General features: G+C 37.4%; 4 protein-coding genes and 1 pseudogene across 6 annotated transcripts; 3 read left to right on the top strand and 2 right to left on the bottom strand.

The window, feature by feature from the left end:
* Window positions 1–28544: 28544 nt before the first annotated feature.
* Window positions 28545–30835, bottom strand: LOC137733118 (non-specific lipid transfer protein GPI-anchored 14-like). Its single transcript, XM_068472276.1, has 3 exons — window positions 30327–30835; window positions 30100–30201; window positions 28545–28856 (listed from the first exon to the last, which is right to left on the bottom strand). The coding sequence occupies exons 1-3, from the start codon at window positions 30664–30666 to the stop codon at window positions 28702–28704; spliced, it is 597 nt and encodes a 198-aa protein (XP_068328377.1). The 5' UTR covers window positions 30667–30835; the 3' UTR covers window positions 28545–28701.
* Window positions 30836–34796: 3961 nt separating this feature from the next.
* LOC137733479 (uncharacterized) lies at window positions 34797–37602 on the top strand. The gene is made up of 3 exons (XM_068472628.1): window positions 34797–34961; window positions 36673–36975; window positions 37276–37602. Exons 1-3 carry the CDS (start codon window positions 34797–34799, stop codon window positions 37600–37602), a joined length of 795 nt encoding a protein of 264 aa, XP_068328729.1.
* Window positions 37603–42977: 5375 nt separating this feature from the next.
* LOC137733478 (pentatricopeptide repeat-containing protein At3g25210, mitochondrial-like) lies at window positions 42978–43973 on the bottom strand (annotated as a pseudogene).
* A 2432-nt stretch (window positions 43974–46405) lies between these two features.
* On the top strand, window positions 46406–50643 carry LOC137733728 (ATP-dependent Clp protease ATP-binding subunit CLPT1, chloroplastic-like). Of its 2 annotated transcripts, XR_011068525.1 has the most exons (7): window positions 46406–46738; window positions 46838–46873; window positions 46973–47082; window positions 49769–49948; window positions 50125–50252; window positions 50328–50484; window positions 50613–50643. XR_011068525.1 is itself a non-coding variant. In XM_068472891.1 (6 exons), the coding sequence occupies exons 1-6, from the start codon at window positions 46428–46430 to the stop codon at window positions 50358–50360; spliced, it is 798 nt and encodes a 265-aa protein (XP_068328992.1). In that variant the 5' UTR covers window positions 46406–46427; the 3' UTR covers window positions 50361–50643. The 2 variants fall into 2 exon arrangements, 1 of the variants encoding a protein (XP_068328992.1); XM_068472891.1 differs by having other exon boundaries at window positions 50328–50643.
* An 11109-nt stretch (window positions 50644–61752) lies between these two features.
* On the top strand, window positions 61753–69836 carry LOC137734044 (citrate synthase, mitochondrial-like). 2 transcript variants are annotated; one of them, XM_068473299.1, is made up of 20 exons: window positions 61753–61801; window positions 61976–62070; window positions 62168–62230; window positions 62482–62523; window positions 62933–62998; window positions 63216–63281; window positions 63402–63515; window positions 63844–63907; window positions 64232–64314; window positions 65398–65447; window positions 65525–65602; window positions 66328–66456; window positions 66547–66589; window positions 66775–66861; window positions 67019–67120; window positions 68618–68725; window positions 68836–68886; window positions 69132–69205; window positions 69317–69368; window positions 69451–69836. In XM_068473299.1, exons 2-20 carry the CDS (start codon window positions 62020–62022, stop codon window positions 69547–69549), a joined length of 1422 nt encoding a protein of 473 aa, XP_068329400.1. In that variant the 5' UTR covers window positions 61753–61801; window positions 61976–62019; the 3' UTR covers window positions 69550–69836. The 2 variants fall into 2 exon arrangements, with proteins under 2 accessions (XP_068329400.1, XP_068329399.1); XM_068473298.1 differs by having other exon boundaries at window positions 61795–61860.
* The last annotated feature ends 1876 nt before the right edge of the window (window positions 69837–71712 follow it).

Genomic DNA, 71712 nt, shown 5'->3' with positions numbered 1-71712 from the left:
AACTCTATATTAATAATGAGAACTCATCTACCATTGTGAATGTAGCCCAACTTATAGTCAACCACGTATATCTTGTATTTGCTTCTTTATATCTATCTCTATACATATCTACCTACATTTAGGTACCGTTTGGAACGTGGGACGGAACGGAACGCAGTGGGACGAGATGTTCCGTCCCACGTTTGGTGTGCCCAAAAATCGTGGAATGCGCTGTCCCGTTGAACGGATTTTGGTCACTTTTTTGTTCCACCTTCCCCCTTAGAACGACTTGTTCCACCCTCGTGGAACACAAAATTATATTTTTTTAGACAACAATACCCCTATTCTTTTTCATTAATTACATTGTCTACCTTCATTTCTCTACCGTAACCTCCCTCTCTTCTACCCTTGTCTCTCCTGTAGCCTTATCTTCCTCCACCACAAACCCAGCAACCCAACTGCTAACCCAATCCCAGCAAACCCATCCGAACCCAACTATGGCTGCACCTTCTTCTCCGGCGCCGTCATCATAGCCAGGCCGACGACGACGATGACGCTGCACGGAGGATGATGACAACGCTGCAAGGAGGACGATGATGAACTTGCAGAAATTGATTGAAATGAATTTGCAGATCCGACGATCCGACGATCCGACGAAGTCTCTGTAAATTGAAAAAAAAAATAATAATTTGGGATTTTTCTGTGTTTGATTTGAAGAGAAAGAAATTAAAAGAATCTGGAACCTTAACACCTCCATTTCCAGAATTTCTGCGTTTTTTATCTTGTAATTTTTTGGGGAACTGATTGGTTGCCGAGAAAACGAAGGAAAACGAAACTGAATTATCGTTTGTTGATGAATTATTCCCCTGCAAATTTGGATTTGATCTGTTTTGTGAGAGTAGAAATTGATGGTGGCATTTTGTTTTTCTTTCCATGCTTGTTGAGATGCGGTTCAGGTTGATCCGGAGTCTCATGATCCAGTTGTTCATGTTAATGGCGTGAGCTACTTATTTATACAGCATAACAATGTTTACTTGATGACTGCGTCCAGGCAGAACTGCAGTGCCGCTATTCTTCTCTTCTTTCTGCACCGAATAGTCGATGTAAGCTCCATCACGTTGAGAACTGCAGCCATTGAGTTCATACTCGCACTCATCAATTGTACAATTTTTTATTTATTCTCCAGAACACAACAATTTACCGTAGCATAGTAAAGTAGAGCAATTCCATTTACTTTTTTAACTATCTACCTCTCTCTTTTATATGTTGGTATCAGCCAGCAACTCGTACTTACCCACGCATAAACACTGTACAATCCTTTCATTTTCTTTGTTTGAATATATCCCATCCCGTCCTGTCCCATACATAAACAATGTATCAAACAACAGACGGAACAAGGCTAAGTTAGCCATTTAATCTTTTGGTTCCGTTCCGTCCTGCGCTTACTAAATGCAAAACGGAACAACCATCCCGTTCCATCCTGTGCATACCAAACATAACATGGAACCTCCATTCCGTTCCGTTCCGTCCCGTCCCGTCTGCGTACCAAACGGTACCTTAGCGACTGGAGCAACCATGCATCACAAACTTAACACTTTTTGTTGTTTCAAAATCCACCTGATTTTGTGCATCAACATAAACATCTGCGAAATTGGCGCATAACGAAAATGTGCATTTGATGAAAACTGAAAAGACAAACTAAAAAGATCATGCATATTACTCGGAGGAGAAAATACAGAGCCAGAAACGAAGAAAGAATTCACATAAATAGGCATGGAGGGAAGTTAGAGAGAACAAACAGCGGGACAAGGCGGTGAAGAAAACTGCTTAGTTCTAGATTTGAAATGATGCGAATGTGAGGCAGACAAGATTGCTTAAAAAAAACATTTGAATACATCGGCTAGTCAGCTAGCCGTTGTATTCAAATTTTGTTTATTTTTTTGGGCCAATTTTTTTTATTTTTATAATTCTTAAAAATTATAATTTTTTTTTCCTATAAATACCTAAACCATGTATTAAATTTAAGTTCTAATTTTTTTTTATTTTTTGGGTCAGTTACCGTTGTAGTTTATAAATTTAAGTTGTTGTTGGATTTGAATTTAAGTTGTTGTAGTTTTTAAATTTAAATAATAAATTATATTTGGCTCTCGGTTGGAGACGATTTTTTGTGACAGGGCTATATTCATTAAAATATTAATATCTTGAACCCTCTAGTCAGCTCTCGGTTGAAGATGACCTAGTCCTTGCATCCCAAGCCCGCCTCGCGGAATCCAAACTCAGTCTCCTTGTAGTTGTTGATGAATCAACCACCATCGCTACCTTAGTCTTATTCTTAGTCTGTTGGCGGACGAGTTGGACGACCTGGTCTTAGCCTCAGGCTTGGGCAAAATGGAGGATGGGAGTGTATAGAAAAAAAAAAAATATAAAATATTGACGTGACTTAATCATAATTGTACAAAATAATAAAAAATGGAAGTGTATAGAACTGGAAGGGCATAAGAGCCGGATTCTCTCGATGCAGCCATTGGGGAGGCTAGTCTGCTCTAAACACCTTTTTCTTCGTTTTCTACAACGTGACTGAGACGTATTAAACGCACATCTATATTGCTTGAGATTTGCACTCTCTCACGCAGCTTTCTAGGTTTATCCCGCACCACCACCACCACCACTGCACCACGCTTGTAAAGTATGAATGAGACAACATATATATTCGAACAAAAAAAATATGGTGTTTTTATCACAATTTTTTATACTATCTGTATTTTTCTAGGATCATTGAAAGTGTAGGCAAATGATATTTGTTGCGCTATATAGACGAACTTTTATTTAGTTATGTCTGGGTCATGGTTTGTTTTTTATTTTTTGTAAATAACCGATATTATTTATATTAAGAGGTGAAAGAGTGAATTAAGCTTCATAATGAGTTAGTTATAATAAAAATAATACTTACCTACTTAAAGGATGAGTAAGAGTTCCTACTCAAAACTATTCATTATTGATTCATAGAATTTCGTGTTTATAATCAGAATTTATCATATTACAAATCACTCTATAAAGCTCACCTTTACAAAAACATCAATTAAAACTAAGATCGTTTAGTCATCTAATTGTATAAAAACAAATGAACGGAATTGCTAAAAGCATTACGAACTATCTATATATTTGTTACAATAAATTGACTAAACGATCTTCTTTTAATTTATTTTTTAAAGATGATCTTTACAACAAGATTTATAATATGAATGGTTATGATTATAAGCACGTAGTTTAGTGATTCAAACCAGAAGAGTTTTGAATAGAAGTTCCTACTCATCATTGAGTTGCCAAGCACATGTTTTGTTTCCAAAATAATGTGGTTCAAATTCGTATTTGGTGAGAGTCGAACCAAGAACCAAAACCTCTCATATACAAGTGAAGAGAAATACCACTAAAAACCGTTGTACTAAGTGACCTAGACAGTAGTATTAAGTGGTTGGTTCATAGTTTTTAAAGGAGTAATGTTAGGAAGACCAAATTTTTTAAATCAAATTTGCAAACCAAATAATGTGGTTGTAAATGATTGGCTTATAAATAACATGCTTATTTTTTATTGGTGACATATTAATTGGTTTACAAATTTAGTTTAAAATTTTGAATCTAGCATTATCCTTTTTTAAGTGTGAAGGAATTAAGGTTAAGTTAGCATGAATAGATCATAAAGTTTAGATAAGAAGGACTAAAAGAACTCTTCATAACTATTAAAATTTTATAAAGAGGTATTTGCCGATTCCATTCAAAACATGTAAGGAACTGCTAATTTTCCACTTGAACTTTAATTTTAGCCGATTATTCTTCTGAACTTTTATAATTGGCCAATTTTCTCCTTGAACTTTAATTTTAGCCGACTACCTCCTTGATGTTTATGCTTGGCCAGTTTCTAGTAGGAATTTGTTGAGATGAGTAATTACGTTCTTATTTGAACTTGGATCTTGAATTGAAATAGGTAAACTGAGACGATCATGTGAATCAAGTCACAATGAAGACTAATGAAATGGCATCACAATCCCACCACGTTGCTTAAAAAACAAGATCATGGAGAAGATTCATAGTTGTCCAAGTTAGCAATAAAATTCAAATAAAAAGTGTACGGATGAAATAACTTCCTAAATTATCCAAAGTGTTAGTCAACATTAATTGCTAGTTATTCTTCGTATCCACAAGTGCTCAACCTTTAGGTCCTAGAGGGATGCAAAAAAAAAAAAAAAGTGAGTGGGGCAAAAAATAAAGTTTTGTAAAACTGTTGTTTTCAGTAAAAATAGTAACCTTTCACTGTAAAACAAGTATAGTTTCCAAAACTCATACTACTCGAATGTAAGAAAGCAAGGTACCCATTATAGCAGTAATAATCTCAAGGATGGGGGTATAACAACAATAATGATATTTGCATCAAAAGTATGTAAACACACAAGTCATGTAGACAATAGTTACGCGAACAGACTGGGTGTATAAATTATGTTCTAGTACTACACAAGCAGCTCGTCATGGTCCGGACAGTACAAATAAAGGAAACATCGTGCAAACATTTATGATGAGAAGATATAGTATAAGTATGCTCATGCCACAGTTGTAATCGCAAATAATAGTAAAATAATAAATTGTAAGCATTTATTCTTTTCTAAGTCAAAACATGACATGTCGTACAATCATAACACATTTATGGAAACTAATATAATCATATTTGAAAGCAAAAACTCACTCAATGGCACATCGCGAGGTCATAGTTGCCTTGCCTTATTTGCCCAAGAAGATCATCCGGATAATTTTCCGTATAAGAGAAACCACTATCCTAATCAATAAACTAATAAATACTAATGTAAAAAACCTAATTGTTCTTTGTTTGCTCAAATCAGAAGATAAAAAGTGATTGAAAATTGACTTGCACCAACAAGCGTCGGCCGAAGTTGTTACGCGCCTGCTTTTTGCTGTATGAGAAACCACTATACTAATCACTACGCTAATAAATACTAATACAAAGAACCTAATTTTTCTTTGTTTCCCAAATGGAGAGTTAAAAGTGATTGAAAATTGACTCGCGCCACCACGTGCTTGACACACCCGACCTCGATATCCTCCAAATATCCGAGGTAGGCACATGCTGGCCGATACCCGAAGGTGACGAAGCCATACTGACATGCATGTAAAGTAACGTACATAAATAAAACTTATACATTTAAATACAATGCTTATGCAATTAAGGAACGTGCAGAGCATACAACTAATTCGAGACACTAAAACAAGAATAATATAAAATTGAATGAATAAAGAGATGAGTCCTACACTAAGAGGACTCGAAGATGCCGATGCGGAAGGGCCTTGACATTGGGATTGTACGCCTCAATTCTAAGTCTTGAGGGGGCACTAAACAAAATATGAGTGGACCAAGTTGATATATAAGTAGTAATAAAACAATTAATACGTACTAACCCCCAAAGTTTATGAAAACTCGTATAGCATAATAAGTAGTAGGTTTACCGAAAACCCTAACATGTCATAAAACCTTTCATAAAACATATATCATATATAGTGTGTTTAGTAGTGGTGTGTGTGTGTAGAAGGCATATATATATATATAATATTTCATTCAAAGGCATATAGAACACTTCTTCGTTCATCTGGAGGTTCTACATCACGCGCCCGTAGGCAAATCATTCGCCCGTAGGCACTACATCTCCCGGCCAAAGCCAAGATAAGTATCTTTCAACCCCTAGGCCCCTACATAACCCGATCGAAGCCAATATACATATCAATCGCCCGTAGGCACCAACCAAACGCCTGGTCGTAACCAATATAAATATCTTCTGCCCGTAAACACCAACCAACGCCTAGCCATAGCCAATATAAATATCTCCCATTCGTAGGCACCAACCAACGCCCAACTATAGCCAATATAAATATCTCCCGCCCGTAGGCTCCTACCTACTCTCGGCCATAGCGAATATAAATATCTCTCGCCTGTAGGCACCAACCAACGCCTGACCGTAGCCAATATAAATATCTCCATCAATCGCCTGTAGGCTCCTATAGCACTTACCCGAATGCATATATAGAAGTGTCATTCGCCTGTAGGCAGTATCATACGCCCATAGGCAAAACCGTTCGAATAACCATTAAGTAAGTACATAAGTATATATCTATCTTAATTGGAGTTCAGTAACTAAAACATCATATCGTAAAACCTATTTGTAGTATATAGTCATCAATCATATATACTACGAAGAATGTAAATCGATATAAAGTGTGGTATTCCAAAAGATTCTCAGTAAAGCATGATATCTCATAAAAAAGTTAATCTAATTTACTCATAAAATGTAACCATTAAATCATGCTTTTCATGTATGCATTTCTAATAGTAAAATATACATTTTAGAAGGGGTCCACTCATAAGTACTCATTTATCGGAGAGCCGTTTGAACTAGGGTAGACTGGGTCACCTTCACCCAATGCACCTATACATAAATAGAGAGTATTTTTAATAAAACCCTATCAAAATGTTGGAATTTGAGAAAACGGAGTGCATATTTGGAATCAAGACGTCGAAATTAGTTTATGAGGGGTCTCATCCAAAATCCAAAAAGTCAACCCAAAGTCAACGGTCAATGGCCGTCAGGTCAATGCCGGGTCGGGTCAAATGTTAGTGGGTCGGGTCTATTTGCGTCAAATGGGTTGACCCAATATTGATTTGAGCTTGGGTTAGGTTTAGGTGAGTTGGGCCTAAGCTAATGGGCTGCCAGGCCCAAAAGTTTGGACCTGGGCTAAGGGGTTTGGGCTGGTTGGATTTGCACTTGGGCCCGGGTTTGGGCCCAGTTATACAGCCCGAGAGTTTGGGCTCGGCTTAGTTTCCTTCGCAGGTCGTCGGAGTTCAACAGAAGGGAAAACTAAGTTTTTGGCTGGGAATTCTCCTCGGCTCCACTTGGGGCCAAACCTTCACCAAAATCTACCATTCAAAAGCCAAAATAAAAATTTGAAGATAAGGAACAAGAATATACCAAGATGGGGTTGAGTTGACGTCGAGATTGGTTAGAAAATGGCCTACAATCCACGGTTTTCTTGCTGGAAAACTAGAAGTATAATCTCTAAGCTTTCTCTGCATTCAAACCACCCCAAAATGTCTCAAAAACACCCTAATCTACTCTAAAACATAATCTATAGAGGTCTAAGGTGCTTACCTTGGTCTATAAATTCGAGATCTCGCCAGAGTCACAAACACTATGACTGCATAGTGTCGAGATATATCGAAGGGAAATGAGAGATAGAAAGGAGAAGTTCTAGATGATAGGGATGCCGGTGAGGTCATTGGTGTTGCTGTGTGTATGTAAGTATAGGTTTGTGTGTGACTTCGCCAGAAATAAGAGCACTGAGAGAGAAAGGTAAGAAAGAGTGAAAGAGAGAGAGTGCACATGGGATGGGGGAGAGAAAGAGAGGAGAGGCTTGGGCCCAAGGGACAAAACCATAACAAGTGGGCCCCACGGGCACACACATTAAGACCCAAAAACAATTTTCAAAATAAATACCCCAAACTTAGTGAAATTACAAAATACCCCTTCGTTCCGTAAATTTTAGGACGTGTTGTTATAACACCGACTGGAGTAATCATGCGCCTGCACGTGTCAACTGAATTCTCCACGTGCATGCATGCTTTGGTCACACGCTGGTGGAATATTCCATTAAATTTAACCGAAAGGTGACGGGGATACCTAACGTTGTTGGAATATTCTGTCAAAGTTGATAGAATATTCGATCTTCTTCTTTAGTGAGCCTAGTCACCGACGCGGTCGTGCGCTGTAATTTACTGACCAGAGTTTCGCATTAAATTGGGAAATTGCCGAAATTCAACCTAGAGTTAAAACATAGCCGTTTCACAACCAAAATTCACATATAATATGTCAAATTGAAGCTAGAAATGGAAGAGTTCGATGATACCTAATTCGAGGTCCACAGTTGGCCAGAAGTGATCGAAAAACAGCTCGAAAGTCTTGGCCCTTTTTGGATCATTTGAGTTCATGAAAGATTTAAGCATGCAAGGCACAAATCTTAGACTAGAGACTTTGAAATGATTAGTGGCACTAACCTCGTCCAAATGGATGAAGTTTAATCAATGATTGGTTTGGGAAAACTTGCAACTCATAAAAAAAATGAAACTGTGACTGCTCTATTTGGGTAACATAAATATGAAGCTAATCTTCACATGCAAAGTCGAAAATGAACTTAGAACAACAAAAGGAAAAGATTGAGTGTGTTTTCAAGATTTACCTCGGTCAGAGATGTCGAGAATCTTGTCGAAGAACTCTGAGATGAAGTTTTTCATTCCTTTAATTGAAGTTCAAGTTCAAGGATTTGGTTGGAGTGGTGAGTCGAGTTAAAAGGTAGTGGTAGTGGTAGTGGTGGTTTAGAAGAGATTTGGGCTCGCCGGAGTGTCGAGTGATGGTGCTGGCTTTCGGGTTTCTTTGTGCAATGTGCAGAGAGAGGGAAAGGGAACTCGGGGGAGAAAGAGAGAGATTGTAGGGAGAAGTAGGCTGAGTGGATTGTGTGTGTGTGTGTGTGTGTGTGTGTTTGGGTTAGTTCCGAATAAAGGGAACAATACCTTTAATATGCATCATGGATCGAAATCTCTTAATTCTTGAGAGATGGTTGTGTTTTCTTCAAAACACTTCCATAATCTAGAATAACTTCACGCATTAGAATATAATAAAAAACAAGAGGACTAGGATTCAGTTGTGTTATATTTCTCTTCTTTTAAGGGTGCGAATCCTTTTAACCGACTGGTCTGCCTCCCTTTTAAGCAGGGGCAACTAATTGGCTAAACACCAATATGTAAACATGCCTATTAGGTTTGGTCGACCCTGGTGGAATATAGGTGCGGGCAACACATTGCTCTGATGCTCTTTTGGCACACCAATCTTTGGAAGCACTGTTTGCAGCATGTATACGTGACTTCATCACTCTTGCCAAATTAATAAAGGTGTCTGACATACTTTGAGCTACACTATGAAGATCTAGAGTTGCACTTTAGTTTTACATTGTGCGATAGTGAGATCAAAATGAGACATAGTGAAGACCAGCCACTCTCATTTGCGTCGTTCATCTTGATCATTGACGTTCTTTTCTCCCCCTAATGGCAGAATGATCGTCTCATAAAAGTGAGAATCTGCAAATGTAGCGGTAAAGAGATCGCATGTCAAGGATTCGAAGTAGCAAATAATTGAAGGTGAATCATAACCGATATAAATTCCTAACCTTCCTTGCAGATCCATTTTAGTTCCTTGTGGTGGCGATTAGGCACATAAGCGGCACACCCAAACACACACAAATGTGAGATAGTTGGCTTTTGTTTAGTGACCAACTAAAACGCAATGTATGGTTAGCTGGCAATGGATCACAGGCGGACAAGCAATACTTCATGTAAAATTACACAGCCACACACAAAATCGGAGGCTTAGTGCACATGACCAATTTCCTAGCGATCAATTGAAGGTGCTTTATTAACGCTTCTGCAAGACTATTCTCGGTGTGAACATGAAAAATAGGATGGTCAAATTCAATACCCTGAGAGATGTAATATTGCCAAACCTTTGAAGTAAACTCTTCAGCATTATCCATTCGAATTGACTTAATTTGATAATTCGGGTGGTGAACCCTCAACTTAATAATTTACACCAAGAGTTTTACAAAGGCAATATTGTTTGTGGACAATAGGCAAAAATGTGACCTACGTGTCGATGCATCAACCAACACTATAAAACATTTAAATGGTTCGCGTGGTGGTTGAATAGGTCCACAAATATTCCCTTGGATTCTTTGAAGGAAAGTAAAAGGGCCTTTAACTATCTTTGTGGGAAATGGTTTGATGATTAACTTTCCTAAGGTGAAAGTTTGGCATGGTACGTTTGATTGTACAATCTTACAATGAGTAAAAGGATGCCTGTGAGTGGAGTATTGATACGACACATCATATCTTGACCACAAATGTCCCAAATGGTAGTGCCAAAGTTGACAACTCCAAGATTTTCACCCTATAGCCAACCATATTATAAGCTTCGGCGAATGGTTGTTAGGTATAACTCATTCGAGAGTCGCTCCATCTTCTCTATAAACGTTTAGTATCAAATTCATAGGAAGTAGTGTAAAGATTATCCACTCCTCTTTCTTTAGCGTTTTCAATATGAAATCTATTTTTTCGGATATCTTTAAAGCTCATCAACGTTCTACCAAAACGCAGAGAATACAAGGCCTCTTGAATGGTAAATATCGTACCATTGAACATGGAACGGGTTTTGTCATGCCCATCAATCAGGTTGGATGGGCTGAGAGAGTTATCAGATATGAGGTTTTAGGTATGAAGTTAGTGAAGTACTTACGGTTACGCAAGATGATATGCGTCGTAGCACTATCAACCAACTTGCCCATGAGTCATATCTAAATAAACTTTATTGAATTGGCCACATGTATATAGTAAATTTGCATTCAATTAATCATTCAAGAAAATCCATAACAATATCCAATTTGAAATAATAAACCGAAATACAAGCACCAAACTTACAAAGTCGAGAACAAAAATTGTATACAAACTTAGACCACTAGCAAACTTTGGCCGACATAGGGCCTCATGTTTTAAAATCTAATCTGTCACTGGTGCATTAGCTTCCTGAAAATCAGAAATCTCTAACATCATATCTTCAGAATTCTCGACTTGGACGAAATTAGCCTCCTTAGCCGGCCTCTTGGAGTGGTACTCCTTCATGACGTGTGACGAGGCTACAAACTTTGAACCAATGTTAAGAGAAGCCACAGTGGTAGCACATATCAAGGTCAGCGAAATACTCTTGTTTTTGCCCTTAGTCTTGAAATCTTGAGCCTTAGAAGCTAAAGAGTCGCACTTAAAGCTGTGTTCACACTCTTTGCTTCACTACAATTTTGTCTCCCCCTGTCTGAAGCACCCAAGCTACGCCCCATGTGCCTCATTTGGCATTTTGGGCCTTGTTGCATGCTTGCATTTGCTTCTCGCAAAGGAACAACATTTGTAGCAGTTAGGCCAGATTTTTCCATCAGGAGCTGGTTATTCTTCTCATCTACTAGTAAGCCAGATATCAAATTCGAGAACTTTTGAAAGTCATGTGCTCGATATTCTTGTTGCAAGATAATATTCTCTGCATGGAAGGTAAAAAAGGTTTTTCTGGGAGACACTTACCAGTCAACACCTCATTGAAAAAATTGAGTATGGATTGAATTCGTCAAACTTCAGAATTGTATTCGTTTAGTCTTAAAGTCCTGAAACTGAAGATTAAGCCAATTGTGCCTTGTCTGTGGAAGTTGTATAAACTCTTGGTGGATGAAATAATTGATCAAGGCTTACCAGACAACATGAGGTATTTTTCCACGAGGTATTCCATTTGTAGGGCATCATGCATATGCTTCCTAATAAAGATTATGCGAGTGCTTTGTCAGCTACATTGGCTGCACTCTCAGCTTCAGTTGTATCTATCAGATTCTTGGCAGTTAGGTGAAGCTTCACTTCTTGCACCCACTTAGGGTAATTCAAATCAGATACATCCAACAAATTAATCATGGAGATCCTAAGACCTCGAACATGAGTAGCTCGTATTTGGGAGATTAACATGAGTAGCTCGTATTTGGGAGATAAATCTCTACGACATGCTCTAGAACTTCTTGTTCGAGCTTTGGTTATACCTCTAGTTCACCACATACTCAAATACAAACACATACATATGCAAATTGAAAAGAAAAACAATTTATCGTATCATACATGATCTATATTAAGTTAGTCATTAATGTCAATGTGTGTGGGGAGTCCATGAGACTCATTATATACCTCTACGAGGTCTGGGACGAAATCTGCCTAAGAAAAGATCTTAAAATTTGGTTATGCTCTTTCCCCTTGCGCTGTTAGTGGGATTGGCCGTCAGCTCAGCAGCATCAGATCAGAAGCCTAGAGGATATCTAGAAGTAGATATTGCATCATTTTAGGAGCTATGATTACTTTTGTCGCATACCGATCCCTAGATTGTAGGAACTCTAAGACTTAAAAGGATTTGATTATATCCATATCCGGATCAGATCGCTTATCTTGCGAAACAAGCATGGTCATCAAGCAGAGACATAAAGACTCCGCCTATTGCCCCGGAACAGGGTGATGGTGGCACCGCTGTTCTATCTGATACAGCTCTGCCCAGAGTTGGTGAGTGCATGACCGTCATTTTGAGGTAATTGTATTCGGACCGTTCTTACTCTGGCCCTAAAAAATCATGGTCCCACATTAGACATAATGATGCAGTACATGAATGATAAATTAATACAGCCACATAAAGTTATGATAGCTGGTGTGGCTTCTCGTTCCTCAAGGAATATGATTAAGGCTCTCTTAATTAGGTTGCATTGTAACTGCAAGATGTTTTCTTTAGTTTTAATCATCTCTTGTATCAATGAGTTTGTATCTCTATATTTAAAGGGCTCCAAATGTATCTTTAAAGTAGACAATTAGTGAATTAAAGTTAATCTAAGAAGAGAGAGTTTTTTCCTCCTTAAAATCAAGTGTGAGACTTGGTCATGTCGAGTGAATCCATGATTAGTGACCTGAGTGAATCCATTGCCCTTGGTTGAGTGATTCCCAGGTATCTATCCTTGTTCTTTCTATTTACAAGTGGTTCGACCTGCGTCACATGGTACGAGAGCAGGTTCTCCGCTGTGCTTCCACAAAGAACAACCTTTGTTCTTTCTCTACACTGAATTTCCTAACTTTTGCTTTACCCGGCAAGCTACATATCACTGCGAAGGTCGAGCCTATTGTCTAGAAAGAAGCAGCGCTCACTCCAAGTTTTGCATAAATATATCAGCAATATATTGAAGGTACACGTTTTGCACCAAGAAAAAAACAAAACTATATTTCAAATGGAAAGAATGCATGAATGTTTTGTTGCCGAGAATGATAATCAGGTTTTTCAAGTTAATTCTAAGCAGCTACTTTGGGAACAAGATTTATTTTCTTTCCAACGAGTTGATTGGAGTCTTCCTCCAATATATGATGATTATTCTTAAGATGGATATTTGATGATTCCTACCAAAGAGGTATTTCCAATTAAGTTCATTCAAGAAGTTGCATCATCAACCACACAAGAAAGTCTTGAGCCTATAGTTTTTCAACTTTTTCCAATAAAGGAAGGAAATTCCTGGTTGGAAGATGATTTCAAACGTGGCTTTGATGTTGCTGATTTTACTATTTTGTAAATCTGGTTCGGTGCCTTATGTGATGACTTTTTGTTTGCTATTTTGAAGATATTATTAACCCAATTATTTGGAACGCTCCACCAGTTTACATCTTAGACAGGTGGAAAACCTAAACTCAAACAAAGATAAAAAAGGATTCGAACTCGAGGATGAGTTCTTTTCGAGAAGAAGAGATTGATGCAGTACATGAATGATAAATTAATACAGCCACATAAAGTTATGATAGCTGGTGTGGCTTCTCGTTCCTTAAGAATATGATTAAGGCTTTCTTAATTAGGTTGCATTGTAACTACAAGATGTTTTCTTTATCATCTCTTGTAGCAATGAGTTTGTATCTCCCTATTTAAAGGGCTCCAAATGTATCTTTAAAGTAGTCAATTTGTAAATTAAAAGTAATCTAAGAAGAGAGTTTTCTCCTTCCTTAAATCAAGTGTGAGGCTTGATCGTGTGAGTGAATCCACGATTAACAACGTGAGTGATTTTCGTTGCCCCTGGTTGAGTGATTCCCAGATATCTATCCCCTGTTCTTTCTATTTCCCTCGGCCATTTTGGTTCTTTCTGCGTCACATAAATATAAATCAAACACAAAGAAAAACACATGTTTAAGTAGAAAAGCCGATCAATCAGCTTCTCCCCTTTTTTTCTTTTTAGAGCTTCGTGCATCCTTCATCTCTCCTAAAAATCCTAATTCTAAAAGCTTCTTGGCTGTCAGCCTCTGGTTCCGGCTTAGGGTCGGCAACTAGTGCCCCTTCCACCCTCTCAAGACTCCTAGCTCTCATCTCTTTATGCATCCTCCCCTTCCTCTCATCTTCCCCGTGCCTTCCAACCCTTCATTCCTCTGTTTCTTTGCTTCCTCCTTTTCCCTCTGACTCCTTTCTCCCTTTTCACCTGCGTTTCTTGATTTTGATATAATCTCTAATTTCTAGTTTCCTTGAGCTTTTCTTAAATTTGACCTTTTATGTCCCTTTTTTTCTCTGATGTTTCTCCCTGTTGTCAGTCCTTCATTGTTGACATCTACTACTTGGCCCATGGTGTGTCTCTCCTTGGCATCACATTTTGGTGTTGGATGGTTGTTACTATTTGGTAGGACTATGAGAGTGTTTTTTGCGGGGGTTGCTCGCTCAACCCCATTTTTCCGTTCATCCAGTTTGTTCGTGAATCCTTCCTCTTGGTGGTGGCAGATATGCAATGGCGGCACAGCTGGTGTGGTGGAGTTTGCATTCTACCAGATCTAGGATTTTTGTTGTTGTGTTACTCTTTTTGAACTTTTATGTTGTATTTACTTTTGGAATAGGGAGCTTTCATGAAAAGGACTTGAGCTAATTTTATTTTAACCAAAAACCATGCTATAACTTTATTTAATGAAAAATAATTAAATATTAATGAAGACCCCTTAAATTTTAATAAAAGGACGCAAGAACTTAAATTTTAATGAAAATGACACAATTTTAATAAAAAAAGAAATTTAAAAAAAAACTGACGCGCGTCCATTGACACACCCCGACCTCAATCGAGACATGTTGGCCGTCACGTGAGGGTGATGTAACCATGTGTGCTGTGAGGAAGTGGTAATGATATGAAAATACGAATAAATAAAAATCACTAGTTATCTTACCTTAGACTAGCCTATAAATACGAGTGAAAGTGATTAGAGTAAAGACACACACAACCAGAGCATAGGTATCGAAGTGCAGTCCAGAAGACTAAGTAATAATTATACAGATTATAAAAGAAACCCTACACTGGTGGATGTCTATCAAAACCGCCGTGAAGTCCTAGTGAGCCACCAACACGAACTTCTATCTAGAACCTGGAGGGGCGTAAAAAAGTGTGAGTGGGCAAAAACAAAACTTTCAAAGCCATTTATCTTTTCAAATGTAATAACCCCTCACTATAAAACCCATATAAGTTTACCAGAAAATAATACTGTAAACATATATGAAAACTATACTCGAGAATAACCAAACCATGTGTATGCCATGACAATCATCTCAACCATGAATAAGTAAGTCAGGTGAATTACACTAATATAAAGTGACACATCAGCCGAAGTTACCTAACGTGACATGTACAGCTGAATCAATAACTCAACAATCAAATCAAATCCTACAAACGAGTCAGAACCACCTATGTGGTTTGTACGACAGGCCATGTGTAAATAAGTACGCTCAAGTGCTACGATCACGTGAAGGCTGTGCGAAGTATCACAAGTCACCTATGAGTTAGAACCACCTAATGTGGTTTGTACGATAGGCTGTCACCTGCCTTGGATCCAAGGTGAGCGTATGGTGCGGGAGGTGAACAATCAAGTGAAGGCTAGGCCTTACCCTCAGGCGGAGCACTAACATCGGGGTGCAAGATATAAATCACTAAAAGCAACTCATCATAATCATACACACTACCATCACAACCATCGCTATATACTCACTTGAAGCTTACCTGAGCGTCCACATCGTCGAGCAGTAATATGCACATCTATAATAAAGCATATTCTAATATGTAATGCATACGATATGGCATTTAAAATGTAAAAACCATTTAAACAGTTTCTGGGAAACATAAGGCATATATATAACTCAAAAGCCCACTCACTGGTATGTAGCCGAGTCGTAACCCCCAAGTCTCACCTGGCTGTGCTCGTCCTCTGGAAACATCTCACCTATATGTGAAACAACTATTTTAATGTTATTTTTAAGCACATAACCATCACTATGAAATAACTTATTATACGTTGCTCAATTGGAGTGTTTGAATATACTATCGTGACCTACTCAACACCCCGAGCATCCTCGTATTTTTAGAATAATTTACCGACGTCCCACGTGCCGGCTAAGGCAAGGCCATATGCGCCCGGCACGCGTGGGCACGTGCCTGGCACATGGACGGATTCCCTAACGAGGTTAGGGAATATTCCGTTAAATATCAGCATGTACCGTCTAAAAACTAACGATGTTACCTTATGCTGTTAGTATATTTCATCAAAGTTGACGAAATATTCCTTGTCTTCTCCGATGGTTCGCCGTATTCCAAAGCCGACCACCGCTGCACTTGTCGGTTTCTGAAAAAACTTTAAACTTTAATATCTTCGCCATTTTTCAACCAAATTTCATAAAGTTTATATCAAATTGAAGCCCTAGACGAGTAGAACATGATCTTACCACTTTGAAGTCCTAACACCGACTGAAAACGGTCGAAAAATAGCTTGACACAACTGGCCAAACCTGAAACTCAACAGGCCCAAGCATTTCGATGTTCTAACCACTCTAAATCTAGCCTAGGATCTTAGTAGAAACGTTCAGGACCCTTTTTGAGCTTTAAAATACTGTGAATGATCCACGATCACGTTGGAGTAACAGGGTACCCCATCGGAGCTCGCGAGTTCTCGAGTTCCTGGCGTCCTTTCTTTGAACAACTGGTATGATTAGGTTCATAGGCTTGCAAGGAATCCAAAGGTGGTCCTTAGGAGTTCGATCTGTGGTGTTTTGATGGTGTTTGAAAGTTGAAGGCTCGGTTGTACAGACGAAAAGAATTTTCGAGAAAAAGAGAGAGAAGGGAAGAAAGTTGCACGTGTGTGTATGTGTGTCCAACGTAATTGGCCATTTTAAATTGTCCTAAGTCCTAATTGGGCTGCATGGCCGAGCTCATGCAATTTGGGTCCAACCCAATTTCCTCTCTTCCTTACTAATATTTCCACTATGAATCCAACTCGGCCACTAATTCACATCGACACCCTCGTAACCTCAAATATCAATAATTTTTTGTCAACGGGGCAATAATTTAAACCATATACATACATTCACATCACAACGCTCACGAGGGTAAAATCGTCATTTCTACGCGTTCAAGGATAAAATATATTTTAATTTGGGACGGGTCGTCACATCCATCACTAGGGGTGGTTCGGTATGGGATCCCATACCGAAACCCTTGTCCCGATTCCCATACCGAAATTTTTGGGAATCCCAAATTCAATACCAATCCCAAACCAAATTTTCGGGAATCCCAATTTTCGGGAATCCCGAAATAATTTCGGGATTTCGGGACAAATCGGGAATCCCGAAATGTTTTTGGGCTTTTGGACTAAAATTTGACATATTATGTTTTTGGGCTAAAATTTGACATATTATGTTTTTGGGCTAAAATTAAGTTTCAATCTACCCACTACCCAAAACCAAAAATAATAGTTACAAGCCAAGGTTTTAAAATAAATAAAGTAACAAACTCAAAAGCAAAAATAATAGTTACAAGCCAAGGTTTTAAAATAAATAAAGTAACAAATCCAAAAGCTAAAAAGCAAAGCTTAAAGTCTATAAATATTGTTGGCCTCTTCGGCCCCTTCGTCCCCTTGATCTTGTTGATGCTTGTGGTTGCTCCCTTCTTGTTGGTACTTGTACTCTTCCCCTTGATGTTGATGGTTGAGCCCTTCCTCTTGCAATGGGTGGTCGTGGAGGTAGTGATTGATTTTGACGTTGTTGAACTTCAACTTGGAGTGGTCGAGGAGGTGGAGGTGGCATTTCATTTTCTTGTGTTGTATTCTCCTCACCTCCCAAATTAGCCGTGCCTAAAACAATAAACCACAAATCATTTACATTGAATTATAGTCTAATAGATAATAAATACTAAGAAAATAAAAGAGGAAATTAAATTGTTTACTTACTTCTTTCTAAGCGTTCAAGCTCCTTGTAGAAATGGAATTCGTCAAGTGTAGGCTCCTTATAGAAGCCTACACTTCTATAAGGATTAAACATAGAAAATGATTAATTTGGTAAGGTTTTTGGTGTTGTATAAAAACTCTTGTGATCAAAGTTTGGCCCTCAGAAAGATAATCAGGGATTTTTCCCCATCAAAACAGATTCGGGGTTTTTAAAGATGAGAGCCTTTATTATGGGTTGAGAAAATGTTGTATTTGATCAAGAGCTCTCAATCATACTCAAGACTTATCCAAATTGACTCAACATGAGTACTCTTCTTTCCCATTCTTTCTAGGGTGAGCTCCTAAAATTAATTAGAGATGGCTATAAAATCAAAACTATTAGGAAAAGAATAGTAGTTTTTCATGTACTCAAGCTCAGCTTCATTTACGTCTTAGTTGATTCTGATTCGACAATAAAGTATATTAATTTTTCTCTAACTGAATACCAAATTTATAAACTTTCATATTTTCACCGTTTCTACTTTATGATATAATCGGCTATGTAGTCTCCATTTTTTTTCATACACATAATTTCAAATAGTGGGAGAACGACAATCGAACCCTTGAACATAGAATTAATTTAGAACAATGTTAGGCACACACAAGTACACATATCATCGGGTATTTTAGGAAAAATGCATTTCATTTAACATAAGGCATTTCCACATTATCAATTTAAGCAACATAGATGCATGCCACCTCCTAGTGAAAGGTACTTATCTTAAGGTGATTCATAACTCAGGTACCAATTTGATGCACACAAGAGCAATAAGAAGATGTAAATATTTAATTTTTCTGTGGAGAATAGAAATGATTGGTACAAATTTTACGTCTAACATTTTCAGCTGGACAAAACAGAGTATGTGAAAATTTGAGAAACAAAAAGGTTTGGACTTCGGATTCGAAACTTACCGGTGAAGCTCAACCGTGAGCTTTCGAGTTTCTGGAGATTAATACAAAGCGTCTCCTCGTCAATGGTTCAAAAATCTGAGCATTCAACATAGAAAATATATGGTTGTGAGAAAAATAACTCAAAATATATAACAGACAAAGAAATCATACGTATGAATATGTTGTTGATTATTTAATTACTATTAAGACTGATGTTGACCATTAAGAAATCAAATTAATTAAAAACTTAAGAGATTAAAACAGATTTGTGTAAATTTCTTAATTTGTCCGAGAGAGATCTAGAATCCAGCATAAAACTTGGTCAATTTGGCCGAACCAACACAAAGATAACAAGAATTCACCTAATCCCTACAATTTTAATTTTATCAGTTTCTTGCAATAGAAGTATAACCTGTGTTCACATGCTGATCTGAACATATTGTGATGCTGCAGGAAATGGGGGTTTGAGAAACTTGTGTACAGGGATGTGAAGAGAGGAATACATAGGGACTGGAAATACGCGGTGCAGCCGCGCAATGTGTACGCCGCAGGGGTACACAAGTCATCCTTATTGAATTTCCCCCGGCTAAATCTCATATCCCTAGCCCTCTGCCTCACCAACTCCCCTTCATCATCTTCCTCTTCCTCTTGAACCTCTCTTCAACGCTCAGCAAACCCAGAAGCACATTCAACATCAAAGAATCACCACCGCCCAGCGATTCGTGTCGGAGACGATTCGTGAAGGATGCTTTGGCGTGGCGCCGGTGGCTGGGTGTTGATTTGTGAAGCTGGGTGGTGGTGATTCACTGATTCTGGTGAAGGAAAGCTGGTGGCTCATGGCTGCCTGCGTTTCAACTTCAAGCTACGGAAGTGAATTGAAATGGGATCTAACCTAAAAACAAATGAACGGCACAGATTAAATCTAAAACAATGAACGGTTGAAATAATTCTCTTATAATTAAAAAATAATATATATATATATATATATATAATATTTATTTCTATTCGGTATGGGAATACCGAAAAAATGGAGATGTAATACCGAATCCCATACCGAAAATTTCGGTTTGGTTCGGGATGACATACCAAAATTTTCGGGAATTTTGGTTTGGGATTTTCTTGGTTTGGGATCGGGATTTTTTCGGTTTGGTTTGGGATTTTTGGGATTTTTTTCCAGCCCTATCCATCACAAACACTGTTTATGAAACTAATCACTATTTATGAAATTGAACACTATTTATGAAATTGAAACACTATTTATGAAACTGAACACTATTTATGAAACTGAAACACTATTTATGACACTGAACGGTGCTACACTATTTATTGGTCCAGTTCATAAATAGTATCTAGTTCTTGTGCGTAGTTCTTGGTCATAATTCATAAATAGTGCCTAGTTATTTGGTCTAATTTCATAATTAGTGTATAGTACTTGATACAATTTCATAAATAGCATCTCTTTCTTGGTCCGATATCATAAATAGTGTCAGTTATTGGTCTACTTTCATAAATAGTGCCTAGTTCGTAGTCATGTTTTATAAATAGTGTTTAGTTCTTGGTCCAATTTCACAAGATTTGAAACTTATACCCTTTTTTGTCTTGTGAAAACATGCATTGCGCTGAAAACGATGAACTCACATAATTCTTTAGAATCAAAACCTTGAGAAAATTATGTCATTTGTAATTATATTTAGAAAACTATTTTCAATTACCAAATTAAAATTCCCTCACATTTTTTACATACCAACAATAATTAAATGTAGCTTTCCATCCAATTTCTTTAGCTTGGGTGTCATATGGAAGAAATATTTCCTTATGCCCGTAACATAAGTGGTGCACCACATGTTATTATGTAAGTGGTGGAAAACTTTATTTTTTAATACAAGAATCTCATCACTTGTATAGAGACACATGGTGTACCACCCCGTGTTCCGGGCATTTTGAAAAATCTCTCATCATCTTGACTATTACTGGAAAATAACACCACAAAAATAAAACTGGGAAATACAATTCAATTTGAAGTCTTTCTCTTATTCTAAGGAAAAAAAAAAGTCTCTTATTTATAGCTGACAGCAAGGAGGAAAAAGAGTAGAAAAGGGAAGTCTTTCTCTTATTCTAAGCATAATAAAAGAAAAAAATGTCTTTTATTGGTGGCTGACAACGGGTAGGGGAAGGGGGAATGTATGTTTTGTGGTTTTTGTGGGGGGGGGGGGGGCGCCCAAAGCGTATGTGGTGTTTTTTATGGTTTTATAGTTTATTCTTTGGTCTCAATTATTAAGTAAGGTTAGTAGATGATTTTTGATTAAAATGTAAAAATTCGAAGTTCTTTTTATTAATGGAATATGCTTGTATTGGATTGCCTTCGGGTTTTCTATTTCTTGTATTAGTTTTTTATTTGATGAAAGTAAATTTAGTTTGACAAAAAAAAAAAAAAAAGAAGAGTATAAAAAGGAATCCAATCCCCGCACCGTGCGAGTTCTTCTCAATGAATTAATGGATGATAACGCTTCCAACTGAAAGCATGAAAGTCACCTACCCTCAGTCTGAGAGAAAAAGGTGACCAAGCAGAAAATTCAAAAGAGAAAGTGACTGATCAAATCAAGAAAAGGTATGGCGAGGCCACAACCACTGTTGATGTGAGCATATAAGAAAATAAACATATAAACCAATAAATAAATAATGCATATATGGTGCGACCTCCCATCACCTTTTGAATTCCTCGGCAGAAGTATACTTACGATGATGTGTTGGTTCAAAATGGAATTAAGTTTTATTCGACCGGCACTGCAGAGTGCGGAGACATTTCACCTTTTCTTTTCAGATCCTTTGGAACTACTCTCTCACCAATTGCTCAATCGCTAAGCAATCCGGCCTTGCTCCTACTAAAAATTATTAAAGTAGAAGCTACAACCACAACATTTTTCTTGCAATTGTTTTATCATGTCATATATTCCTTGCACTCGCAGAGAAGATCATGAGATCATACCCCCAAAAAAAAAAAAAAAAAACAAACAAAGATAGAACATGTGCTGATATGCACTTGATCCGCATCATTCAGCAAAACAATGGGAAAGGGGAGCGAGTGCAGTATCAACAAACGCTGTTTTGATATTACAATGTCAAGGAGGACTAGAAAGTCGTCTTTTAATCATAATGTCAAAGGAGGAATTAGCAACCCTGCTCCCGCTCCCGCTCCCGCTCCTGCTTCCGCTCCGGCTCCCGCTCCCGCTCCTGCTCCCGCTCCCGCTCCCGCTCTTGCTCTTAAAAGTTTTCGGGATGGAAATGGAGATGGAGAAGATCAGAGTTCGCCTTTGCTCTCGCCCTCCAAAGAGAATGGTTCTGACCGTAAAATCTTGAAGCAATTGATCAATGGGGATGAAAAAGCAAAGCTGGTCATCAAGTCAGGTAAGGAAGGGAGCACTGGAAGAAGTTCACTTGGCCAACACTTCACTGAAGAAGGAAACAGGAAACACCTTCAACTGGTCAAGAAGCAGCAAAAGGCAGAAGAGAGTTTGCAAGGAGGAGTGAAGTTGAAAAAACTGGTGAGTCGTTGTGCCAAAGTTTTAGGCCATTTGGTTAAAGTCAGGAGCGACCCAACCCTTAGAGAGCCCAGGAAGCTTAAGGCCGCCGTTCCTCGGATAACTATGTAATATTGTAAGCAATAAGTTTCTTGCTTGTTTGTTTCTACATATCAAACTACAACACTTTATTTGCTTTGCCTTCACATCATGTATACAGCATAAGTGTTCTGTGTATAAACATATATTCGAATTCGAGTATGCGATACTTACGAAGATATGTTTAGTCTCAGTTGTTTACTATTATATATATAATTGACAAGTCGAAATTCACATACCCAGCTAATTCGATTATTAGATCTATTGTTTGAAATCCTCTGTCATGTACTGTCTTCTATAGCATCTCCTCAAGAGCTCATCCCTTGAGATTTTAGAAAACGACACTACCTATTAATTACCTACACAAAACAAAATTAATGTGCAAGGAAATCAAAATTTGTTTTTCTAAGTCAATTGGGGAGGGGGAGGATCAAACTCTCACCTTGTGACTTGTCCCAAATATGAGAGAAATACCACTGAGTCATGAGGTTAGGTCATAACATGTACTCGTTATTTTTCCTTTTAATAGCTAATAAAATTTCATTGAGTTCTCATTTTAGGTTTACGTTAGCTAGAATCAGAACATGAAGTGTTAATTAATGTATTTATTTTTTTATTAGTGACATATTATTTAATTTATAAATTTAATATATCTAGCTTTACTTGTATAATTACGAGAGATTGGTAAATGAGAAAGAGTACTCTGGTCGGCCGAACAAAAGTAAAATTGATGACACTTTGCCAGATGCCAACTTCTTGATTTCCTTTTTCTGCACTTCAACATTATCACCTTTCCTTGGACATTTTGAAATCTGTTCCAACCCAAACGTATGCGACATATACCTATAAACATACATATATACTTTTATTATAAAGGCAATGATATATATAATATATGTGTGTATGAAGTTTAAAGTTCGACATTAAAAAGTTAAAAAGCCTTGCATATATAGGTTATAAGAAATTAAGTATTATGTTCAACTGCTAATGGTAATTGTATAGTAGTTGTAGTAGTAGTACAACTGACTTCACGAGTAGACTCTTACCGTCATGACACTGTAAGAAGGGTGTGTGGTAAGACCAACCACCTTCAGCGTCTGCACACATGCAAATATGGTATATATGGAACGAAATAAATTTGGTATACAACATTAAAAAACATATATACAAGATATGATTTTAGTTAAAGTTCGTTACCTGTTCATTTGGGTGAATTCTTCTGATTTCATCGTCGTTGATCAATAAAATAGGAATTTTTTTTATCCACTTGGAGGCCCAACTTTTTATAAAATTTGCGCACATTTTCAATAAGATGTTTGCATTTACTTGGATGCAAGATAGCAGTAGAAAAACATTCCGAGCAAAGCTGCTGGTTATTTCCAAGATTTACATATTCATTCTGCCCTGTTGTCTGACAAATTAATGAAACTTCCATCATCGGCCTCATTAGAAGTAATATTGTAGTTTTATAGTTGGGCTTATATATGTTTGCATTAATAAATGAAAAATGAAAAATTAGATGGACTTGAAACAAAACATTGAAGATGGTAAAGCACTTACAATTGTACCAGATGTGTTGCAGACATTGCATAAAAAGTAATTTGGCCTCCACTGATCACCAAGAAATAAGCCAGTATTTTCCATCAAGTTGAACTGTAGCATGTAGCACGCATGGTTAGTCAGAAACAGAGGCTAAGAGCTACTAGCTACATAAGTGATGCTTTCTAATTAGTAGGAAATTATTTCTCACCAAATACTAATTAATATAATAAGGAAATTAACGCCCTCAAAATATTTATATTGTTGCATTCATATTTAGAATAGGAATGTGATTGTGTAAATCTTAGTGTATCTAGGGATATTTTGGAATATTCTCCTTAGTAGGTATTATCATATTAAAGTTGTAATCCTATTAAGGTATGGATTTAATATATCCTACTACTATAAATAAAGGCACAATGGAGTAATACAAGACACACCTTACAATTAAATCTCTCTCTTCTCTGGTCCTAAATACAGTTCAGTCAAATAGGGCTACAACATATACATATATGAAACCTTTTTTTTTGTGTGTGATAGTAAGATAATCAGGCCCCTTTTGGGGCCCTGTGCAAATTTAATAAAAAAGTCCCATGTATTAAAAAATAATAATAATTTTTTTTAACAATATATTCATGCAAAATTCAATCATCAATATTCAAACTTAATGCAAATAATCATCTTACTCTTACTGATTGTATAAATTCTTATTGCCATGAATTTATGATAAAAGCTTCATCCATTAAAAAAGGGGGCACGACTAAAGTGATACACAAGTTGGTTTTTATTGCTAGAGAAAAAAAAAAGTAATACACAATTTTTTTCTTACTGTTAGAGAAAAAAGAAAAATTGAAATATTAAGTGTGTGTGTGTATTGGCTGTGCTTAATCAATTGTAATCCAGATCAATAAAAAAACAAAATTTATTAAAAAATTATACTCATATTTAATATGTAAGACCATAACCGTATACGCATTTACCCATAACCGCATACCCGTTTACCCATTTTTAACCCGTTTACTTTTTTTTTTTTTTTTTTTTTACCCGTCTACCTATTTTTTTAACAACTTGAAAATTAAAAAGAAATTTGTCATAATTTTCTTTTTCTAATAATTAAATACCGTTATAAGTACATTTAACATGTATTTTTGTATTAATGGCAATATTATTTATGAATATATACGATGTCTCCCAATTATTTGACGGTCAATATATTACAAGAATCATGCATGGTTGTAGGTTAATTAATATTCTTGTATACATATATATATATATATATATATATATATTTATATGTAAGTACACATCAGTTTGCTAATAAGCTAATTTGATAAATATTTGGATTTTTATTTAGAAACATATGTTCATCGATCGAAGCCATTTAATCGATTTCTAATTTTTGGGTCAAATATTTATTGAAAACTCGAGGCCAATTAAATATATATACATATATATATATATATATATATATATCAATGTTCTAAAAATCGGCCTAGGCAACCGCCTAAGCGTTGGGCGGTGGGCTTCCGTGGCAATTTTGGGCAAATCGCTCAATAAAACAGAGAGGGTTTAGGCGGCCGACTAGGCGGTGTTAGGCGATGCTAGGCGGCATGGTGGGCGGTTCCTCGTCTCTCTGCTCTGTGTCTGTGCAAATTGCAAACCCAGAACATCTAGATGTCTCTCGTCGTGCTGCATCTCAGATTTGACCAGTGTTGCAAACCCCAGACTTTTGTGCATGAAAACAAAGAAGTGTGGTGGTGGATAGAGGGAGATGTGCGGTGGAGAGATGAAGGGATTGAGGGAGTTATTTTAATTTGGAGGGATAGAGGGAGATATTTTCAATGTTTGATTTGTGGGTTTTCAGGAAAGAAGAACATTGAGGGATAGAAATGGAGAAGATGAGGTAAAGGAGAAAAGTCTGAAAAGATGAAGAAGAAAAAGATGGAGCGGAGAGATAGAATGGGCAATAGGGAAACTTGGGAAAATCGAAAAGTCTGACTCTGAAAAGATGCTTAGTTTGGCATGGTGAAGTCCACCAACCTCTGCCTTTTCACAAAATAAAGGGGTAAACAATAATTACCCACTATCCCCTAATAAATAAATTATATAAAATATTTAGATAATATTTTATTATTTGTTCTTTTTAAAACAACACCATATTACACTCTTGCATTATATTATTTTTCTTTTTATGATCATAATAAGATCAGCTTATATTATACTCTTATGTTTAGATACGTTTTTTTTTTTAAATAACGTATTCCTCAATATTTAATCATCTACTATAAAATAAATTTAACTAATTTATATGGTATATAATATATTTATTCCAAGATATACAAGAATATTTTTTTGTAAATGTAAATATGCATTTATTTACAAAATATATAAGAAATTTACCTAAATCCACCTAGGCCGCCTAGGCGCTAAGCGCTAGCCCACCGCTTGAGTAGCGCCTAGCATTTTTTAGAACCTTGATATATACATAGGTACGCATCAGTCGACAATAACATGTTTCTAAAAGCTTAAGGTAATCATCTATATATATAAAGTGAGAAGGATAAAAATGTGAAACATTGAAATACCAAAAATTGTCCTTCAAGAATTCTAAAAATTACAATTGAACCATAAGAATTTAAAGTAATTCACCACATTTTAATTTTGAATGAATTTTAAATTTAAAACTTTAATTAAAAAAAACTCCCATGTTAGTGGGTGGTTTCATGGTTTTGCTTTTTTTTTTTTTTTTTATAATAATTTTTTAATAAAAATATAAAATAGTTATTTAAAAAAAATTAAAAGACATAATCTAATATAAAAAGGCCAATTGTCACACACGAATGTGTGTGGCAAGAGACTAGTTATCTTGAATTGGCCAAAGCTCCAAAGACTCCAAAACAAAACTGTCAAACACTCTAATGCTTTAGCACATTCAATCACATATATTAAACATTGGCTCGTTCTATCAACTATATTTTTCTTTTAAGTGAGGCATATATATATATATATATATATATATATATATATATATATATATATATATATAACCACGGTTACTCATAACCAATAGGTATTTGCCCATCCCTAGTTGCGTGGTGTAAGTATAGGGTTGATTAGAGCAGTGGCAAACAAGTCTCCGTTCGGGCGAAAGGCAAACAAATTTCAGTTCGGGCGGTGCCTGACTCGGTCCCGGGCTCAGAGCTGGTCGAGTTCCACTCGGTGGCTCCGGGAAATAACACAGATTGGGAGGGAGAGTGAGAGAGAGAATTGGAAGGAATTAATTAATTTTTAAATTTTTCAATATTTAATTAATATTTTAATTTTTCAATGTTTAATTAATTTTTAAAATTTTCAATATTTAATCAAATTTTTAATTCAATTGGACAAGAGAGTGGGTCATTTGCCTACCACGTCAGCAGTTAACAGACAAATTAACACTTAACGAAGGTCTAACATTGCTAAGGAACATCGGCTTTAACAATTCTGTCTCCGTCTACCAAAACAATCGGAAATGTTAACAAATCCGTAAGATGAAATATGACATTGTAATTTTTCAAACATAAGGTACAAGATTGTGGTTCGCCCCACAATTGAGGTAGTTTTGTGTAATTTACCCTTGTTTTTATGGTCAATGGTATCCATTATTGTCCCATGAATATCATGAATAGAAAAGTTCACTTATTTTATTTTTGCCCAAGTATTTTTTCTTTCAGATATTGAGAAAGATAGCATCTCTTTTCTTCAAAATAAGGAAAATTACAATTGTGATGGCAAACTTAAATTTTTGTAGCTGCTGATTTGGTTGTGACTTGTTAGTTGGTTTAATTTTCAGTTTGGAATGCAATTTTCTTGGTCTTATTAGTTTATGATGATTTTATTGGGTGAACAACGAAAAAGGAGTAAAATATTTGGGATCTCTTTTGCTGGTTAGGGAAATGAGAGCAAAGATAGATGGGGTGTCAAAAAAAGAGTTGATTGAATAGTAAAGAGAATAATAAGTGAACAATAAACAGGGACAGCAAAAAAAAAAAAAAAAAAAAAAAAAGAAAAGAAAAGAGACGAGGGTTTCCATGTAACTTCAGCAAAAAGAGCAAAACTATCTTAGTGTTGGCTATGTTTGGCTAATGACGATTTGGTTCATTTTGAAGAGGCACTAGATTTCAGAGTTGAATCAATGGCTAGCCTACTATTAATAATATTGATATTGTCTCAATTTAAACACAACTTAACAGATGTTGAATTATATTAATAAGCCTTCATGTGCAATTAGGAGTAGAACCACAAGTTTCCATTATGGGTTGCATTTTTTAACACATCATGGTCATGAAAACAACGATTAGTATAATTATAGGGGATGGTTATGGTCTCATAAATCGGTGCTCTTTATAACTTGTTTTAACTCATACTGAAAAAGGTTCTTTAATCTAATGTAATTGATTAAAATCAAAATCAAGGCGCAAAATACAATTATTTTCATTTTTCCTATGTTAGTCAATCCATACGTGATGGCACATCCGGACATCTGAATTTAAAAGAACAAAAAATTCTTCTAAATTGCGTCTGCCCCAAAAGATAGAGACAATAGTTATTATATATTTATCATTGAACCTCAAGATAATAAATTATCATGAAAATCACGGGTCATAGACTCTAGGCCCTCAAGATCTGAGTTTGTAATAAAAGAGTTTAATCCGTTTCAAGCATCTAGGTAAACAAGTATAAAACCATTAAGACGAAGCACCAAGACGAGTCTCTAATCATAACCATTTCGTTCCACCGTAACAGACCGACAATATCCTGTCGAGCAGCGCCACTGCTAGAACTTGACCCCACACTTTTGGCACTCGTCGGCCCATCCACTGCAATATATAGGAAATCAAAGAACCCAAAACCGTTATAGCTAATTTTTAGGCTTAAAAAAAATTGGTCGTGTTTAAACCCTACAAAAATATTATTCTTACCATTTATTTATATCATTTTTTCTAATAAAAATAAAATCCACTTATATTTCTGAACTTTTAAAAATAATACAAATAGGTAATAAATGTGACATTACTCTAAAATCTATTTTGATCACGTGTTTTTATTAAGTTAATTTGGTTAGTGTGGTGTTCAAAATTAACAATTCTGGTCACTTAATTGAAAAATATTAAAACATTTATTAAATAATTAAAATGAATAAAATAACAATTTAAAATGATTAGAATGAATAAAATAACAATTTAAAAACTTTAAAATTCATTTAAAAAGAATAAAGATTGAAAAAGAAGACGAGATTTTTCAATACAACCGGTACACGAAATGATACACTACATGTCATTATATAAATTGTGGGATATGTGTGCAAAAAATTTAATAAATTAAAAAATAAAATTTCTCACTACTTCTATTAAAACACGTGGTGTACCACTTGCGTTCCCGTCATAACTAAAAATTTCTTGAGAATGGGGGCATCGGAGAAGACCAGCCCAACACCGTCACCACCTCTCTCTCTCTCTCCCCTGCCAAGATCACCCCCTCCCCCAACCATACGCACTCCACTTACTGGATCCGCACATATTGAATACTTCATCGCTCAAACTAGCAGAGGAACTGTGAGTCAAGGGCTGTCGTAACGCTTGATTATTGTGTTGGGGGGGGGGGGGGGGGGGGGGGGTGGTGTGTGGAGTGGTTGTTGATTTGTGTTTCAAATCTCAAGCAATCGTATTGAGCCAAGACTTGCCAGATTAGGTTTTCTAGTTGTTGTTGATGGTCGCGTGGTGGCTGACCATCTTCCCCGATGCCCCCCAATATTTTCATTCCTCCTCTTTTTTGTGCTCTTAATTAGTTTCATTCATTTAATGAATATTTTAATATAATTTTTTTTTTTACTTTCAAATTGACTGAAGTGACAAAAATTGTTAAACTTTGAACAATACAGTGATCAAATTGATTAAATTAAATACACAATGACCAAAATAATTTTGACCCAGCCATATCAGAGTGACCAAAAAGATTTTTAAACCTAATTTTTATTCGGCTAGAGAAAAACAAAAACAAAGTAATTAATTCCAATTCTTCTATATTGCTAATAATGTTAGTAATATATTAGTTATCACTTACCGCTAGGACTTGGAGCAAGACTGCTGGCAGTTTTAGTAGAGTTGCCTTCCAGTTGATAGAAAACTTGAGCTTCTGGTGATTTAGGATCCAAATGCAGAAGTTCTTCGCGCATCCAGCAATTCCATGCCAACCAGCAAATCAAACAGAAAAAGTAGTGTGTCAAAGTTAGAATACTACTGCAGAATGTATGTATGTATATAACTAGAAATACGAACGTACGTACGTACCGGGACACTTGGAGACATTGGCAGGGGCCTTGCAAACGGAAGGCAGGCCCAAAGCAAGCGTTACATTCATCTGCAGACCAAGTTCAGGATCATTGCGATCTTTAATGATAACACAAAGGCACTTCTTATTGTTGTTGAGCACTTGTTTGAGACCACTGCAACAGTCTGGTGTTGGAGCCTTGGCTTGACCTCCAACGTAAGGCAGACACGTGGCCATCCCTACTAACTGCTGCGTACATTCCTCTCTGTCTTTTGCTGAATCTGCCGTTGCGAAGCTCGCTGTATAACTTGATATCATAACTAACAGGACTAGGACCAAGTAGCCAAACCCTAATGCCATTTACTGGACTGTAATTATATTATCAGATCAGTAAAGAATAATATTTCAGATGTAAGCTAGGGGAGAGAGAGAGAGAGAGAGAGAGAAGCGCTTTGTTAATTTATAAGACAAATTAAGGTGGTAGCTAGAATTTAGTGGTGGACACTGGTAGTGGTGTGGCCTTTGGGTTCATCCGTTCATATGTATACATATATTCTGCGGTCTGAACTGCACTTGAAGGGATATATAGTTGCTTCCAGAATAGAGAGTTAATGGACAAAATCATTGAGTTTGAGTGGTAAAGATCGTGCGGCCGACAAAAGGCAAAACCATATATATATATATATATATATATATATATAGTAGAAGGTGATGATGTGTAAAATAACAGCTTCCGGGTGTTTTGAGTTTAAACTAGAATGCTAAATCAAGTATACATCAAATATTAGTGGGGGATCAGTTAAGTGCGTCACTTCACCAACCCCACTAAGGCCACAAGATAACATTAATTCATGTTACTTCTCTCTCAGATGGCCGCTTCCATATATTTCTTAGTTTTCTTTCAAGGCTATTTTTCAGAATTGATGCCATCATGACATCATTCAACTATATTATTGACATAATGCAGAACACATCTTATTTAAAAAAGAAAGAAAAAAGTTAACGGGGTTATGGTGATAAGAAAAATGCGAATGATAAACACAATGTGAAACCCTACCCCCAAAACTTTATGTAATTTCACATTTTCCCTTAAAAATATATGAGATTACATTTTCACCCTCACTATCTAGATTTTCCTCCTTTCTCTATCTACCACGTGGCACCACCCCTACCTCCTCTTTCTTTCTCTCCTTCTTCTCTCTGAGTCAACTTTCACACACACTCTCTCTCGCAAATCTCTTTTTCTCTCTCTTTCTCGTCTCAACTCTCTCTTCTTCTTTCGGTGAACTCACACACACACGTACATACCTACACACTAGCCATCTCGCTATCATCACCTGGACCTCTTCTCTCTCCCTCACCTCTCCGATTGCACTCTCTCTTCTCGGCACTGTGCACATTCACTGTGTACGCGAGTTTTCCGACGAGGTAAGTCGAACTCACCTCTAAATCTCCCTAAATCGAGTTGAGAAAAGTGATTAGATAGTTTTGAAACCTATTGGGGTGTTTTATTGGACAAAGGAATACCCGATAAACATTCTTCCCAGTTTCCAGCGAGATCCCGTAGCTTGCTAGCCATTTTCCGATCATCTCCGACGCCAACTCCACCCTATCTTGGTATGACTCGAACCCCTACTATTTTATCTTCAATTTGGCTTTAGAATGATGAATTTTGGTTCAGCTTTAATCCCTCATCGAAGTTGGGGGAATTGTCCGGCCAGATTCCAGCTTTCTATTTTGTTGGGTCTGGCGACCGACGAATTGAGTTGGGCCAGCCCAACCCACTTAACCCATTTGAACCAAGGCCCTTTAGGCCATGACCAACATCGGGCATTCGGCTCGCTAAAACCTTAAACCCAACCCAATTAATCCTATGTCCAAAACCTTTTAACCCTGAGTCGGGCTTCCAAGCCCAGGCTTAGTTGTACAAAACCCAGGGCCTTGACCCATTAAAACCCAATAACCCTAAACCTTATTTCCTTAGGCCAGGCCTTAAGCCCAAAACCCAAAACCTAGATCCAACCCATTGAATCAGTTAACCCGAGCTGATTGACCTGACCCGGTTGACCCAACCTGTTGACTTTGACTTTGATCGGTCAACGTTGACTTTTTGTTGACTTTTTTGGGTTTTCGGTCGGGACCCCTCTTAGGCTAATTTCGATGTCCTAGATCCGTTTTTTATGTTCGTTTTCCCAAATTCAATCATTTGAATAGAGTTCTGTTAATTGTACCCTTTATGTGCTTAGGTGCAATTATTAATGGCGATTATGTCATTCCAATTTCGTACGGCTCTACGACGACGGAGTATCTGTGAGTGGACCCCTTCTACAATGCATGTTTTAATAGTAGAAATGCATACATGAAAAGCATGATTTAGTGGTTATATTTTATGAGTAAAGTAGATCTACACTTATGATATATCATGCTTTACTGCGAATATTTTGGAATACCATATTCTATCGAAATTATGTTCTTCGTAGTATATATGATGGATGACTATATACTGCTTATGAACATGTTTTTACACTTCTTTATAGTATATATGATGGATGACTATATGCTATGAAGATGCTTTTAAGATATATGTACCTATGTTTGGAAAGAGTATATTCAATGGTTTTGTGCGTATCTAGTGGTCATTGTTCTGCATTTGGGTGATGATACTTATATTGACCTTTGGGTTGGGTGTTGTAGGAGCCTTCAGGCAATGATACTTATTTTGACATTCAAGTTGGGTGTTGTAGAAGCCTACGAGCGATTGATACTTATGAAGGAAGTGTTTTGAAGGAAGAGTTCTATATGCTAGGGTTTTTGGAAAAACCTTTCACATATTATGCTATTAGTTTTCATAAAACTTTGGGGGTTAGTATGTTGATAACTATTTCAATATTATATATATATATATATATATATATATATATATATATATATATATATATATCAACTTCATCTACTCATGTTTGTTTTGCACCCCCTTAGGATATAGGAACGAGGATTACGACCCGTACTACGGGGCTTTCCCTTACCAGTGATATCGTGCCATCATCTCTGCTTTGACTTCTATTGCAATAGCACCTCTTTATTTTATCTTCCACTTGTACTTTGAATTTGTTGTATACTATGAACATGTCATGCATTATCACTATCTTTATTATTGTTGGCAGTTGAATATTAGTAAATTATCTTGTAGTTCGAATGAAATTTATACGCATGTTTTACATGTTCTCAGCATATGTATTCATTAAATGGCATTCGTCACCCGCGGGTGTTGCCCAGCACGTGGCCATCCCGATGTCCTTCGAACATCAGGATTGGGGTGTGTCAGTTTGGTATCAGAGCATACTTAGAACTTCATTCTATTTGGTAATCATAAACTTTCTTGGATCCAAGATCTTTCGTCTTTCTAAATCTTGTTTGTTTCTTATCAAAATTATAGACCATCCTGGTGGGAATGTACCTCGACGACCTCGTTTTGGTATAATAGGATAAATTCAGCAGTTGACCTCCACATTACATAATGCTTTTCCTCGTAGTAGTAGGCCAAGTCGTACATACATGGAGATTGCTCGTAGCCACGGTGTTACGGATCTTAGGGTAGTTAGAGCCTGTCAGGAGGTTGAGGATTGGTTGGAGAAAATGGAGGATACTCTAGAAAGCATGAAATGCCCAGCGTCTGAATGGGCAAATACCGCTGGTTACTTTCTTCAAGGGGACGCGAGGTTTTGGTGGAAGTCAGCGAAGGGTTGTCGTCTACCTGATTCCTTGATAACTTGGGCCACATTCAGGGAGCTTTTCAGTGCATACTTTTTTAGCCCAATTATCAGCTGAGAAAACGATAAGAGTTCCTGGAGTTTCGCCAGGGCGATCTGAGCATTAAAGAGTTTAATAGCATTTTCTAGCGCCTGTGGAGACACCATGAGGGAACCTATGAGAACCAATGGAAGATGATGATTTAGCTGCTGATTGATATACACTCGGATTATCGCGAGCTTCTGGCATCACAAAGGCATAGGTCTTATTAGGAAAGGATTGAGATGGCCTTGAGGATCAAGCAAACGAGATGAGACAATCTTAACAAAGATCAGCCTCAAAGTCAGAACCAGCCTCGGAGTCAGAATTGCCTTCAGAATCATAATCAGAGGGATCGTAATTTCCTATCCTGGAGCGTGAGAGAGCCTTCTACCTTTTTTAACCTCTTCGACCCTAAACACTTTTATTCTTTTAAGCGACAGGGTCAGGGTTCAGGATCATTTAGTGACGGCCGATACAGTAAGTCAGGGAGGCGATCATTCATCCATTTTGATTTAGGTGCAGCTAGACCGAATTGTGTTACAGGTGTGGCAATATTGGACATATAGCCCGAGATTACGGTACTCCGCCTTCATCTGCTAATTATGTTGATAGTTTGGGTTATGATGGGAGTAATAACCCGAATACTAGTTATAGTGGGAGCAGTAATACTCAGGGTTATGACAGTACTTAGAACTATGATGGCAGTGGTAGCTAGAGTACTTAGTGTTCTGCCCAGCGACAACCATAGCAGTTCGGAGCAGCTTCAGGCAGCTGTACTCAAGGGAACAGAGCAAGCCGTAACAACTAAGGTCCTAGGACTTGAGGCGGCCATAACAGTGAAGTTGGACATTAGGTTCATGGACGTATCAATGCCATGACTCAGCAAGAGGTGGAGCAGGACCCAAGAGTAATTACGAGAACGTTACTTGTGTGTGATAATTGGCCTAGAGTTCTGATTGCTCTGGGTGCCACTTATTCGTTTGTATCTCTATCATTTGCAGGGGTTTTAAACTTGCAACCTTAACCGCTCAGTTTTGATATGCTTATACAAATGCCAGCTGGAGATCTTTTTTTTACACGGTGGAAGTATAGGGATTGCCTGCTCATAGTTGAAGGGGAACTCATGGAGACTAATTTAATTCCTTTCAAACTTATGGAGTTCGATGTCATCTTGGGAATGGATTGGCTATCCAGGCACTATGCTTATGTTGGTTGTAGGGTAAATTTGTGACATTCAATCGGCCTAGACGGCTATCGATCACGTTTCAGGGTGAGTGACGAATCCTTCCTAATAATATCATTTATGCTATTCAGGCGACTTAGTCAATGAAGAAATGATGTGTGGGATTCTTAGCCCACGTAGTCACGAGGGATGAACCTTCTTTGTGTCTTAAAGATGTGCCAATGGTGAATAAATTCACCGATGTGTTTCCTAAGGATTTGCCAGGGTTACCACCGACAAGGGAAATCGAATTTACTATTGATTTATTTCCAGGTACAAACCTTATCTCCTTAGCACCATACCGAATGACACTAGTAGAGTTAAGAGAATTGAAGACTCAACTTCAAAAGCTTGTGGATAAGGGCTACATCTAGCCCAATATGTCTCTCTGGGGCACTCCCGTCTTGTTTGTCATAAAGAATGATGGGTCGATGAGACTTTGCATCGACTATCGGTAACTGAATCAGGTGATGGTGAAGAATCGTTATCCTTTGCCTCGGATTAATGATCTGTTTCACCAGCTAAAAGGTGCTTAGGTGTTTTCTAAGATCGACATTCGTTTGGGTTATCACCAGCTACTGATTTGGGAAGAAGATGTGTCGAAGACTGTCTTCCGCACTAGATATGGACACTGTGAGTTCCATGTCATGTCTTTTGGGTTAACAAATGCACCTGCAACATTCATGGATTTGATGAAGAGAGTTTTCAGATAGTATCTAGATTGGTTTATGATTGTGTTCATTGATGACATCCTAATCTATTCCAAAAGTAACGTCGAGCACCAGAAACATTTGAGGTTGGTGTTGGAGAGGTTAAGAAATCATCAGCTGTATGCCAAGTTCAGTAAATGTCAATTCTGGCTAAACCAGATCAGTTTCCTCGAACATGTGGTCTCTGCTGAGGGAATTAGTGTGGACCCTCAGAAGGTTTCGGCAATGTTTACATGGAAGTAATCGAGGAATGTTATAGAAATGAGGAGTTTTCTTGGTCTGGCAGGCTATTATCAACACTTTGTGTAGGATTTCTCAACAATCGCCCTGCCTCTTACTAAGATAACTCGGAAGGGGGTTAAATTCGAGTGGGATGATGATTGTGAACGAAGTTTCTAGAAGCTTAAGCGGCGTTTTATTTAGGTTCTCATCCTTGCTCTTCTGGACGATGATGGTGAGTTCAAGATTTACACTAATGTATCATTGTTAGGATTGGATTGTGTTCTGATACAACATGGGAAAGTCATCGCCTATGCTTCTAGATAACTCAAAAATCATGAGAGAAACTACACTCATGATTTGGAGCTCGGGGCAATAGTCTTTGGTATAAAGATCTGGTGACATTACTTGTACGGCGAGAAGTGCCGCATCTTCACTGATCACAAGAGCCTGAAACATGTCTTCACTCAGAAGGAACTGAATTTAAGGCAGAGAAGATGGATGAAGCTCATTAGTGATTATGACTGCACTATCGAATATCATCATGGACACGCTAATGCAGTAGCAAATGCATTTAGCCGGAGATCTCATGGACAACTTGCCTCATTTCGAGCTATTCATGTGCCACTGCTATTTTCTCTTCGAGAAACTAGCGTTACCATGACACCAGATCCACAGGGAGCCTTGTCAGCACACTTCCAAGTTAAACCTATTTTGGTGGATATGGTTAGGGAAGCTCAGGAGCTTAATCCATAGTGTGCAGACTTAAAGAAGCAGGTACAGGATGGGTCGATACAAAATTTGAAAATCTTGAGAGATGGAACCTTGGTGATGGGAAATAGGTTGTTTGTGCCTAATGACAACAAATCGGTGAAGAAAGAAATCCTTGATGAGGCTCACATTTCAGCGTATACCATGCATCCAGGGAGCACTAAACTGTATCACACTATCTGTCCATTCCATTAATGGGCTGGGATGAAATGGGATGTGGCGGATTATGTAAAGATATGCATTATTTGCTAGCAGGTGAAGGCAGAGAGACAAAGACCTGAAAGGCTAATGCAGAATCTCCCGACACCAGCATGGAAATGGGAAGACATCACCATGGATTTCGTGTATGGTTTGCCGATGACCCAGTCGAGATTTGATGTCAGTTGGGTGATTGTAGACCGACTCACCAAAATTGCTCATTTTCCACATGTTCGACAAACCTGCTTACTAGAGAAGTTGGCAAAACTATTCATTGATAATATTGTCAAGCTTTATGGTGTACCCGTTACTATCGTGTCGGACAGAGATCCAAGGTTCACCTTCAAGTTTTGGAGAGCTTTTAATGCTGCCATGGATACTTAGTTGTTGTATAACACTATCTATCACTCGCAGACCGATGGTTAGTCTGAGCGGACGATTCAAACCTTGGAGGACATGTTAAGAGTGTCTATTCTCCAGTGGAAGGGTAACTAGGATAATTATTTGCCGTTGGTTGAGTTTTCCTACAACAATAACTATCATTCTAGTATCAGTAGGGCACCGTTTGAGGCATTATATGGGAAGACGTGTTGGACACCGTTGTGTTGGATAGAAGTCGGTGAATGGGTGTTAGTAGGGCCAAAGATTGTGGACATTACTAATATTAACATCCAACTAATTAAGAGAAATCTAAAGGATGCTCAAGATCGACAGAAGAGCATTGCAGATTGTCATTCTAGGGACCAAGAGTATAAGATCGGTGACTTTGTCTTCTTGAAGTTGTCGCCCTAGAAGGGTGTGGTTCGATTTGGTAGGCGAGGAAAGTTGAGTCCTTGATATGTTGGCCTTTACCAGATTACGGAGAGGATTGGTGCAGTTGCCTATAGGTTAGAGCTACCACCAGAGTTCACACAAATTCAAAACGTTTTTCATGTTTCCATGCTTCGAAAGTATGTGTCGGATCCCTCTTATGTTATTCAGCCAGAACCACTAAAAGTGAATCAGGGTGCGAGCTACGTCGAGGAACCAGTGACTATCGTCGACTGACAGGATAAAGCCTTGAGGAATAAAGTCATCCCGTTGGTAAAAATGTTTTGGAGAAACCATTCAGTCGAGGAAGTGACATGAGAAACAAAGGATTTAATGAAGAGCCAGTACCCTTATCTTTTTAGTTAAGTTTGTAATTTCGGGGACGAAGTTTCTTTTAGGGGGGGTAGATTGTGAAACCCTACCCCCAAAACCTTATGTAATTTTACGTTTTCCCTTAAAAATATATAGGATTGCATTTTCACCCTATCTATTATACGCAATTTGGATCTACTATCCATATTTTCCTCCTCTCTCTATCTGCCACATAGCACCACCCCTACCTCCTCTTTCTTTCTCTCATTATTCTCTCTTTTTCCCCAGGAGTCAACTCTCACACTTTCTCTTGCATATTTCTCTTTCTTGTCTTAACTCTCTCATATTCTTTTGGTGAACTCACATACACACGTACATACCTACACACCAACCATCTCGACATCATCACCTAAACCTCTTCGCTCTCCCTTACATCTCCGATTGCAATTTCTCTTTTCAGAACTGTGCACGCGAGTTTTCCGATAAGGTAAGTATAACTCACCTCTAAATCTCCCTAAATCAAGTTAAGAAAAGTGATTAGATAGTTTTGAAACCTATTGGGGTGTTTTATTAGACGCAGGAATACCCGAGGAACACTGTCCCCAATTTCTGGCAAGATCCCGTGGCTTACTAGCTATTTTCCGGTCGTCTTCAACGTCAACTCCACCTCATCTTGGTATGACTTGAACCCTACTATTTGATCTTCAATTTGGCTTTAGAATGACGAATTTTGGTTGAGTTTTAACCCGTCATCGGAGTCGGGGGAATTGTTCGGCTGGAATATGGGCTTCTCTTTTGTTGGGTCTGATAACCCATGAATTGAGTTGAGCTAGCCTAACCTACTTAACCCCTTTGAACTAAGGCCCTTCGGGATGTGACCAACATCGAGCCTTTAGCCCGCTAAAATACTAAACCCAACCCAATTACCCCTATGTCCAAAACCCTTTAACCCTGGGCTAGGCCTCCAAGCCCATGCTCGGTTGTACAAAACCTAGGGCCCTCTACCCACTAAACTTTTAAGCCCAAAACCCAGTAACCTTAAACCATATTTCCTTGGTCTGGGCCTTAAACCCAAAACCCTATTCCCTTGGGCCAAGCTCTAAGCCCAAAACCTTAAACTTGGATCCAACCTATTGAACCGTTGACCCGACCTGTTAACTTTGACTTTGACTGGTCAATAATCAATGTTGACTTTTTCGAATTTCGGTTGGGACCCTTCCTAGGCTAATTTTGACGTCTTGGATCGGTTTTTGATGTCCGTTCTCCCAAACTCAATCGTTTGAATAGAGTTTTGTTAATTGTACCCTTTACGTGCTTAAGTGCAATTATTAGCGGCGATTCCGTCATTCCGATTTCGTACGGCTCTACGACAACGGAGTATCTGTGAGTGAACCCCTTCTAAAATGCATGTTTTAATAGTGGAAATGCATACATGAAAAGCATGATTTAATGGTTACATTTTATGAGTAAATTAGATCTACACTTATGATATATCATGCTTTACTGCGAATATTTTGGAATACCATATTTTATCGAAATTATGTTCTTCATAGTATATATGATGGATGACTATATACTGTTTATGAACATGTTTTTACACTTCTTTATATTATATATGATGGATGCCTATATGCTATGAAGATGCTTTTAAGATATATGCATCTATGTTTGGAAATAGTATATTAAATGGTTTTGTGCGTATCTAGTGGTCACTGTTCTGCTTTCGGGCGATGATACTTACATTGACCTTCGGGTGGGGTGCTGTAGGAGCCTTCGAGCGATGATACTTATATTGACCTTTGAGTTGGGTGCTGTAAGAGCCTACGAGCGATTGATACTTGTGAAGGAAGAGTTCTATATGCCTTCGGGCGATACTGATACCACTAGTTAGCACAATATATATGACATATGTTTTATGAAATGTTTTATGGCATACTAAGGTTTTCGGAAAGACCTATCACATATTATGCTATTAGTTTTCATAAAACTTTGGGGGTTAGTTGTTGATAACTGTTCCAATATTATATATATATATATATATATATATATATATATATATATATATATATATATATCAACTTGGCCTACTCATGTTTGTTTTGCGTCCCCTCAGGACATAGGAACGACGATTACGACCCGCACTACGAGGCTTTCCCCTACTAGTGGTATCGTGCCATCATCTCTGATTTGATTTCTATTGTAATAGCACATCTCTATTTTATCTTCCACTTGTACTCTAAATTAGTTGTATGCTCTAAACATGTCATGCATTATCATTATCTTTATCATTGTTGGTAGTTGAATATTAGTATATTATCTTGTAGTTCGAATGAAATTTATACGCATGTTTTACATGTTCTCAGCATATTTATTCATTAAATGGCTTTCGTTACCCACAAGTGTCGGCCAGCATGTGGTCATCTCGATGTCCCTCAGACATAGGGATCGGGGCGTGTCGCACACACTAACTTTTTAGACACCCATGTGCAATATCATTTGTTTCTGTTTGATTTATTTCATATGATGACCAATAAAAAAAGAGTGTGAGAAGGGCTAAAAGGGTACAAGAAAATCAGCTCCTTAAGAAAAACTCTCTCTCAAAGTGAAATGATCAGTTAGGGATAGTTTCATAGCCAACTCGTTTTCAGTTCCTCGTTTTAATATTTGTGTCCTAAGATATGAGAAAAGTAAGTAGGGAAAAAGATGGTGAAGAAGAGTGGTGAGAGGGAGGAGAAGAAACAAAGAAAGAAAAATAAAAACTAAGAATCAAATGGCTATCAAACGAGTCTTTAGGATCGTTGGCAAATGATTTTGGTGCGTCTCTCATCATCCTTTTTGCCTAGCTAAGTTTTTCCTTCCTCTGGTTCATTGTTTATCTCAAATTATAACCATCTTTGTTCGCTCGAAACTTCTCCCACTTTTGACTGGTGACCTAATTTAGAAATTTTTGAGCTATATGGTGGTCTTCAGTTTGTTGTGTTTTGTAGTCTCTCTAGAGAAGTTTTTTTCCAGTGAGCCTTCTCGTCGTTCACTTTTATGGGCTTGCTCTTTCAAGCTTTGGAATTTGTCATGTCCTTTAGCGCTTTGGATATCATTGTGTTGCATGATGTTTCAAACCATAATTTTATTTTATTTTACCTAAACTATTTATTTTCTAATTCATCCTTTAAAGCTCAAAATTAGACCTGTAAATTGGTCCGGCCTAAAAGTTCAAAGCTTAAGCACTACCCCACCTTAATTTTTTTGGCCTCGAAAATAAATGGGTTAAGGCGTCCCTAAGTCAAATATATAAGACCATCTCCAACCAAATGGTCTAGAAGGTCGAAAAACCCCTGAAAACCGTCTCCAACCGAGGGCTAGGCCAGAGGGCTCGTGGGCCTCACGGAATCTAAAAAGGCCAAATGGCCAAAGGGCTGGCCCAATCCAACCAGCCAACCAGCCAGCCCCGGGCTGGCCAGAAATGTGAGCATTCCTGTCAGATATAATCAACAGGAATATGTATCTTCTTGTCGATTATATCCAACAGGAATGCTAGGCCAAATTTTCAAATACAACAACTAGCAGACGTTAGCTAGCTGTTATTTTTGAATTTTTTTTATTTACAAATTTTTTTTTTCCTATAACTTCTATTTTTTTCTATAACTTCCTATAACTTCTATTTTTACAAAATTTGTTTCATATTTTTATAAAATTCTATTTTCTATAACTTCCTATAACTTCTATTTTTTTTTAATTCTATTTTTTTCCTATAACTTCTATTTTTTTTTCTCTATAATTTCCTCATCTTCTTGTCTCATTTGCGCCCATTTTTCTTCTAATTTAGAATTGGATGAGGACCCCCAGTTGGAATATGAAGAGGATCCAAAGTTGGAATTCATTGCAAACTTGAATTGAAATAGATTGAATTCAAAGTTGTGTGAATTATAACCTAATATCCACCTATTTATAGCAAAAAAAAAATTTCAAATCCAACGGCTAACTGACATCACTTAGCCGTTGGATTTGAATTTAAGTTGTAGGTTTTAAATAATAAATTATGTTTGGCCCTTTGGCCCTTAGTTGGAGACGGTTTTTTGTGACAGGGCTAAAACAAGCCATATGGCCCTTTGGCCCTCGGTTGGAGATAGAGGCAAATATGACCCTGTACTATTCATTAAAATATTAATATCTTAGAGGGCCAGAGGGCTAAAACGAGCTCTCGGTTGGAGATGGCTCGTTCTAGTGCAACTCTTTCACTCTCAAGAAAGAAGCCACTAAGACCATCTCCAACCGAAGGCTGGCCAGATGGCTCAATCTGGCCCTCTAAGAAATTAATATTTTAACGAAATTTTTAAAAGGGTAAATATCAGTTACTACCCTCAAGTTTCGTGGTTTTCAACATTTGGTACATAAAGTTTTTTCGTCCCAGAGTCAAACCTAAAGTGTTAATTTTGGGACAGTCTCGTACATCCGTTAGTCAAACTGTTAATTGATGATGCGGCGCCTATGTGGACAATGACTGGACGCCACGTGTCATTAAGGGGTCCACGTGGAAAAAAAAACTATTTAAAGAAAAGTTAAAAAAAATTTAAAAAAAAAAAAGACAAAACCCAGATCGTCTTTCCCAAAACCCGACACCCCTCCATCCCCTCCACCCTTCACCCACCGATACCCTTCCCCTTTCCTTGATACCCACCCATACCACCAAGCTCCCCAAAAACCCATCCCCTCAATCCCCTCAATAAAGACCGCATGACGCGCAAGTACACATAGAAAACATGCATGTTATTAAACCTCCTAAGCAACGAGTTCAGTAACAATGCATAAGTTTCAAGATTTGGTTTGCAATTCTCAGAATTCAACATTTTCTTATAAATATTAAAAGCACAATTGAAAAACAGCTTTCTTCGGCATCAAAATCGAATCATGGTATTGTAAAGGGCACGCTAATTTCACAGGCCCGACAATTACCTCTTCGACTACGGTTTCGGCGTGGGGGTAACATCTGCCGTTGAGCAAGATTTTGATCATGATGAGGTAGGTGGCGTGGTTGTGCTTGTAGTTCCGCTGCTGGGCGGTTCATCGGAAAATGTCGACTGCAAGATCCAGGTCCAATTGGGCTTTCAGGGCCTAGTTCACTTCGAGCCGCCTGAACCCAGGTTTGAGCTTCTGGACCCACGTCTCAAATTGTTTTTCTAGTAGGGTTCGGGTTCGGAGGGGGTTTGGAGAGGTATGGTGTTCAGTGAGTGAGAAGGACATAAGGCGGTGGTTGAGATAGAGTGATGGGTGGGAAGACAAAAATGAAGGGTGGGGATGTACATGGTGATAGGGGAAAGGTGGGTGTGGATGATAATGAACATTGGTGGAGTGGATGTCACGGTCGCAGGTGACGCAGAGGGTCGGGACTCCCTTTCTCCCCCCCCCCCCCCCAACAGTCTCTCTTTTTCCCCAAACCTTCTTCTTTTTCTTCAAGTTCTTAATCCCAGCTAGTGGGGGGAGGGGGAACGGTCGATGGGGAAGATTTGGGTGTGGGTGGGTTTTTTTGGTTTTTTAGTTTAGTTTAGTTTTTTTAATTTTTTTTAATATTTAGTTAATTATTTTTTGAAATTTTAATTTCCACGTGGACCCTTTAATGACACGTGGCGTCCAGTCATTGTCTACATAGGCGCCACATCATCAGTTAACGGCAGAGTTAACAGTTTGATTAACGGATGTATGAGACTGTCCCGAAATTAACACTTTACGTATGACTCTGGGACGGAAATTAACTTCATGTACCAAATGTTGACTACCACGAAACTTTAGGGTAGTAAATTGATATTTACAAATTTTGTAAAAAAAAAAATTAAAAAAAAACTGTAAAAATTGAATAAATAAATAAAAAAAATTAAAAATAACGACTAGCAAACGTCAGCAGCTAGCAGTTGCAATTTGAATTTCAGCCCGGCTGGCTGGCTGATTTGGGGCGACCAGTTGACCCTTTGGCCAGAGGGCTAAAAATAGCCCAAAAATCGTCTCCAACTGAGGGCCAGGCGAAATGGCTCGTGGGCCCCACTAGACAAAAAAGGGCCAAAGGGTCAACCGGTCGAGCTAACAAAATTTGAATCTCAACGGCTAGCTGACATCATCAACTAGCCGTTATTTATTTTTTTTTGGGGCCAAAAATTTAAAAATTTGAATCTTAATGTGGGGATGTTGCTTTTATAAGCATGTTTGATTGCTCAAACCTCTCCCACCCCCAAATATAAGCTTCCTATTAGAAATGGTAAATGTGCATTTAATTTAAGTTGTTTTAGTTTTTAAATTTAAATAATATGTTTGGGCCTTGGTTAGAGATGATTTTTTTTTACAGGGCTAAAACGAGCTCTATGGCCTTTTGACCCTCGGTTGGAGATGGTAAGAAATATGGTCATGCACTATTCATTAAAATATTAATTTTTTGGAGGGCCAGAGGGCTAAAATGAGCTCTTTGGCCAGCTTTCGATTGGAGATAGCTTAAGGCCCTGGCCCAGCTCATAGGCTTAAAAATTTTGGCGTTACGAGCAAACCACCTAACTGGCCCAATTTTTGGCCCTTTAATCATTTTCATTTAATTAAAAAAAAATGTAATATAGTTGAGAATTTTTTTTTTTTCCCATTAATATAGTTAAGATTGAACCTATACCTTGTACTTTCATCAATTGTCAATTACCCTTGAACTAAGGAAAACTAATGAAACTAGCTTACCAAAACTAATTTTTGATGAAAAATACTTAACCAACTTCATAGCATAGCTTCCCTTGAACTAAGGTATCTGTTAAGTTAATATAGACAATTAAATGAAATAAGTAAGTATTACAAATTAATTATTTTAAAGAAAGTTCCAAAGTATTTAAATTATATTGGGCCATATCTGATCAGGCCTAGGAAAAGGTCAAGACTAAAATCGGCCTATGAGTCAGCCCATGACCTAAAATGCTAGGTCTAGCCCTGTCCATTTAAAATCAGGTCGAATAAAGATCAAATCTAAGATTGGGCGAGGCCTGCTACTTAGTACTAAAGTTTAGTAGTATTTCTCTTCATTTGTAAGTGAAATGTCGTAGATTCGATTCTCACCAAAGGCGAATTTAAACCACATTATTGCTAACCCATTGTGAGGCTAAGCCTAACCCCTCCCCCTTAGACCATCTCCAACTCATGGGATAAAACTTAAAATATAAGCTTTAAACCCCTCCAAACCACCTCCAACCTTTGGGTTAAAATAAGCCTTGGAGAGGAAGTATATCTTTGGGCTAGATTCCCCCCACGATTTAAGCTTGGCTAAAATTATTCTGGACCTACCAAATTATTATATTTCAAACATTCTTTTGTTTTTTTACTTATAATCTAACGGTTATGATCAAATGAGATCAAATCTAATGGTTAAAAGCAGATTTGATGGCCCAAAATTAAATCTGACGTCTAAAATAATTTAAATCAAATTTAACTTAAAACTTTATAAATACCTATGTATTTGTATAATTTTTTTTATTACTTATCGGAATTATATTTTTAGATTGAAATGTTCATAAAAATAAATTAGGATAATCTACATAAATTTAATTTTCAAAAAAGTAACCGAAAAAAAAAAAAGTTAGGCTAAAATCATTATTTAATAATCTCAGACTAACATTTTAAGCCATAAGGGTTGGAGGAGAAAAACAGTTTTGTAATTATAGCTTAAAATTTTCTGGCTTAAATTTTTAAACTTTATTTCAAGAGTTGAAGATGATCTTAGTATAGAAATATCGTTTGTTAAAAAAAAAAAAAAATGGGCTGGTTAGATCCTAACCAAACTAGCCCACAATCCAAAAGATAAGGTTGGGCTATGGCCTTTTTATAACTTTACTTATTATTATTGAATAAGTTTAAATTTTGAAGTTTATATCTATTTATTAGACATATCTTGAAATTTAAACTAATTTAACAATGATAAATATAGTGATCTACGTTATTAAAATTAGAAATTAAAAACCCTACACGACATGTCGCTGTATAGAAACTGAAAACACAATTAGAAATACACGATATGTCGCTGTATAGAAATTGAAAACACGATCTCATCGAATTGTTTTGAGCCGTTAAGATCGATGCAGACACTCTCATGCTGGGCTAGGGTTTCTGATAATTGCAATTGCTTTGGCACGCAGCAGCCGCAGCAGAAGAATATGGCATCCACCTCTGTCGCACTCTCAGCTCTCCCAATCTCACCCTTCTCTACCTCTCAACCCCACAGAAACCGATGCGCCTTCTCTTCTCCCTCCCTTCCCTGCCACGTTCCCCACTATAACCAGACAACATTTCTCGGCGCAAGGCTTTCTATTCGAATTCCGAATGTAAAGCACATGGCTTCCAAGCATCGGACGGCCATCGCCACCGTCCTCTTCAGCCTCCCAACAGCGTAAGTCTTCTTCTTCTTCCAAGTGATGGTATTTTAATTGTACCTAGATTAAAGCCCGGCCCATCTGAGTTGTACTGTACTGATCTGATTGTTTTGCAGGAAGCCCGACATGATTTCTACTGGGAAGAGCCCCAAGTGAGTTATATTTATTTCATTTTGATTGCATTTTTGTGCGTGCCTATATGTGTCCATGTGAATTTGAATGTGAGATATTCATTGAATTTTGGTGTTTAGATGGTCCGCCAGAGCGATAAAGTCGTTTGCTATGGCTGAATTGGAAGCAAGGAAGCTTAAATATCCCAATACAGGGACCGAAGCACTTCTCATGGGGATTTTGGTTGAGGGTTAGTCAGCTTCTTGCGAGCTAAATCTCATCTGTATTTGTGCTTTCGTGTTATTTTTTTGGGTTAATTTCAGTTTACTATCCAATTTCGTAGTTTTTAACATTTGACATATCAAGTTTTTATCATCTCAGAGTCATACCTTAAGCCTCCTAAATTTTCGGACAGTCTAATACATCTTTTAAGTTAAGTTGATTATTAAGTCAGCCATTATTCGTCCATGTGGAAATTTAAAAATTAAAAGCTAAAAATTAAAAATTAGAAAATTAATTTAAAATTTAAAAAATTTAAAATTAAGATAATTGTTATTAGCACTCCAAAAATCTCATTCTACCCTCCTCGTAAGGGTTTTTTTTTCTTTCTAATTATAGAATGTTTGGAGTTCAAAATGAAATTTTTGGAGTGTCAATAACAATTCTCAAAACTAAACCTAAACCTTAATTTTAACCATCCCCCATCGCTCAGACCCCTTCTTCCTCCTCTGTCTTCGCCAACTCGGTCTCCCTCCTCCGCCCGATTTGTCTCAGAGGAGTGACAGGGGCGGCCTGATCTTCGACTTGATCCTCCTCCGCCCGATTTCTCATCCGTGATCTCCAACCTTGCTCTCAAATCTGCCGACTCACTCCCACTCAGCTTCAACGAATCGGTCATTGCAGTCCCTAACGGCAATAGTAATCCCTCTTGTGGTGGCTCTCGGCCCTCTGATTATATCCAGATCCAGGTACACCGCAGTTCAGGTGGATTCCGTTGCAGCGAAGGGGATTGGGAGTGGGGGGGGGGGGGTGAGTAGGAGAGGAGGTTTGGGTGGGTTGCAGAGGAGAGAAGGGAGAAGGGGGTTGGGGAGTGAAGGAGGGGCAGATTGAACTCTTCCTCTGTGAGCAGGTTTCCAAGGAAGTCTGGAATCGGATTTTTTTTTTTTTTTTTTTTTTTATTTGTATCGGAGGGGGAGATCTTGAAGAAGGGAGGAGAGGAGAGGAGGAGATGGCCTTCACATTCGTCCCCAAATTTCTGGCCGCATCTCTATGTGATTTCTCTGTCTACATTGTAGAGACATACTTTTCGAAAGGGCAATGAATTCTTCTATCCACGGTTTAGCACCATTCTGTAGAACCCAATTTGATGAGCCAATTTGTATTTGGTTGAAAGCCTTGAAGTGGTTGAAGAGTTGAGACTAGGAAGTGTAAGGTTCAATTTTATTTTACTTTTTTAGTTTTTTAAATTTAAAATTTCCACGTGGGCCTTAATGACATATGGCACCCAATCATTGTCCACATGGGTGCCACGTCATCAGTTAATGACTGATTTAATAGTCAACTTAACGGATGTATGAGATTATCCAAAAATTAAGACTTGAGATATACTTTGGGATGAAAAAAACTTCATGTACCAAATGTTGAAAACCATGAAACTTTGAGGTAGTAAACTGAGATTAACCCTATTTCATTTATTGTTTTTTTGTTTATGAAATGTTTAAACGCTAGTAATTGCCCTGCCTTCGTAGAAATGGATCCTTTTGTAGATTACAAACGGTTCTGTGCTAAGAGAAAGTGTCTGCACTTGGCATTTCGAGAAGTATGAATGGCTTTGAACGTGTCATCATGATTTTTTGATTTGATGCTGCTGCATCTTGGGTTTATGGAAAAACTATAGATGAAACAATACATTTTTTCTGTCATTTAGCCTTCCACACACCCCTCTTTGTTTCTAACCATCATATTGAATAAATTACACTGAAGCAACAAAAATGATTAAACAGATTGTGTATGAGGAGATAAAGGGTGTGTATTTTATCATTTCTCTATTTGAAAAGTTGTATTTTTGAAGTCTTTATTATGGTTCTTGTTATCTTTATCAAAACCAAGAGTGGAAAGCTTGCTCATTTTTAAATAAAAAACTAATCCTATTTGATATTTTTTATCATTTCTCCAAAACATTTCTTAAGAACATTTCTTGAAAACAATTTTCTTTAAGACTCAAAAACTTGATTGGTTTGCGATTTAAAATTTTTAAATCTTACGACTTAAACTAGACAAAGAGATCTAAAAAGAGCGGGTTGTAGGAGAGGGAGAAAGAGGAGAGAAGAGGAAAGAAAGTAAGAGATAATTGAAGGAAAGAGAAAGAAGGGAGAGGATCAGACGAGATGAATGAAGAGAGCGGATTGGAGGAGAGACGAAAAAGGTAAAAACAAAAAAAAAGAGGAAAGAGAATGAAGAAAAGAGAGAGATTTGGAGTGATAGGGGAGGAGGGAGAGAAAAGAAAGGAGTGAGTTTTAAGTTTAAAAACTCTAAAAACTCACCTTTTATGTTTTTAGAGAATAGACTATATTTTTTAGTTAGTCTTGAGTTCAGTTTTTGAAAATAGTCCTACCAAACAAGTTTTTAAGGCCTAAAACTTGAAAATTGTTCTTGATTTTAAAAAGTTGGGTTCAAGTAGAGTACCAAACAAGAGATTGTCTTTTCGTACCATTCTTAGTCTTATTTCTACTCTGATCTTGTAACAAATAAAATTATCTGGATGAGCTTTGGTTCACTGAATCATAAGTTGCTTACTTCAAGAATCTTACCATGCTTAAGACAAACCTGGCAGCTCCTTCAGTGGCTTCCATGTGCCTTTGCCTCTATGTCAATGTTTGTTTAATGTTTTGGTTTTTCGTGTTCATGTTATTCAGATATATTACTTTTGACTTCAGGAACAAGCCTAGCTGCAAAGTTTCTTAGAGCCAATGGAATTACACTCTTCAAGGTTCGAGATGAAACTGTAAATTTACTTGGAAAATCAGATATGTACTATTTCAGCCCTGAGCATCCTCCATTAACTGAACCAGCCCAGAGAGCCCTTGATTGGGCTTTTGATCAAAAACTAAAATCAGGTTTGTAAATTTAGGTTCAGAAAATCTAATGATGGTGATTTTGTAGTTCGAAATCTAGGATTGTCATCAGTTTCCACCATTCCCATCTAGGCATGTACGCTGTACATGCATAATTGTTTGGTTGGCTAGTGCATTTTCATCCTCACTGTTTATTGAGATTGTCTTCTCTGATGCAGGAGAAAATGGGGAAATAACAGTAACTCATCTGCTTCTTGGGATTTGGTCTGAAAAAGAGTCAGCAGGTTACAAGATCTTGGCGTCCCTAGGTTTTGATGATGAGAAAGCTACAGAGCTTTCCAAATCTGTAAGTTTTAAGCTGGATTTTCTTCTTGAGTAGTTTTTGTTTAACGACTACTAATATGGCTACTGTTTCATACAGATGGATAGGGATTATGATCGCACCTTTAAATAAGGAGGCAAAAATGCTTTTTTTTTTTTCTTTTTCAAACAATCGCTTGCTGTCAAACATCCTCCTACACAGCCTCCAAAAGATATTGCTTCCTGGTGCTTTTATTGAGGAAGTTCCTCTGCATATGGTGTGTTTCAGGATTCACAAATGAATGTTCTTTGATATAAATTTTGTATTTGTTGTTTACGTAATTCATGGAATTCAAAAATTCCATGCAGCAATAACGTGTCGCCTAGTTGACTCTTACTACCGCAGGGGTTGCAAGAAAGTAAAGAAAATTGATTCACTTGTTTCTCTTTCATTACCTTTTACCTTGCCTTGCTAAGCATTCAGCCGCTTTCCAACATCCTATCTGCTTGTTTTCACACTTCCATTGTATTATGAGATCAAGAACCATTCATTGAACTTGTACAATGATTTTCGAGGTATGGATGTTTATACTTCAATTACTTAGATCAAGAAACGTTCGTCGAACTTGTACAATGATTTTCGAGGTATGGATTTATACTTCAATTACTTTGCGGCGCCATTTATCCTTGTATTATGTGGTTTGAGATCTGTGGCAGGTGCCAAGTCGGTTGAAGAAACAGCTCATTCAAAGTGCATAAGCTTAAGAGGTTCGGATGTTTTAAGTTTAACTCTTTGTTTAAAAATATATAAGTCCAGATTTAACGGTAAAGCATCCGGACTATTCAGTACTCCAGAGCATCTAAAAATTGCCATAGGAAGGGCAAGGCGTTGCGTTGTGTCATCATCCATAAGTCCATCCAGTGCAGCCTTAAGTTGAGACGAAATCTTATTTACTCTAGTCTAAAACAAGACAATGAAATTGTCTGCCTGTGGAATTCCTCGCATGGACTATTCTTAAGATGGGATGGACCATGCGGAGTGGGGTTTACGTTCTCTGTCACCGGGATAACTTTTACGTTGTATCAATTTTGAAAAGCTAAATGAGCAAGGCCTGTAGATTGTAGAATTAACTAATGACTCACTTTGAATATGTGATTGCAGGGAATTTATAGCAGAAGTCATTGAGGAATGTTGAGTGTCTTGATAAAACTGACGTGTAAATCTGCAGTGGACTGGAGTTTGTTAGGTGCCTGCGGTGGATCTGGAGCTGTTTAGGCACCCAGGAATGCACCTTCGTTTTAACAATACAAAATAACTGATTTTGTGCCAGTTCATGGGAACACATTATGCATGTATGATGAAGGAAGCAAAACCGTTAAATTGAATCGTCAATTATGAATGTCAAGGCGTGAAAGAGAGAAATTGCTTTTGCTAAATACCAAGTTGTGGTGTGTGTGTGTTTGTGTAGCTTGTGAGTTCTGACTAATTTTACGGGGTGAACCACAAAAGTAATTACTCGAGAGAACGAAGTTTCATCAGCTTCTTTTGGTCTTGCACACGTTTTTGTTTTTGGCTATCAAATTAAATAAATTATGAAAGTTTCCTTAGCATTTCTCTTTTACGAGAAAAGAAAATTAAACAAGTGAGTGAAGGCATGGATTAGCTACTAGCCTACTACGTCTCTTGTCGTGTCATAGAGAGGCGTAAATTATATTATGCACGTGCTTCTTGCTTTCTTGCATTACCAAAGTCAGACATAATGGATGTGCATGCAAACGATTCATTCAGACACTTATATTTTTTTTTATTCACACGACACACCTGAATTAGGATTAGGATTAGTTGGGTGACGTGGATGATGATGACTGATGAGTGCCTGCTTCTTCATGCAGTGATGGCTTAGCAGCTAGGTTCCGGGAAATTAAGGAAAGCAGGTAATTAATTGACCCTGGACATATGAAGCTAAGCTAACCTCCTAGCTAGTTTACTTTTCAAGGTCAACATAATGAACACGTAAGGTAAGCACAAGTTCTAGATTGTGACGGCAAGTCAAAGAGGTTGGCTTGCTTGCCTTCCAATCCCATTCCAATGATCCCATGCCATGTTATCCGTGTTCCGTTGCCCCCTCCATCCCTCCTTCCCTCCCGCCCTCCATAATCCCATCTATATATACATATATGAATACTTGTTTGGATACTATATTTTTGAATCCAATTCATTCATTCATTCATTCCAGTCGTCCACTTCCACCCAATTAAAGTTTAGTTTAATTTAGAGAAATATGGTGCTGATGATGATGGAAAGCAGCTTCGCAGATGTGCAGCATGTGCTGGTGAAGGTTGGCGTGTTCTTCCTGGTTCAGGCCTTGGTATATCTCATCCTTTCCAACTCATCCAACATCTTCTCCAAAACCACCAAGAGGTCCCACAGCTTCAAACCAGCTCGCTCTGTCAGTATTCGCCGGATGCTCGCTGCTCTTTCTGACTTACCCGCTGGCGGCGAGCTCTCTCCTTCAACAAACTCAACGGACAAGAACACAATGATGATGCAGTCCCCTAACAGCAAAAGTAGTAGCCAAGAATACTCAACCACTCGATTCTCCTAATTAAATTAAGCACGTATTCGTATGTGACATATACATCATTAATATATGTGTGTATTCTCGCTCGAGTTTGAGAGATTATTATTCATTTGTTCTTGATTTAATGTCTTGCAATAAGTAACATTGGGTATATATTGGCATTAGAATTTTGTTACATTCTTTCTGTCAGGCTCATGAGTTTTAGTTTGAAATATTAATTTGTGTGAAATTGGATGCCTCTGTGTATGAAATCGTACATACCAGTACTTGAATCTAATTTTAGATCTTATTACAAGCTATGCAAAAGAAAAGGAGAAAGAAAATTGTCATGATCGGTAATATTTTGTATAAATTAGGTTTGGCATATTGTTCAGTGAGTTTTATCCCCAAATTGTTAAGATTGATGAAGCCACAATACTCATCAACTCCTAGTTCTAATGAGCTGCAGCTGCGCATGCCGTACAAAGATTCACATAAAATTTCTCAGAGTATGACATCGAAGCCAAACTCCGCATAATCCACGTACTTGCACCAGAAATCTTTAAGACAGAAGCTGCCAACTTTCCAGAACTGGGGCAAATTCTCACTGGAAAACCTGCACCGCCGCCGGAATCAATAAGTATTGCTGGTAAGAAAAAAACAATAAGGAGGAGCATGTTAATCTTAAGGTGTTCATATGGTTAAACCCACTAGAGTACTAACCTCGAACGTTGAGTTTCAAAAACATCTTCTTGTTGAATCCTTCCACGCGAGCAAGCAAAAATTCTTCTATTGGTTTCTACACATTAGGTTACTACACCTAATGAAGAGTGTTATGTGCCGTGTTTAAAATATCAGTATCGTTGTAAATATGATATGCAAATTTGTGAAAATATCGACATCAATGTCGGTTGTTTTCGAGAGAAATGATGGAAATTTAAAATGAAACATTAGAGAATGTCAAACACTGGTGACATATAAGAGTTTCTCCGATATTTAATCGATATGTTAGAAATATCAACGAAACTGTCAATTTTTCCAATATGAGGTGAAGTTTAGTCTTCACCCCCCATTTTCGTATCTTTCTCTCAATTTTTTGATATTTCCACATATCAACCGTATCAAAGAAATTTCAAACAGTGACTATGTGTAATGCGTATAGCACCAACAAGAACCCTTACTTATATAGAGTATATAATCCTAATAGAATACACCCATCATATGCCCGTTAGGAATCCTTGTGCATCTATACTTCCCTAAATTAAGTCCAAATAGAATAGGAACCCTTTTGCCCGTTACTCAAATTCACTAAACTATAGTGGGTACAAGATATGCCAAGTTAATACTCCAAATCCCAATTGGATTTCCAAGCAATCTGTAAGTGACTAGGAGACCACATTAATTAGGCATCATTGGGATTTCTCCCAATAGGTGCGGCTTTAGGAAATAAAAATATATTCCAACAGAGTACTTGTTCTACTTGTTCATTACCAACTCCAAACAAGAAAATTTTGGGATTGGAAAATGATGGCAGAGATGACAGGGTAGAGTAGTAATGGAGGAAATGCAAGACTACATGCGGAGATCATCATAGTTGCCGTCAGGTGACCTGCAGAGCGACAAAGATTTGTTGGATACTTTCTCAGATGTGGATGGCTTCATTGAAGAGTTAAGGTACTGGATTTCCTTCACTTCATCCATCGTCATCTACCTTAGTGATGAGCATACCTATCCACATGGACATCAAGACTTAAAACAAAATATAAGTTAAAGACATTTAACCACAGTAGTGATAAATAAAATTTTAAAATGTCTTTAAAGCTTATGGTCCCTCCTTAGCGAGAATACGAATATCCATTAGGCTTCTATTGAAAGCTTCCTCTCGAGTATTCGGATCAAATCAGAACGAAGAGCCTGCAACTGGAGGGTTTCGAGTGGCAAAACCTCCAAAGTCTAAAACCCTAGTGAGAGAGAGAAGCGGGTGTTTTGGGTTTATTTCCTTGGTGGAGTTCGCAGATCACCCCTTTGCTGGTGTGGAGGAAAGTTCAAAATTTGTGCAGTCCACATGTTCGACGAAATGACAGCTCAAGATTTTTGTGAAGGTTATGTTTCCAATCATTTTCTCTGAATTCTTTGGAGAATTGGAACGATTTCTTACTGCAATTACTTCTGGGATGTGACAATCATTTGCTTTCATCCAAATTAAGGCATGAATCCATCTCACTTTCGATGATCTTTTCTGAGTTTCATGTTGTTTTTTTCTTTCTAATATTGGGGTTCAGTATTGTCAGAACAAGTATTTTGTTGATGGTTTCTAGAAAATTGAGTGCATCAGTAACCACATGGAAAACAATCTTCTCTGGTTTCAAGGCAGTGGAAACAGTGGAGTTCACAACCACTGTACAGCCTGAACATTGTCGGAGAAAACAGGATAATGATAGAGCTTTGGATCATGTAATTTTTTTTTTCTGGTTACGAAACTGCCTCTCCTTGGAATCCAGAGTAAAATATTCTGCAGTCAGCTGCATAGAAAGACAGTGTAGGCCTTTTGGGGTTGTGCGTGCAGCAAGGTTGAACAGAGAAGAGACTTGCTTCTTCTGCAACAGAACTTGCTCTTCAGCATTTTGAGTCATAGCACGGAGCTTTGTGGACATGGGAGAGCAATCTGGGTATGTACGGCTGGTTTTAGATAGTGAAGACTCCATGTCTCTCATTCTCTGCAAGGCACTCCTTGATAAATCTGAATACTTAGTTATTTCAACTCCTTCACTAAACTTGAATTACTGCCTGGTGGTGCAAAACTCAAACATGGTTAATATTTCTCTCTGCTGAAGTTGCTCATGGTCCTTGATAATGCAGCTGTTGGTATCATAATTTGTTCCAAATGGGACTTAGTTTCAAGATGTAAGTCCTTGAATTTCTGCTGTCTCGTCATTGGGTTTAAATTGTTCAGAAGCTTATATCAGCCTATAATTTCAGAGTCTAACCAGCTTAGTTGTAGTATGTATCTACTAGAAGTCCAGTTGTGTGTTTCTTGAAGAGATGGATGAAGTTTGAACAAGTTGTTGACGGTAAATCCCATGAAGGGTAATCCTGTTTTATGAGTAGGTCAATCCCACGAAGGGTAATCCTACATAGATGTTGATTTTTTGTTGTTGAAATTGTGAAGGCCGATGCCATTGTTCAAAAAAGATTGTTTTTGGTAAAATCCACAAAGGGTGATCCCGTGGTGCTATAGTTAAGGCTGATGCCACACTATAGTTTGTTAATTTTCTGTTTTTTGTAAATATTAAAGGCCGAAGCCAAGTTGAATGAGATTGTTGACGGTAAATCCCACGAAGGGTAAACCCGTAAGAAGTTGTTATACCGACATGAGGGTGTGCTACGACCTGTTTATACAAGGCTGTTCTTTGATTGAAACTCATGTGAGAGGCAGAGGAATATTGGATTTTTTGGATGGAAAGATTGTATCTACAAAGGTTGTAATTTGGATGGAGGTAGCAGCAAGCCAATGGTTAAGGAAGTGCCTTCTGAAGAAGCCAATGTGTCTCAGATTGAGATCAAGACTACTGAAAACCAGGGTTCAGATGAAAAATCATCCCCTGCTGACATTATGATGCCTCAGGTAGCTAAAAGCTTGGTTGGCTCTCCTGAAGGACATGAGACTTATGATAATTACGAGTCGTTACAGGTGAACTTTCCAGAAAGTGATACAAATGTCACATCTGATGCAAATTCCTTTAGCAGTACTGGAATAAATCAAACAACACACTCTGTTGGTCTGGATGATGCGGATTATAGCAGCAAAAGACCCGTAGAAGGAAATGTTATTGATGATGGTGATCATGAGACTGAAAAGTATGCTATAACTGGGGATGAGTACATTGAAGTATCTATGGAGAAAATTGTTGCTCAGAACCCTATTACTAGTTTGGAAAATACCAGTTGTCTCTCCGAACACATATACATAATGGCGACGACTCTGGTGATCACGATAAGGGTGAAACTGAAAAGAGCGTTATATCTGGAAATAAAAGCAGGGGAGGATCTATTGAGGAAAATCTTTTAGCAAAGCCAAAACTGAACATGGACAGCAGTTCAAATTCTGGCAGCGCTGACCTCAATGTAGTTTTAGATAGAAAGAAAAGTGTGATGGAAAGTGAGATTGATTGCAATGACAAGGTTCAGCTAGAAGTTGGGGGCAGTACTGCTTTGTAGAACTATTCAAAAGGGAAAAATGATGAAAAGGATTTCCAGGAGAAGATTGCAGAGTAGTACAATATTGAAAGGTTAACTACCCACAACCAGATTGAAAGAAGGCAATTAAAGGGTAGCTTGCAAGGTTTTCTGTCATATTGTTCTTGACATGGAATGAATCTGAGGTGGATGAAGTGGGATTGCAAGATTGCAGATGGTTCAACTCTGTGTTCTGTTTTCTGTTTTCATAGCAGTGATTGCAGATGTTCTTCCAATCTCAAACTGGGTTTCCCCAGTTGAGATTGAGGGGGAGTATTAAGGGTATAAGTCTGCAGTACAGTTAGAAATATAGTTAGCAAGTTTGTTAGTATTTGGTTAGAGTTGTTAGACTTACTAGTATAAAAACAAAGTGTGTAATCTTCATTCTTTCAGTCAATACAAAGGCATATTTCTTTCTCTTTACTCTCTCTCTAAAACTCTATGTGTTCATCCTTCTGTGATCATCTTTCTTCTTGATTTTCCCTTCAATTCCCAAACATTGCAATGTAGTTAACATGGACCTCTGTTAAATTTGATTTTCCTAAGCATTTTCTTTTGTTTAAGGTCAAATCTATTTATGAGTCATATTTATTATGGTCATGCATAGAAAAATGTTGTAATTATTTCCCTTTCTCTCAAAATTAGTAGATTTGAAGTTGGTACATGGATATATACAACATAGAAAATGAACATTTACTCTTAACAAAATCACATAGAATTCACATGCTTTGGTATGGTTCAAAATGATATCATGTGAAGAAGTTTCATCATTACTTTGATATCATGACTTTCAATGTAGTTAAGAGTTTATGTGCAGTTGCATTTTTCTCTATGCGCTGCAGTATAAATTCACGGTCTAATGATATTCATCTTCACTTGTAAGTGAGAGGTATCAGATTCAATTCTTGCTAAAAGTGAATTTGAATCACGTTGTTGCTAATCAATTGTGAAACTTAGCTCACTTCTCTACATTCTTAATATAGATAATATCGTTTGTTTAGAAAAAAAATATTTTAATTAATAAAACAATAAAAAAAGAGCAAATGGTGGCTGATGGTCTTGAACGGTCTCAAATCGACAGCAGAAGGCATCAGATACCCAACTGGTGGAGTGGTGATGTCGAAGCTAGCTAAGCATTCGAAAATGAAAACTAATATGCGCTGGCGGCCCTCCAACGTGTCTACAAGTAAAATGCTCCACCTCTTTTCTATTAGTTCTCTTAAATATTGGATTTTTTTTAATACAACGATATATCAATATTAGGTTGATCATATTTTCGCTAAGTCACGTAATGAATATTAATTTAATTTAATGTAACATTTGTCAACCACAACAGTGTCTCAGTGGTAAGGGTGCATATTCTAGCTCCTAAAATACAAAAAATCGGGAGGTTTGAGGTTCCAAGTTGGTGAGTCTGCTTGACTATAGCCAGGGCAGGCTGAAATGCTTTTGTGAGTCTTTTTGTGAAATCCCGTTCTTGGATTTCACTATTATGATATACGTATTTGAATTATTGAGATCTTGTTTTATTGATCGAGAATTTTTTTTTTAATTTGTTTGAATTTAGATTTTTATTAAAGTAGTTACGAGGCTTGAAGTTTGGAAATTAATTATTCAAAATTCGTAGACCATTCGAGGTCACAATTTATATTTTCGAATAGAGCTCGATCTCACGAACGCGTAGGCACAAACATTCATGAAATGGAGTTATAACGAAAGAGTTATTAACGTTTAAAGTTAGGGATATTTTAGTAAATTTGGCCCTCATTAGAAGACTCCAGATTTTCTGGAATGATCAGATTATGACATGTGGATGGTTGAGATGAAAAGAAAAGAAGAGAAAGGAGAGAAAGGATGGGGGAGGAGGACCAATTAGAAGGAGGGAAAGGAGGGGAAAGGAGAGAGGAAAGGAAAAGGGGAATGGGCTCACCCGTCGACTCGTGTACCCAGTTTGATTCCGACCAATTTCCACCACTTTTCAGTCTAAATTCACCCTTCCACCACCTACAACCTATTCCACAACCCCATATCTACCATCTTAGCTCAAATTTGAGGGCTTTTGGGTTCAATTTCATGAAAGAAGAAGCACGGTGCCGACGACATCATTGACGGTGATCCGTCATTTTTGAATGCAATCCCCTCGATCTCTACCACCATTAGACCCTCCTTGAACCCAAGAATAAAGCCCAAACAACCTTGGAGGCGGAACATTGGAGATGACGAATTGAAGCTCACCCATTCTAGGGTTTCCGGCGGGTTTGAGTGAAATTGGGGCCTTTCCCGGCCAAATTGGCATTGGACACAGGTATGAAACTTGCTCTACTCATTGAGATATACATTTCTGTAAAATTTGGTGATTTTTGAAAATAGTTGAATTTTTCGACAAGTCGGGGCACCCGACCGTGGTGGGCCAACGATGTATTTCTAAGTTCAATTAGATGCTCCGATTTCATAATTGATATCCGTATGACGTGGTTTGATTGTTTGAACTTAGTTTCATTACAATACATCACTTGACCAAAATATGAATCGACGATCTAATCGTTGAATCGTTAGTAAACTTTAATACAATATAGTACATAATATTTGAAGACCATCGGAACTTACAGATCTGGAATCCGACGTATGGATCTTCCCGAATTGGATTTCTAAGTTTGTAAAATCAAACGTTAACTGCCACTTGAATTCGTGATTGGCGGAGATCTGACCATTGGATTGTGATGAGATTTTAGCATGTTGATCTAGAAGCATAATGTGGACTTTAGAAAGTTACGGATTAGACTTTTGATAGGCGGATCTTCAGTTTAGATTTCTAGGGTTGTGGACCCTACTCTTGACCTTGATTGCCTGTTGGCTTTTTAATCAACTAGCCCGAGTTCTTCTAGCCTGTCGGTTATCTTAGAGTGCAGATGAGATTTCATGGAGTTTGATGGACTCATTGTGATGACGTGTGATTCGATTTGCGTACTAGTGGCATCATATTCTATTATACTTGTTATCAAGTATGTTTTGATTTGTGCATTGAAAACGTTTGTGGAATATGGTTTGATTTGTATGATGAGTATGATGTGATGAAATGTGATTTGAAATGCTTGTTGAATTGTTTGATGAAATGTGATTTGATGTGCATATTTGAAATGTGGTTGATTTGCATAATTGATATGATGTGATGAAATGTGAAGGCTAGCAGTGGACCGTTAACCCATTGTCATGGGGTTTGTTGCTTCAAGACTTATTTCACATATCATATCATTATATAATTTCTCGTTTCGTTGAGCTGTTCTAATTGTGTACCTTGCGTTTGTTCCATTTCTTGTTTCGTTGAGCTTTTGTTTTTGAGTACTTGTTTCAAGTCTTCTTCTTCAAGTGTTGCTATATTCCTTGGTCCTTCGCTTGGTTCTGTTGAGTGATTCGGAACTGAATATCCGCTGGGGTTCCGTTGAGTGGTCGGGTTCCTTACTCCGTCTGGATTCTGCTGAGAAGTCTGGAATCCCTCGTGATCGGGGATTCCGTTGAGTGGTTCGGAATCGTATCCAGCTTGGATTTCGTTAAGTAATTCGATATGCATTGTACTCTGCAATTCCGTTGAGTGGTCCAAAATCGTATCCATTCGGATTCCATTGAGAGATCTGGAATCCCTTCTACTCTGCGATTCCGTTAAGTGGTCCAGAATTGTATCCTGGTTTGGATTCAGTTGAGTGGTCCGGAATCCTGTTTGGTATTATGGTTCCGTTAAGAGGTCCGAAACCCGATGTTGATGGATTTCGTTGAGTGGTCTGAAATCGCATCATTTGACTTGTTGGTTCCTTGGATTTGATTTCAGTTTCAGAGATGTAGGCCTCGGTCGAACTGTGTCTAGCCCCGCATTTCGGTATATTGTATGTGTTATGGATTGGTATGATCGTGAAGTGATGTTGGTTATGATGGTTGTCATTATGATTAGACTCGTTGACCTATGTGGCTAGAGATTATTAATGTATTTTATTGAATGTTCCATGAGTTGCTGCATGCCTGATTTGTGGCATTATGTCGAGACCTAGTGGTTTATGTGACAAATGCTCGAGTGTGGGGAAGGATGAACTATGAATGGCTTGATTCCTGTTTAGGATACGTAGGCAGTCTAACAAGGAGGTTAGATGCAGCCATAAAGTATACGAAAAATTGCTATGCGATTCGATTCTTGAGTTATGCCTTGTACATATCCTGGAGGCGGGATCTGTTAGATATACGAATGTTGGGTGACGTCACGTATCGATTTTAAACGTATGTCGGGTTCGAGGCGTGACACTTTTTGGCCCTCGGAATGGATGGATGATCATGACTTGTCACTAGTTGTCCTCCTTTAAAAAAAAAAAAAATTTAATGTAACGTTTGTCATTTATACCAATCGAACATAAAACATGCAATTTATAAATAGAGAAAAAAGCTATTAAAGTACGTTAAAAAGTGAATTGAAGGGAACTGAATTGGCATAAGGTGCAAATGTATGTTTGTTTATTGCTACTAGAGTAGAGTCTAACGAGATTCGAATTCACACCGCCATCCAAAAGCTCAATTCCTTTTCACAATTGTGGTAAATGACCACTTGCAAGTTCAATGTTAAAATAACTAAAATATACATATGCGAAAATAAAAACAAAATAAAGTGAGAGGTGTTTAAAAGGTAAACGAGTGACCGCGGCTTGGCCTTTTGTACTCCGTCTGATTTGGTGGTTGGTCTCAAATTACGTTTGGCACTACACTACTAGTTGTTCACGGCCTATTTCTCTGACTTTTGAGAGTTTTGACTCCTCCGTCCGTATGTACCTTCCTTTTTCTGCCATTTTTAATTTTTTATCGGAACTCCAATATTAAATTGTAATTCTCTCTTCAGTTCTTCATTCTCTCTTTGGGTTTGGGCCTTAAATATCCTTGATTGTTTGTATTTTTCGGTCTTTCACATTTAAAACGTAATTGAGTTGGTTCGGAGCAGGGTACGGCGAGAGAAAGAGAGGTGATCAATCTCTGCAGTCATCGATGGTCTTCTTCAGGAGCGTCACCGCGCTTTCCAAGCTCCGTTCTCGTCTCGTGAGTTCCTTTTCGTTTTACCTGTTTCAGACCGAAATTTGTATTTTTCCTTTTTTGGAACCAAATGTGTTTGTGATTGTGATTGTGATGGTTGCAGGGGCAACGGTCGAGTCTCAGGGATTCCGTCAGATGGATTCAAACGCAGACCACCACAGATCTCGTGAGTTCTTCTTCCTATTACGAAACGAGTCGATATTCTGCATACAAATCAATTAGTATTTGTAGAATCCATTTAATTTTATTTACCACATGCACGTTGGAGCCTCTAAATTGTAATTCTGATATTATCGTTTTCATTTTATGTCAATTAATTTCCGAGAATGTGCAAAGTAGTGAATCACAAATGTTGCAAGTAATAAATCTCAGTTTTGTCATGACATTCATTGTGTCTGTGTTGTCAATGCCGTGCAGGACCTTCGTTCTCAGTTGGCGGAATTGATTCCAGAACAACAGGTTTGTTACACTAGTCTAGTCCTAGTCCTGACTGAAAGCATTCACTTTCCCAATAGCTGTGTTTTCTTGTTTTTGGTTTACTTGTACGCTAATATCACTCGATTGTATTCTTGATGTCGAGTGTTGAGTTGCTGCAGTCTTTGTTTATTTAGATGACTGGTGTAATGTGTGGGTGAGAATCAGTTCTTTCCATCTGCTTCAAGTAGTGTGTGCTTAAGAGCTAGCTAAAGCTCTTCCTTCTATTCATTTTTCCATAGGCATTAGATTGGTGGAAGGTTGAGGTCTTATGTCATGCACAGTTTTTCATACTTTGAGCAATTCTGAGATTTTACTTATATTTGAATATTAGATATGTTAGTAATTGTATTTTGTATATTATCACAGCTGCATGTTTCTTTCTTGGTTACAGGAACGTCTGAAAAAACTGAAGGCAGATTATGGAAAAGTTCAACTGGGCAATATCACGGTTGATATGGTATAGTATCTTTCTTTCTTCCTTTTCTTTCATATAGAAACTGTAAAATGTTTCCCTTTGTTATCAGTCGAAGAACTTAATGCTTGTACCATTAAAAGAAGTGAGCCTTCATCTGAACTTTATTATTTTTCTTTTTAAATAGAGTAAACTTTTAATTTTGAACTTACATATGATCATAGGTTGTAACTGTGTTTGGATTCAATTTAAAACTGCGTAGGTGATTGGTGGAATGAGAGGAATGACAGGGTTGCTGTGGGAAACCTCCTTACTTGATCCAGATGAGGTGTACATTTGAATTACTCATCTTGAAATTTTATAAATCAATGTGGATAAATTTATGTGACAATTCTAACAGCTAATTGAAAATATGATGTTAATAGGATGTCTTGATTTCTTTATGCAGGGAATTCGCTTCAGGGGTTTGTCAATTCCAGAATGCCAGAAAGTATTACCGGCTGCAAAGCCAGGTGGAGAACCTTTGCCTGAGGGTCTTCTGTGGCTGCTTTTGACAGGAAAGGTATGGTTTTTTAGGCATATTCCATCACAAGATATTTTAAAGGTGCACTCTTGAAAAAATACAAGTTTCATTTTACTGTAATGTGTATCCATGATTCCATACAAGATACCTGTAACTCCCTATATACCTCCTGAAATACTTAGCCTCAGCTGAATGTCATCATTAATGTCACAGTTCAAATTTGGATAAAACATTGCTTGCGTATAACATGCACCAAAGAGCATTTGTATTTAATTATCTGGCTTTGTTTTCTTTTTTACTTTGGGTGTGTTTTTTTTTGGAATATCTTAACATTGAACACAGCTTTTGCCATTCGTATGTGTCATAGGTACCTAGCAAAGAGCAAGTAGATGCATTATCCAAGGAATTGAGGACTCGTGCTGTAGTTCCAGGTTTGGTAGCTTATATTTGTCTATTTTGCTACCCATAATTTGATGAACTACATAATTCTGTTTGGATTATATTATATGTCTTCATAAGAAAAACCAAATACTTATGACGACTTCAATTGGCTACTTCTGAAGTGGTCATATATGTGAGAAGCCTATCTACAGAAGATGTTTGTTTCACAGTTTCACTTAATACTTGTATCTAGAAAGGCTCTTATGTGCATAAGGTTTGATTGAAGTGCTTCTGTGCGCAGTCACTCAATTTTTACACTCTTATGATCATTAATATAAGATTACTCATCAGATCTCTGTATTTCTCCATTGCAGCTCATGTGTATAAGGCCATTGATGCTCTGCCTATTACAGCACATCCAATGACCCAGTTCACCACTGGTGTCATGGCCCTCCAGGTTGGTGTATGGGCTACTTAGGGTTGCATTATACTCATATTTCAGTTATTCTCCGTTTGCCCTTTTGCCATAATCATGGTTGGTCAAAATCAGATTCATGCATTTAGTTTTGGTTCTGTATTCATGCATTTAGTTTTGGTTCTTGGTTAGCCAAATTGTCTTTAGCAGAACCCTAGCTTCTAGGTAACTGTGAAATGGAAGGTGGGGCATTTCTTTTAGGCTTTTCCCTTAGCCAAGGGTGTATTTGCATAAGCAAATAACTTGATATTTTGCAATTGTAATACATCATCGATTATTATAATGTATGCATGTATTTCTCATTAATATTACGGTATTACCCCTCTTGAGTCTTGATTACTTGATTTCACACATTCAACTGTGAAGTGTTAATATTATCAGCATCAATTCCCGGATGTTTTGTTTTAGTTTCTGTATAAATAGAGGAGAAATTGCTGTACATTATGTAAGATTGATATGGAGAACTACTACTTATATGTAAGAGAACTTAGTGCCGAGTCCCCAGATTGTCTCTTCATAATCTCATATGCTTCTAGCATTCCTTTGTGTATTCAACTTTTTCTGAATATGTTTAATGCGAGGTTTATGTTGTAAATTTTTCATAATTACTTTCTGAGATAAAAACTTCATAGTCCTGAGTTTACTATGCAATTTTTGATCTATCACAATAAGTTTGAATTACATACGAACAAGTAATTAGATGAAGTCCTTGCTTGGGTATGGTCTGTTTTGCATTACAGTTATCAATTAGGATTTATCGCAAAAGTATGATACATGCTACTTCTGTGGTGAATACTGCATGTTGTCTTTCATCTTCATGATTGTTGATCTAGAGCTAAGGAGGCTAATTTTTCTGAATGACTATTCTTTGTTGGAGCATTCAATCGGCTTCAGTGTTTCTTTTGGGTTTAGTGACAGTATTTCTTTCTAAAAGAATGAAATGTTCTCCACGTGAATGAAACAATTAAGTATTTCATTAAAAGGCTGGCAGTACTCATTTACCTGATTTGCTGAGTATCTCTAGTATATGCAACTAAATTTCCCATTGTTTAATACTGCTTTCAGGTAGACAGTGAATTCCAGAAGGCATATGAAAAGGGGATACATAAATCAAAGTAAGTTTGCTTGTATTTTTCTTTTCAACCCCAGTCTTCCATTACTTTTCAGACCTGTTAACATAAGTTATTTTTAGGTACTGGGAGCCAACTTTTGAGGATTCACTTAGCTTGATTGCACAAGTGCCAGTAGTAGCTGCCTATATTTATCGAAGGTTGGTAAAGCATATTACATCTTTCTCATAGTTATATGTTAGAATGTTTGACCTTGTGTTCTTTCTAGAAAGAACAAAAGTTTTAACATTGTGATCAGATCGGAAGCCAGCAATCCAATGCTAATCCAGAAAAATTTGGGAATCAACTATTAGTTCCAATTTGGGATTATCGTAATTTATCGGAAATTTCGGAATCGGTTTTATCTCGGAATTTACGATCCGGATCTCCTACAGTTTGCAAAACTTTGAAAATTTTCAAACTTTTATGTATCTACCAATCAATATTTTTTTTCCGAATTTTTGCTTGTAGGCTGTTAGGTGAGTGTATGACATAAAATCATTGTGGACAAGAAAAAATAGTACGTATGATTATGCTCTTCATTTTTAATTTACAATAGGTGAGTGTATATATAAATATAACAATAAACATGATAAAATAAGAATACGCATGGTTTTTTTTATAGTACTAAGTTTAAGAAATGTCGGAATTTCGGTTTGGATAGGTACATTCCAATTGCCATCCAAATCTTTCAGAAATTTTCAGAATCGGAAATGTTCGGTTTGGATTAGAATTTCCAATCCAACTGCACCCCTTGTGCATGTTTTAGAATAGCATTTAATCTAAACCTGTGAAACTTTTGTGTAAAAAGTTGTTTCTTATGTACGATATTGTCAACTGACTGATGAACGATGGCATTATTTCTCTTCTTCCTCGTGGTTTGAAGAATTTTCAAGGATGGAAAAGTAAGACCCGTTAATGATTCTCTGGATTATGGTGCAAATTTTTCACACATGCTGGGTTTTGACGATCCCATAGTGCATGAGCTCATGAGGCTTTATGTCACCATCCATAGGTTTGTATAAACTTCTCTTTCAAGGACAGTGAATGACATGTTTCTTTTGGTTTCAAGTTACATGACATTTTAAGTAATAATGCATTGTAGTGATCATGAAGGTGGGAATGTCAGTGCTCACACCGGCCACTTAGTAAGCTACCCAATTTTTGTTCTTTTTTCCCTTGTTATTTTCTTGTACTTTGGTAATGAGGACTCCTGTTAACATCATTTCGTCTTGAAAAATGTAAATCATGCGATGATTTGATCGATAACTTGATATCTATTCCAATTTGGATGTTGATGTATATGTTCTTTAATTTTACATTCTGAATACAGGTTGCTAGTGCACTTTCAGATCCGTATCTTTCATATGCAGCTGCTTTAAACGGCTTGGCTGGCCCACTCCATGGTTTGGCTAATCAGGTAATATTTTTTTCTTTTGTTTGGTTTTTTCCATCTGTTTATTCTAATAAAAGCGTGAACTATATTTTGTATATCTAAAAAAGTTATTGATGTATAGAAAGGTTGCATGTTGAAATGATGCATTCTCTTTTCCTCATACCGCACTGTTTTATTGCAGGAAGTATTGCTTTGGATAAAGTCTGTGGTAGATGAAGTTGGAGAGAATGTAACTACAAAGCAGTTGAAAGATTATGTCTGGAAAACATTAAAAAGTGGGAAGGTAATGCCATCGACTTTTACCTAAATAGTCTATTTAAATATGGCCCATGTTCAGTTTATTCTCTTCTTGTAGTAAACGTGCACGGTTGATCCTTTGCTCACGAATTTATTATTATTTTTGTATGAATCTAGTATCTAATTAGCAATGTGCATCTTTGCTCACGGACATTTTTCTGCCAGAAAATTGGCTAAACCATTCAATCTTTGTCAGAACTCGCCTACTGAACTTAGAACTGTCAACAGATAAATAAAATATGTAGTAATCAGTGCTGGTCTTGAGATTTTTGAGGCCCAGGGCAATACCAGAAAAAAGTGCCCTAGTATAACTCACGTAAGAAACAAAATTCAATTGTTTTAGTGTTCGTATTTGTGCGTGCCGATGTAACTTTTCTTTGATAAAATGATAGCGGGGTGTGAAGGATTATGCTAAAGCAACAAGATGGGTTAGCCATAATTTGGTATCTAACTTGTCATTTAAAAGACTCAAACCTAAGACCTCCTACTTATACGTGAAGAAAAAATAGATTTCACATCTAAGCTATAACATTTCACGTTGGTTTGTAATTAGATAAGGGTACACAAATATTTCACAAGCAAAAATCAATTAAAGTATGACAGGTGTTTTTGTATAAAACTTATGGTTATGGGGATAATTTTCTGATTTACTGTCCCTTGGGGCTTCATAAGAATTGTCTTATTTTTCTATCTCTAATTTTTATATATAATGTTATAAACAATGAATGAACCAAAAAAATTATTGAAAAACCAAATACCACATATATGTTATTTAAAATTATAACTCATTTTTTTCTTGGATAAGAAAGAAAAGTAACCCTAAACCTTAACATTATATTGAAACAGAACATCATTGCTAAAAAGAAAAAGGCCCTCGGTTTGATCTGAACCTGGGTGGCTATTATTATTATTATTTGCCAAAGGGTGGTAATTAATTGAAAATGAATTTGTAAAAACCACTTTTGTCAAAGGCACATATAGAAATATAGCTACTTATTTAAACCAAAGGTGAAATAATTCATAAAAAAAATAGGCAGTTTTGAGATTTGAACCCGTGTTCCTTTCCATTGCAAGAAATCAGCGAAACACTGCTGCAAATAACAAATTATGACAAATAATCCAGTTTTATATTTTTATATGCTTACTGGACATAACATTATAATAATAGAAATTAAATTTTTTTGTGCCCTTGATTTTTTGGGACCCCGTGTGGTCGCCCTGGCTGCCCTGGTCTAGGGCCGGCCCTGGGTGGTCGACTATTCTACCCTTGGCTTTGTAGAAGTTTTAAACTTGCAAGGGAAGTTACCTTGTCAGACCTGATTAGTTTTTTTTTTTTGTTCCTTAAGCAAAATGGACTTTCACTTTTCTTGAATCTTCACTATTTGAAATATATTTGAAACTTCGTTTGATGCCCATAGTTTGATGAGCTGCTAATATTCTTGTCTGTGATTGTCACCTCTCTCCTCTTTTTCTCGTATTGCAGGTTGTTCCTGGTTTTGGACACGGAGTCTTGCGTAAAACAGACCCACGATACACATGTCAAAGGGAGTTTGCATTGAAGCACATGCCTGATGATCCGCTGTTTCAGCTGGTAGGTGTAACCCTGATCGCACGAGGGTGTGCCCTTTTTGTGCACACTGCAAATCATGGTTGTAATTGCATCCATCCTTTATGAGCTAATTTAGTCATTACCTTAAACAGGTCTCGAAGCTTTATGAAGTTGTGCCTCCCATACTTACTGAACTAGGCAAGGTAATTTAATAACTTTATTTTATGAATGTAAATTATGTTATATCTTTGCCTCTTGAGAATATTACTGTAATCCTTTATATTTACTGGCGGAAGTGCAAAATTTTTTATTCTGCTCGAACTATGATCTTTCACTTTAAAGCCTAGTGAGAAATTGAGGATTTTTACAATCATTGTATCTGTCTTTTCCTATTAACCTTAGGACCAATCTGATGCTGATTTTATCTGGGATTTTATCATCTTTATAGGTTAAAAACCCATGGCCCAATGTAGATGCACACAGTGGAGTTCTGTTGAACCATTTTGGTTTGACTGAGGCAAGGTATCATATTTCATGTTATTATTCCTTACGTTGTACCTGGTGATGGTCCATAATATTCCAAAGTGGTACATGTTTTGAGATGATAATGTACTTGAAATTCAACCGTGGCAGATATTTTACTGTTCTTTTCGGTGTATCGAGGAGTATAGGGATTGGTTCCCAGGTTCTCTCTCTCTCTCTCTCTCTCTTTTATTCCTAATTGTTAAATTTTCTTTGTGTTAATATGTTCTCTTGGTTTGGTTCAGTTGATATGGGACCGAGCTCTTGGTTTGCCTCTTGAAAGGCCAAAAAGTGTTACGATGGAATCGCTTGAGAATTTCTGCAAGAAAGCAGCTTCGTCTTGAGAAATTGAGTGTTGTATCACTTTGTTTGAGTAATAATTGCTCCCGAATGATGGCTTTGTGAAGGATGCAGCGGTGGTGTAAAAATTTCAGTTTCTGTTGGTTTTAGTTGAGAAATTGTCACAGGAAAACCTCAACACTCACACATCACTTGAGCATATTCAAGTACTTTGAAGAAATTTTGAAGTGACATAGGCTCTGGGGCTTTTGCTGCTCAGTTAATAAACGGATTGGAGCTATTTAGATTAAAACGTGTACTTTAAAGATTTCCATAAGTAGAATGTTTTTTACGCGTATTCTACTATGAGGGCGGCACATTTATTATTGGGAACTTTAATGAAAAGTGTTCGGACTTTATTTTAACAAAAAAATCGTCTTATAATTTTAGTTAATGAAAATGACTTAAATTTTACCAAAAAGAACAAAAGTTTGATATACCATGTGACATCCCACATCGCTCAGGGGGTGATCCTTAAATGTATATTCTCATCCCTACCTAGCACGAGGCCTTTTGGGAGCTCACTGGCTTCGGGTTCCGTAGGAACTCCGAAGTTAAGCGAGAAGAGGGCTAGAGCAATCTCATGATGGGTGACCCACTGGGAAGTTGCTCGTGAGTTCCCAAAAACAAAACCGTGAGGGTTTGGTCGGGGCTCAAAGCGGACAATATCGTGCTACGGTGGTGGAGCGGGCTCGGGATGTGGTGGGGGCCCGGGCCGGGATGTGACAATTTGGTATCAGAGCCTAACCCTGGCCGTGGTGTGCCGACGAGGACGTCGGGCCCCTAAGGGGGGTGGATTGTGACATCCCACATCGCCCAGGGGGTGATCCTTAAATGTATATTCTCATCCCTACCTAGCACGAGGCCTTTTGGGAGCTCACTGGCTTCGGGTTCCGTAGGAACTCCGAAGTTAAGCGAGAAGGGGGCTAGAGCAATCCCATGATGGGTGACCCAATGGGAAGTTGCTCGTGAGTTCCCAAAAACAAAACCGTGAGGGAATGGTAAGCCCAAAGCGGACAATATCGTGCTACGGTAGTGGAGTTGGGCCCGGGAAGTAGTCCCGACCGGGCCGGGATGTGACATACCAAAAGTCTAAAATATAAAATAGAAAAAGTGAAAAAAAAAAAAAAAAAAAAATTGCCTTGCGGGAACCCGCGAGTCCATCACACGTAATATTTTTGAAATTGAATGATATTATACTATTTTTCAAACTTAATGGTACTACATTATTTTTTAAACTAAATGGTACTACACTATTTTTGAAATTGAATGGTACCACATTGTTTTTGAAATTGAATACTATTAACACTGATTGTTTTTGAACTAAATACAAGAACTACATTATTTTTGAAATTGAACACGGGTACCATACTATTTTTGAAATTGAACACGAACACTATTCTTAAAACTGAACACATTTTGCCATGCACTGACTACTTTTTAAGCTGAATATGACATCTCTCCGAAGTTTAACTATCATTCTTCTATCTCCTCTTCTTGAATTTTCTCGGCACTTTCTCACCTTCAAAAGACCTTTTCTTCTTCTTGAAACTCTGTACATTCCCTACATTTCAAGATTTTATGTTTTGAACCCGCAACCCATTTCTCATATGCCATTAAAACAAAAACCCAGAAGAAGAAAAAGCATAAACAATAACTAGAGAGGAGAGAGACCTTTTTATTTCATTTTATTAATCAAGATAGACGTTTTTATTATTGCTTTATGGCTTGGGATTTTAGGTAATCTCCAACCGAAGAAGGGTCCCCTCCAAGAAATTAATATTTTAATAAACAGTGTCAGGTCATATTTCTTACCATCTCTAACCGAGGGGCACGTCTCGGATTTCGAGTGATACGTGTCTATATTTGAGTGACTTTGCATATTTATTGTCGATAAGGTATCTCAATAATTTTATGTCTCAGATTTCGAGTGTCACGTGTCGATATCTGAGTGACTTTGTAGATTTCTTGTCAATAAGGAATCTCAATAATTTTACGTCTCGGATTTCGAGTGACAGGTGTCGATATCTGAGTGACTTTGCAGATTTCTTGTCGATATATGTGTCGATATTTGAGTGACTTTGCAGATTTCGTGTTGATAAGGAATCTCAAAAGAAGCATGTAGTAGACATTTAAGTTTTAATGTTATTTAATGTTGTTTAATAGGT

Source organism: Pyrus communis, chromosome 5 (assembly GCF_963583255.1).
Source record: "Pyrus communis chromosome 5, drPyrComm1.1, whole genome shotgun sequence".
Classification (NCBI taxonomy): Eukaryota; Viridiplantae; Streptophyta; class Magnoliopsida; order Rosales; family Rosaceae; genus Pyrus; species Pyrus communis.
Note: the sequence above shows the minus strand (reverse complement) of the source record. Positions and strands in the feature narration are given on the sequence as shown.

Bases quoted from the DNA above. Each gene is read 5' to 3' on its own strand.
- LOC137733118 (XM_068472276.1), bottom strand. From the start codon at position 30,666: ATGGCATTAGGGTTTGGCTACTTGGTCCTAGTCCTGTTAGTTATGATA. The intron at 30,202-30,326 runs GTACGTACGTAC...GGATGCGCGAAG, and splicing joins CAATGTCTCCAAGTGTCCCG to AACTTCTGCATTTGGATCCT. The intron at 28,857-30,099 runs GTAAGTGATAAC...TATATATTGCAG, and splicing joins TCTTGCTCCAAGTCCTAGCG to TGGATGGGCCGACGAGTGCC.
- LOC137733479 (XM_068472628.1), top strand. From the start codon at position 34,797: ATGGCAGTGGTAGCTAGAGTACTTAGTGTTCTGCCCAGCGACAACCAT. The intron at 34,962-36,672 runs GTATCAATGCCA...TACGGCGAGAAG, and splicing joins TGGACATTAGGTTCATGGAC to TGCCGCATCTTCACTGATCA. The intron at 36,976-37,275 runs GTTAGGGAAGCT...ATTTGCTAGCAG, and splicing joins AACCTATTTTGGTGGATATG to GTGAAGGCAGAGAGACAAAG.
- LOC137733728 (XM_068472891.1), top strand. From the start codon at position 46,428: ATGCAGACACTCTCATGCTGGGCTAGGGTTTCTGATAATTGCAATTGC. The intron at 49,949-50,124 runs GTTTGTAAATTT...TCTCTGATGCAG, and splicing joins TGATCAAAAACTAAAATCAG to GAGAAAATGGGGAAATAACA. The intron at 50,253-50,327 runs GTAAGTTTTAAG...TGTTTCATACAG, and splicing joins CTACAGAGCTTTCCAAATCT to ATGGATAGGGATTATGATCG.
- LOC137734044 (XM_068473299.1), top strand. From the start codon at position 62,020: ATGGTCTTCTTCAGGAGCGTCACCGCGCTTTCCAAGCTCCGTTCTCGT. The intron at 62,071-62,167 runs GTGAGTTCCTTT...TGATGGTTGCAG, and splicing joins CCAAGCTCCGTTCTCGTCTC to GGGCAACGGTCGAGTCTCAG. The intron at 65,448-65,524 runs GTAAGTTTGCTT...AGTTATTTTTAG, and splicing joins AAGGGGATACATAAATCAAA to GTACTGGGAGCCAACTTTTG.